The sequence below is a fragment of the Galeopterus variegatus genome, unplaced genomic scaffold (assembly GCF_000696425.1).
Source record: "Galeopterus variegatus unplaced genomic scaffold, G_variegatus-3.0.2 Scaffold226, whole genome shotgun sequence".
Classification (NCBI taxonomy): domain Eukaryota; kingdom Metazoa; phylum Chordata; class Mammalia; order Dermoptera; family Cynocephalidae; genus Galeopterus; species Galeopterus variegatus.
In genome coordinates, this window is record NW_007726337.1 from 170,409 (window position 1) to 242,497 (window position 72,089).

The following is a 72,089-nucleotide window of genomic DNA, read 5'->3' on the forward strand; positions in this document are numbered from 1 at the left end:
AATTGTAGTTGTTATATCTTCTCCCCCTCCCCGGATTTTTGTGTGTGTGTATGTGAGTGAATTAATCTATTTATTTTTAGCTCCCACCAATAAGTGAGAACATGTGGTGTTTCTTTTTCTCTGCCTGACTTGTTTCACTTAATATTATTCTCTCAAGGTCCATCCATGTTGTTGCAAATGGCAGTATTTCATTCATTTTTATAGCTGAGTAGTATTCCATTGTGTAGATATACCACATTTTCCGTATCCACTCATCCGATGATGGACATTTGGGCTGATTCCAGCTCTTGGCTATTGTGAAGAGTGCTGCAATGAACATTGGGAAACAAGTATACCTTCGACTTGATGATTTCCATTCCTTTGGATATATTCCCAGCAGTGGGATAGCTGGGTCATATGGTAGATCTATCTGCAACTGTTTGAGGAACCTCCATACCATTTTCCATAGAGGCTGCACCATTTTGCAGTCCCACCAACAATGTATGAGAGTTCCTTTTTCTCCGCAACCTCGCCAGCATTTATCGTTCAGAGTCTTTTGGATTTTAGCCATCCTAACTGGGGTGAGATGGTATCTCAGTGTAGTTTTGATTTGTATTTTCCAGATGCTGAGTGATGTTGAGAATTTTTTCATATGACTGTTGGCCATTTGTATATCTTCCTTAGAGAATTGCCTACTTAGCTATTTGCCCATTTTTAAATTGGGTTGCTTGTTTTTTTCTTGTAAAGTTGTTTGAGTTCCTTGCATATTCTGGATATTAATCCTTTGAGAAATGACTGATTTTTAATTATTGATCTTGTATCATTAAAAGTTGCTGAACTTGGGCCGGCCCAGTGGCGCACTGGAGAGTGCACCACTTGGGAGCGCGGCAGTGCTCCCGCCGATGGTTCGGATCCCATGTGGAGACCGGTTCCCACTCACTGGCTGAGCACGGTGCGGGCACAACACCGAGGGTTGCTATCCTGTTGCCAGTCAGTAAAAAAGACAAAAAGGAAAAAAAAAAGTTGCTGAACTCACTTATTAGCTAGTCAAGTTATAAGTTTTAAGAGGTTTTTTGTAGCTTTCGTGGAATTTTCTACATAGACAAGTATGACAGCTACAAATACGGACAGCTTTATTTCTTCCTTTCCAGTTTGTATGCCCTCCTCCCAATTTCTTGTCTTATTGCATTGGCTAGAACTTCCAGTGCTATGGTAAATAAGACTCATGAGAGTGGGCATCTTTGTTCAGTCTTAAAAGGAGAGCATTCATTCTTTCATCATGAAGTGTAATATTAGCCGTAAGTATTTTGCAAGTGCTCACTACAAATTGAGGAATTTCCCTTTTATTCCTAGTTTGTTAAGAGTTTTTATCATAAATGGGTTTTGGATTTTGTTGAATGCTTTTTTGAGTAAATCTATATGATCATATGTTTAATCTTCTTTAGCTTGTTGATATGATGTATTATACTGATTGATTTTCAAATATTGAACCAGACCTATATCCCTGGCACATATCCCACTTGATCAAGTGTATAATTCTTTTTACACTTCATCAGATTTAACATACCAATAGCTTTGAGGATTTTTGTATCTAAGTTTATGGAAAATAGTGGTCCATGGTTTTCTTATTTGTACTTTGTTTGAATTTGGTATTAGCATAATACTAGCTTCATAAAATTTACTAGTAAATGCTCCCTTCTCTTCTATTTTCTGGAAGATATTGTGTAAAAATACTGTTAATTCTTCTTTAAATGTTTGGTAGAATTCTCCAGTAAAACCAACTGGACCTCAACATTTCCTTGTGGAATTCCTTAAGTATGAATTTATTTTGATGGTATAGGACTAATCAGATTTTGTATTTCTTCTTGATTTAATTTAGTAGTTTGTGATTTTCTAGAAGTTGATTGATTTCTTCTCAGTTGTTAAATTTGAGTGTAAAGTTTTTCATAATATTCCCTTATCCTTTTAATGACTGCACGATGTGTAGTCTATCCCATATTTTATTCCTGATATTGTGACTTATGTTTCTCTTCTTTATACCTTTATCAATCCTGCTAGATTTTTTTTATCACTTAATTTTTTTTCAAAGAAACGGCTTTTGATTCATTGATTTTCTCTATTGTGTTTAAGTTTTTAATGTTATAAATTTCTGCTCTTATCTTTATTATTCCTTTTGCTTACTTTGGGTATATTTGGCACTTCTTTTTCTTGTGGTAGTAACCTCAAGTTCTCTAAGGATTTGAGAACTTTTCTCTTTCCTAAGGTAAGCATTGAGAATTATTATTTGCTCCTTAAATGTAGAAATAATCACTGGATGTATGTAGGCCTGGAATTTTAAATGTTTGAATGTTTTACCTACAATTGCAATTTTAGAAATAGTTATGGAAACTTTTAGACTGTCTATTTCTCCTTGAGTGAATTTGATAGATTGTGTATTCCAAGGAATTTGTCTGCTTCATCTAAGTTGCACTTATTGGCATAAGATTTTCATGATGCTTTTAAAAATCATCTTTTAATGTTTGTAGGATTTGTAGTGATGCTCTCTTTTAATTCCTGACACTAATAAGATGTGCTAATTTTATTAATCTTCTCAAAGAAAGAGATTTATTGATTTTCTCTATTGTTATTCTGTCTCTACTTCATTGATTTCTGCTGTTAAACTTATTATTTGCAAACATTTAAGGATTTTGTGTTGCTCATTTCTAATTTAATATAATTGTGGTCTGGGAAATTGCAGATGATCTGAGTTCTTTTATACCTATTCATATTTTTTTAATGGCCCATAATGTAGTCTATTTTTGTAAATAGTTTAAGTAATCTTGAAGAGAATATGTATGATGGAGTATTCTATAAATATTCATTAGGTCAGGTTTATGAAAATGTTGCTTAAAACTGTTATATACTTCATGATTTTCCATCTACTTCTCCTAGTGATTATTGTCAGTGGGATATTGAGATCTCCAAATAATTGTTAATTTGTCAGTATCTCCTTGTAATTCTAACAGTTTTTTCCTTTAGTATTTTGAAGTTATGGTGTTAAGATCATAAACACTTAAGATTGTTGTATTTTTTTGATGAATTGCTCCTGTTACTCTCATGAAATACCCTCTTTTTCTTTGGTACCATTTCTGATCCTGAAATCTAGTTTGATATTAATATAGCTGCTTTCTTTTAATTAGTGCTAGCTTGGTATGTCTTTTATTTATTTATTTATTTATTTATTTATTTATTTATTTGTCCTTTTTGAGACCGGCCGCACTGCGCTCAGCCAGTGAGCGCTGTGAAGGCACCGGTCATCCCTATATAGGATCCGAACCCACAGCGGGAGCGCCGCCGCGCTCCCAGCGCCGCACTCTCCCGAGTGTGCCATGGGCTCGGCCCTTGGCATGTCTTTTAATACTTTATTTGTCTTTAAATGTAAATTGGGTTTCTTGTAAATAGCATATAATTTGGTCTTGCTTTCTTTGCCTAATCTGAAAAAAAATCTACCTTTTATTCATTGGGTTTAAATCTACTATCTTCCCATTTGTTTTCTATTTCTCTCATGTTTTTTGTTTCTCTTTTCTTTTCTGACTTCCCTTGGGCCAACTGAGCATTTTTTGATTTTTAATTTATCTCCTTTGCTGGTTTATTAACTATACCTATTTGTTTTTATTTTTTACCGCTTATAATATGCATCATAATTTATCCAAGTCTAATTTCAAATAATATTACGACTTCACGTTTAGTGTAAGAGCTTTACCACTGCGTACTTCCATTTTCCTCTCCCACCATTGTGCAATTCTTGTCACATTCTGCTATGGCTGTATTTGTTTAAAAATTAAAATACATTGTTTTGCTTTAAACGATCATCTACCTTCACAGTGATTTAAAAATATAAATTTTACTGCATTTATCCAAATAGTTACCATTTCTGGTGTTCTTTATTCATTTATTTAGATTCACATTTCTATCTGTTGTCATTTTCCTTATGTATAAAGGGCTTATTTTATATTTCTGTGGAGAAAGTCTTCTGGTAATGAATTCTTTCAGGTTTCAAATATCTGAAAAAAAAGTCTCATTTCAACTTTTTCCTGAGGTATTTTTGTTGGGCACAGAATTCTAGGTAGACAGATTTTCCTTCAACACTTGAAAGATGTTGTTCCATTCTCTCTGGCTATGCTGTTTCCACTGAGCAGTCTGTCGTCACTCTTACCTTTGTTCCCCTGTATGTATTATGTTTCACCCCTGTCCCTTGGCTGATTTTAGTGTTTTTATCTTTATCACTAGTTTTAAATGATTTATTTGTGGTATGCCTTTTACCTTGCCGGGTGCTGAATATTATTGTACGTAAAAATATTCTTGAATTTTGTTCTGAGACACAGAATAAGTTATTTGAAAACAATCTGATCTTTTCTAGGCTTGCTTTTAATCTTTGTTAGGTGGCACAGGGCAAACATTTTTCCTCTGTTAGTGATCCAATGCCTGTCTGATTACTCCATCCAATCTCTCATGTATTTTGACATTTTACCTCTCTGGATGATAAACACAAAAAATACTCCTCGTCCCCTTTGATTCCCAGAAATTATGATGACTACTTATTAGGCTTTTCTTTCTCGGTTCTTAGACAGTTTTCTCACACACATGCACTTAATGGTAGCCACCTGAAGACTCAAGAGAACCTTCTGCATACATCTGCAGTGCAATCTCTTTCTCTCTCTTTTCCTCTCCTTCTTGTTTCCTATTCTCTCTTCTTCCTCCTCTTCCTTCTTATCCTTCTCTTTCCTTCCTTCCTTCCTTCCTTCCTTCCTTCCTTCCTTCCTTCCTTCCTTCCCCTTCTTCCTCTCGCCACCCCCCTTTGGTACTGTACTTCATTTTGTGAACTCTACCTACCTTAGCTCCTCTGAGTCAACTTTATCTGAATTCTTCTCCTCACCTAAAATTATGACTTTTCTTAGGTTTTTCCTCCCTGGGCTGTTTTCTTAAGAAAGTTTCTTTCTACTCCTAATTCGTGAATTTGTGTGTGTGTGTATACACATGAATATCTATATCTATCTTTCTATCTGTATATATATGTACATATTCAAATATAAACAGTTTTATGGAAAGTTTAACTTAATTGTTTTGGAGAATATTGATTTTCCTGAAATACCTCTTGAAAAAAATACTGTATCACCAAGAAATGGCAGACCTGTTGACCTACCATCTCGTAGTTTTTTCCCATTGATCCACCATCTCTTAGTTATTTCTCAATAAAACCACCTTAAATGTTTTAGTCATAAGAAATAATATCAGGGACAACTCAAACATACTTGAAAATATTATTTAGCTGAGACACTTGCCTAAGAAGAAAAATAATCATTTTGTAAAAAAAGCATAGAGCAGTTTGTCTTCTATTATATTTGAATATACTCAACAATTCTCTTTCTTAGGAACATTCCAACAACTAAGTTTATTGTCAACTCAACTTTACTTGCTGAAAAGTGTCAAGGCACAGAAACAATAAGAAACCACATAAATTCTCCAAGTTGACAAAGGCTGTGTCTCAGCATTGAAGGAAATCCACAATAACAAAATGGGCAGAAAACCAAAGAGCAGAGCAAAGTAATTGTTCATTTTATTATAAAGAAATTTAACTATCACAGAATTGCACATTCATGTTGAACTAAGGGAAGTCAAATGATATTCTGAAAGTTTTATGGTGAGTATGGAACCACAGCAAAGTGAATTAGAGGTCTAGGTGTGTAACAGTGAGTGTGTGAAGCCCCAATGAACAGGCTGGAAGAAATCTCATTGATACGTTTTTAAAATGAACTTCAACTGCTTCTCCGATTATTGTTTTCCTATAACCCATGCTGAAATCTCTCCTTATGTGACACATCACTTCTTCTAATGGATCTATACCATCAATTGGAATGCAATTGCATCTTGTTGTCCCCAGAGCCAGTTTCTTTCTTTAGTATAACTTTGCATATTTACTCTGTAAAAGTGTAGTTAATTAACCTTTCAAAACTCTGGGGTGTCTTGCTTTTGTACCTACTTAGACTTAGTTTAGGTATGCTTAACAAGTCACAAAGTGTAACTTGTTTCTCTATCCTCTTTTCTTCTTTATACTCTGGAGGATCCAATGACAAGAAAATGAAAAGCATGCAGTAGAAACGGTGATGAAGAGCTCAGAACCTGGCCGTGAACAACGTGAGTAATTAGTTCTTGGCCACCAGACTTCACCATAAACCCAATCTATTCTCAAGGTAAGTTTTCTGTTAGTTCTCCATTGGCAAATGAGAAATATTTAAATTAGGCTTTCCTAGACAACATTTTGCAAAGGGCATGTGATGCTAGCTAACTCTCTCTCTTGAAAACACTAGAATTTACATTCAATCCACATTTTTTTTTTCATGCTTTAAAATTGAGTCTGAATCTGGAACCACTGAAGGCAAGGGGCAGTAATTTCTTGGCAATGGTCAGTATGTGCTAATTCTTTGATGGACACAGAGATAAGTCTGATGGCCATAGATTTAAATCATCTAAAATAATTGGGATCTCCTCATGTCACTGCTATTATATGCTCCAGGCCCTGGCGAGATGACTTTTTGATCAACTTTTAAGTGTTTCAACTTTTGTCACCTGGGATCATACCTTAAGATTGGCTCCAGCTGCAGCATGAGTCTTGAAGAACTCTCTGTGGCTTCAAGTCTTTGATTCTTCCCTGACTGATAGCTGGGTCTTGCCCACTGTCTTGTACTGTTGAGACTGGAGTGTCCAGTCTCAACCCAATCCTTGCCTTGATGATCTGGCTGTATTTCCTGGCCAATTAGGGTTAAGTTAGATTTAAGCTGTCTGTCATAGGCCCTAATTATGTCTCACTTATTGCACCTGTCTTCTTTGGATACTGAATAGTTTTTTTTTTTTTTTTAATCCCAACTAGCTAGGTTTTTTTTTTTTTTTTTTTTTTTTTTTTTTTTTCCGTTTCCGGCAACGGATCGCAACCCCCAGTGTTGCCCCCGTACTGGACCGGGGACCGGCAACGGGATCGCAAGCCTCGGTGTTGCTTCCCGCGCCTCGCTCAGCCCCCCCTGTCTTCTTTGGATACTGAATAGTTTTTTTTTTTTTTTAATCCCAACTAGCTAGGTTTTTTTTTTTTTTTTTTTCTTTTGTCTTTTTTCCGTTTCCGGCAACGGATCGCAACCCCCAGTGTTGCCCCCGTACTGGACCGGGACCGGCAACAGGATCACAAGCCTCGGTGTTGCTCCCGTGCCTCGCTCAGCCAGTGAGCAGGAACCGGTCTGTATGTGGGATCCGAACACTCGGGTGGGAGCGCCGCCGCGCTTCCCAAGCGGCGCACTATCCAGTGTGCCACCGGGCCAGCCCCTAGGTTTTTTTTTTAAGTTTTTTTTTTTTTTTAAGTCCCACCTATTCAGCTGCGCAAATTTATTAGTTTGTCAGGGATGCTGTGTTAGTCCGTTTTCTGTTGCTTATAAAAGGATACTCACAACTGGGTAATTTATAAAGAAACAGAATTTATTTCTTACAGTTTCAGAGGCTGGAAAGCCAAAAGTCCAGGGTACATATCTGGTGAAAGTCTTCTTGGGGACATGACTGTCCACAGAGATGCAAGGTGTCAAATGGTGAAATGTCTGAGCAAGAGAGAGACTAACCACTCACTCACTCTCTTTAGGAAGCCATCAGAACCACATCCATTACTCCATGAATGAATCAACCCATTCACTATGGCATGGTCCTCACAATCTAATCACCTCTTAAAGGCCCCACCTTTCAATTACTGTAGTAGGAATTTCTCTCTTAACACTGTCACAGTGGGGATTAAGTTTCTAATATGTGAAACTTTGGGGAACACAATCAACCCATATCAGATGCCATAACAAAGTACCATAGACAGGGTGGCTTAAACAACAAAAGTTTATTTTATCACAGTTCTGGAGGCTAGAAGTTCAAGGTTAAGGTGTCGGCTGGGTTGGTTTCCTTTAGGCCTCTCTCCTGGCATGTGCACAGCTGTCTTCTCCCTTTGTCTTCACATGGTCTTCTTTTTGTGCCCATCTGAGTCCTAATCTTTTGTTCTTTTAAGGACACAGCAATACTGAATTAGGACCCATGCATATGGCCTCATTAAATCTTAATTATACTTTATAGACTTTATCTCTAAATGAAGTCACATTCTGAGGTACAGGAGTTAATACTTCAACATATGAATTTGGAGAGGACACAATTAGCCTATAACCCCCAGGGTGGTTCATGTCCTTCCTCAGCCCTTGGAGGCCCCACTCTTGGCTCTGTCCATCCAGTGTGACCAGGGGCAGTGCTCAATGGGTCTGGGGCTCCTCTGTCCAGCTTGTACCCATAGTTAGGTTCTGGATTCCAGGGCAATCAATGTTAGATTCTCCTGTTACTAGAGCCCACTCAGTGGTGTTCTCCAGTTTCTAGGTACATCTATGTACCTTCTGATACCTAGGACCCATCTTCATGACCTTTCACAATGTGAGCTTTAGGTCTCTTGGCCTTCGTATTGTGACTCACTACCAATAACAGCATAAAATGCTGTTTTATAAAGTGGGTTCTATAGAACATTAGTGTTTTGGATGTGAATACATTTTATGTAGGAAACCAAGAATATTTGAGAAATTTCAAATTACACAAAACTAAGTTTCTTTCATGTAGAACTTCCTATGCCTTATATCTCCAAAAGTATGAAGGTGCAGAGATATGCCTTGCATGGTGTCCCAAAGTTTTTGTTTGCAAAAGACTTTGGGTAGGGGGTGTGAACTGTGAACTCACACCCAGCACAAAAACCTTGCTCTAACAGTGTGCTGAGAGAATGACGACCCTTCAGCTGGCTTCCACCTGCAATAGCCGTGTCCCTAAAGGTGACCCCAGAGCCCATGTGAATCTTTGCTCAAGAAAACTCAATGCTGCCAGACTGAAAAATGTACTTTGTCCCATCCCGCATTGCTAAACCATTTTCAGCAATCCTCCAGTTACCCTGCTTCTGTAATTTTCCATTTATGTAGACCTCTAGTCCTTTTTGTAGTCCACCCCTGCCCCTTTTGTACTGCCCATAGCTTTTTTTGTTCCCTCTCTGTTGTCTCTTTGAAAACCCTAGTCACCTTTGTCTTAGTTAGAGTTGAGGACAGTTTATACTGGAGTCTCTCTTCTCAGTTGCAGTAGTTGGAATAAAATCTGTCCTGCTGCTTTTAACAGGTGTCCAGTGATGTTTCTCTTTGACAAGGGGGAGCATCTTGCTGATCCTGATACATCTGTTAGGAAAATGCTGACCTGGCATGACATCATGCTCCAAGTGAACCAATTCCAAGATTTTGTGCAGAAACTATGGTCCAAAGACACCTGCGAGCACAGAGACATATACTAGTGCTTTCTACAAGAGCTTTTCACTTCACATTTTCACTTAAATGAAAATCTTATGTAATGATATAGACACAGTGGATTTCTGCCCCATGATGTGAGTATATCAAGTGAGGGCCACATGATGTCACAGTACATCACATGATGATAAGTAAACCTAACTACAGACAAAAGAAGGGTCATGCCTTAGTCTACTCAGGCTGACATAACAAAATATCAGAGCTTGGGCAGCTCAAACAAGAAACTTATTTTCTCACAGTTCTGGAGGCCCAGAGTCCAACGCTGGCCTGTCAAGCAAGTGACACCTGTAACCACCTCCATGGGTGGATGCCCAATGCATGGAGGAGAGCAGAAAGCATAGCAGCACCTGCCTAAAAGCAGCAACAGTCCCAGGATGTCACCCCACTGCATGGTTTGTAGGTGATGGAGTCGCCAAGAAAGGCATAACCACACAGGTGCTGGATGGAAGAGCACTTCGCTCACAGAGAATAGCCAAGCAAGAGCGGCTTCAGCCCTGAGCGTCAGTCCCCACAGCTAACAGGTCTCACCCTGCAGCCTGCACAGGGAGATGGTCTGCATGCACCCTCATGGACTGCAGGCAAAGGACCCTGTTCCCTCCCTACTGGGAGCAGACATAGCAGTGGGGTTGGCTATGTGCTGTATGATGTCTTACAGAACAAAGAAGTGAACGTGCAGTCCAGATGGAAAGATATTTCTCAGCAAAGAGGTAAGTCCAGCACAGGCCGAAAGAGCTCGTTCACCTCTTTGTAAGGAAATGTCCTAGGCCCATGGCACAGGTACAGGAGTTGAAAGACTATGCACATGTGACTGCCTTTCCCAGCACAAATGATTCCATTTCACCTAAGGGCTCTCCTCTTGGCTGGCAGATGGCCATCTTCTCCACACATCCTCACATGGCCTTTCCTTGGTGCATGCAGACAGAGAGCACACGAAAGTGACAGTGAGCTCTGCTTTCTCTTCTCATGAGGACACTAATCCTATTGGATCAAGGCCCCATCCTGATGACCTCATTTAACCTTAATTCCCCCTCTATAGGCCCCATCTTTAAATGCAGCCACATTGGAGTTAGGGCTTCAACACTTCAATTTGAGGGAGACACGAATATTCAGTCCATAACAAGCCAAGATAAATAAATAAACAAAATAACCGAGTCAGGAGGAGGAAGGTAAAAATTCATGGAATATGATACTTTAAAAAAGAATTCTGACTTGTGTCATTAGACAGAGGCAAGACAATGGTGCACCCATTAAATAAGGGCACATGACAGTGAAAAAGAGGAAATCATAGAAGAATGTGGTCTTAGATATCAAAAACACAATTTCATGATAAAAATGATATAATGTTTGCAAGAAAACTTTAAGAAAAACTGTCAGCATGTAGATAGAAAATAAAATGTGAAGAGAGATATGACAAGAAAAGTTTAGTAGCAGGATTTGGATCTGGGAAGTCAAAGGAGTTCCCTAACGACAGAATAAAGAAAACAGTAAAAGGGAATCATCAAAGAACATCTTATTAGAAGAACATTTTCCAGAGCTGGGGGAGGGGTGAGTGAGTGCATCCAGACTTCACAGTGACTGGCAGTTGATCAGGAGAAATAAAAAGCATCCTTCCTAGATGTGTCACCATAATGTTGTAGAAGAGAGGAAACAGAGCAGGGCATCTGCAGAGAATCACAGTTAAACTGGCATCGGATTTCTCCCTAGGAGCTCTGGATGCCAGAACACGATGAAGCAGTAACTCCAAAGTCTGCAGGGAAAATTATTTTAGACTTAGAATTCTACACCTGGTCAAACATTTCTACTGAGTGTGATGCCAAATTAAGTACATTTCTAGCCATCCAAGGTGTCAGAATAATTACCCCTTATGCATTTTCTGTAAAGAAAATAAATCCTTGATGATATACTGCAGTAAAACCAACATAAATCCAGGACAAAAGAAGGCACAAAACTTGAGGCAGAATAACCCCAAACTGGAAACAAAAATGGGCAGTCTCAGAGGTCTGCTGAACCACAGGCCTGGAGAGCAACTGGTTTACCTAAGTGCAAGTTCAGGGAGGGTGCTGGGGGAAAACATTTTAAAAGAAAACAGACTCATGAAAGAAAAAGCATCGCAATGATGGAATATCTTGGTGATAAGTTGAAATCAGGTACCAAGTTGAAAAAAAAAATCAAAGACCATCAGCAATCCCAGGAAAATCACCAATATGTACAAGAGAGTCCCACCTGCATGCAAAGCAATACGCACGTGGCATGAGCAGCCAGCACCCCTTGGAACTTGTTGGAAATGCAACAAAAACTATGGAGGTTTTTGATCCTCACTAAAGTTTAAGAACCACCTCTTTAGACCTGGGATTTGCTGTGGCCTGTTTCTATAAATCAATTTTATTGAAGCACACCACATCTATTTTATTGCTTAGTTTCTACATAACGGCAATGGCAGAGGGTAACGGTGGTAACAGAGACCACATGGCCCAAAAGCCTAAATGTCTATTATTTTACTCTTTAGAGAAAATATTTGCTGATGCCTGCTTTAAAACACTGGGAAGGCTACAGAATTTTTTGAGGCTTCTGACGACTATGAATTTTGGTGTATGCTTCTTAGATGTATTGATTCGGGAATCCTAGTTTCTTCTCTCTGCATCCAAATGCTCCACTGTCGTGTTTGCAGTGACAGGCATTGATTTCATCCTAATACTGTGAATACTGCTTCTTGGTTTCAGTCAACATCTACTGCAAACACAGAAGCCCTAGGATTACAGAATAGGCGTGTAAGTGTCCACATGGCCTAAATTAAAAGCCATACACAGCCCCAGAAACTGGAGGCAGAGGAGAAGCACAGAACAAATATTTCCTCATCTCAGATAAAAGGCAGACAAGGGAGCCTGTCAAATTGCTGTGATCAGAAAGACAGGCTCATACAACTCATAAACGTTATAAAGGCAGAAGTAAAAATCCTAACATAACTTGAAAAATTGAGAGTGAGTGGAGGCAGAGAAGGGGTGAGAAGTTATCCAAAGTGTCTAAAATAAGAAATGAAGGATAAAGGGTCCTCCAGAGGAATAAAATAAGAAACAGTGAACAAAAGCCGCCTTTGAGCAGGAGTCCCAGCAGTCTGGTAAGGGCAGGGCGGACATTGGCTTTCATTCCATTCCTTTGTGTTGTGCTTAGTTTTTGTGAGTAAATGTACATTTTACTTCAGTGATAACAGGTATCTTGGCAGGTGGAGAAAAATACTTGGAATTAGGGAGCCCCCAGTCCTCGCTGTCCATCCCACCTGCCCTCCTTCCTTGTGTGCCCCTGCAGTGCTCTCCCTGCAGTGCTGTGGGACCCCTGCCCTGCAGACTGCCCCAAACCCACCCGCCCCAGCCAGAGCAATCTGCACAGCTCCTAGAGACACCCTGCTGCTCTGGCTCCCACCCAGCTCACATTTCCCCTCCTCGCTCGCCCAGAGTTCCCTCTGTCATTTTCCAACACCTGCTATTCTCAATCCCACCGGGATGAGAAAACAAACAAACCAACCATTCCCACCTGCTCCAAAGCCTTACCCGTGGCCTGTGCTCCTGGTCCCTGTGTCCTGGGATGCTCCGGTTGGCACCCATAGGGCCCCGCCCACAGTGGCCAGAAGCTGGCTCAGGTGCCATCTGCATTGTCAGGTCCTCCCTACACCCTTTCTTCACACCCACCTCCAGCTCAGCCCAGGAAACCAGCCTGTCACATATTTCACGACACAACATCCCTCTCCTTCCTAGTGCTTATCACAAACGTAGCCATTAATTATTTGTGCCATGATTGTTGCATGTTCTCCACACCAGCTGGGCTGCAGACAGCGAGACTGTGCGTGGCTCGTAGACCCCAGTACGGTACCTGCAATGCTTCGTCCTGTCTGATGCCTGCAGTACAGTGAGTGCTCTACCAATGCTCACCGCAGGAAGGAGTGAAGGGTATGGCAGGAAAGGACCGATGTAGGGGCACAGGAAAAGAGGTTAGTAGAACCTCTGGGGATAGGATGATCTTTGGACCTCAAGGTGACAGCTTGAGCTTGTTAGGATTGCTGACAACCATTACAATAGCCAGTGGGATGCAGGCTTGTCCAGCAAGGCTGGGTCTGTTGTCTTCCTGATTACATCTGCAGATATCTCCTGTCACATCCTCCCTGTAGGTAACAGGAGCTGCAGTTTCCAGGGACATGCCAGAGGAGCTGTTTCTAATTTAGTGAAAATTACCTTTGTGTTACAACTCCAAGCTGAGAAACCATTTCACAGACATCAATAGGGATAGATGTGTTGGCACTTCAGTGACAAGTCAGATCAATCCCTGGTGTCAAAATAGAAGCAGCTGCTGGGACTGGCCCCACACCCCCTGGTGTGCTGTGTAGATGCTGTGTTGCCATAATCAACAACACCACAGCCTCATTGTGGAAAACTGAAATAAAATGATGAAGGGAATGAGTTGGGAGGCCACACGGACCTTCACTATGGAAATACAGCAGAGCTTCTGCAGAGCTGGTTTACAATGCAGAGCTGGCTGCTGTTCTCATGCACAACACACTGCAAGCAGAGACTCCAAATAAGGTCAGTGAAAGGGCTTAGGAGAGACCAGCGTGAAGCAGAAAAAAAAATTGATTTTAGGGTCATATGCAGACAGAGGTGAAGTTTAAGCCACCAGAGAGAATAAGCTCTCAGACAGAAAGAAGAGGCAGAACCTTGCAAAGTTTACCCGTGACCTTGTATGACAGCAGCACAGCAAACTTCCCAGATTGCTCAATACCAAACCATGAGTGAGAAAATAAATGCTTATTGAGAATCGTCGCTCATGTGAGGCTGAAGGTCCACCCTCTCCTTTTTGAAATGTAATGATTGATGTTCCTGATAGGGACTTTACTGACCCTTTGGGGCTTGCGATTTGTCCAAAACAGGTAATGAAGTCAGTAGCAATTTTCTTCAGCCTTTACAACCTCCAAATCTTTCACTCAATCCAGAAAGGGTAGGAATGAAAGGGTGAGGATTTGTGAGCAGGTTTCTAAATGTGTCAATCAGCCTTGGAGCAAGTGAACCGGATGCAGAACGGAGGAACAAGCAAGAGGCTCCATGCACCATTCGCAGGTGTGGATTTTACATTTGACTTTTAGGACTGTATAGATCTTCAGATGCTCTTTCTCACTTCTGTCAGCCACAGGACTTTCAACACCAACGATCCAGTGCCCCTTGACTTTCATAATTCTGATCTCACAGTTTTGGTAAATCATGTTTCTTTGGTGGGTTGTTGATAAGTTTATCTCTGTGGTGTCAAGAAAAAGGACAAAGAATCTTAGGGGATTTTAAAGTAATGCCATTTGGAAGATATCCTGATTGCCAAGTAGATAGAAAAGAAGCAAGCAAGTCCCCTTGGTGACGAGGGCTCCTTATTTACCAAGGGAAGGAGACTGGGGATGGAGGCACCTCTGTCCAAGTTAGCCCATAAGCATACAAAATCCTTTAAAAGAAAAGGAATGAAGTGATGCATAATTAAATATTTGAGGTTATTTCCTCCATCAGATAACAGTGTTCAGGTAAAATAAACGGAAACACAATAGGGTAAAGCCACAGCAATCCCAACCTCACGGTGAAATCCGTTCCCTTTTTGATGTTCCACTCCGCAGCAGTTCTCAGAAACCCCTCCTCCTCCCCTCTTTGTTGGGTTAGAGAGAGGGGTCCTGGGATCAAAAGCCCTGGCTGGGGTTAGGCTCATCGGAGACACAAGCTGTGGGGAAGGGGGCGCCCTCTTCTGGCAGCTGCAGAGGGTCCTGAGGCGAGAGGATGGGGAAATGGACCAAGGGGTCTAGAAATTCCTGCTTGTAATCTGTCTTGAAGGACAAAGTAGGAAACACATAATAATAGCACTGATACGAGACCTGCATTTAGTAACCACCATTGTAACTGGGGACATGTCCACCCACCCTCCTTGTCTATGTGATATTCCACATGGGCGGTGCATATGTAACACCTCTAAATGATCTGGCACACAGCAGGTCCTCATTAAACTGTCTGTAGGATGAATTACGAGCCTCCTTACAGGTAGCTCCTTGGGGAGATCAGGAGTCCTGGTCCAAGTGGCACTGGACAACACAGGTGCAGGAAGACCTGGAGACCCTTATGTGTGGGAAAGGTGCTCTTTGCTGGGCAGCATTGGATGAACGTGTCCACACCTGTGTCCATGGCAGGGAGCCAGCTGCTAAAAGTGGGATAGCAAAGGAAAAGTGGAGCAGGGAGAAAGGGCAGAGGCAGGAAAGAAAATCAGATTCTGGGCAAAGGGATGCAGGAAGTGCCCATCTGGAATAAGGATGAGGATGAGGATGAAGAGAACGAGTTGCTAGAAAGGGGAAGGAAGGAAGTGTGGTGGTGTGGAAAGAACAGGTAGGGAGGGGAGGCAGCCCAGGGAAGGTCCTTAGGGGAAGGCTTAGAGCTAGAATGGTGATGTTTACAGAGGGTTAAGCTGTCCATCAGGGATATGCTCTAGTCCACCTAAGTCCATCTCTGAATCTGAGAAACTGGAAGGGCAGCTGGCATTTTGCAGAATAAATTAAGTTAGGAAGCTGAACATAGCACTATAGGAAAGCACTGGTTTTGCAGCCTCATTCCCATCTTTGCCATGTGGGAGCCCTGCCTTGTTAGTGTCCCATGGTAGTGGCAGGTTCACATGTGAGCATGTACAAAGCATGTCCTTCAAAACAAAGTGCTTTAGCAATATAAGTTTGTATTATCTCTAAAAGAGATATCTTGGGCCGGCCCGGTGGCGCACTGCTACAGTGCGCCGCTTGGGAGCGCGGTGGCGCTCCCGCCGAGGGTTTGGATCCCACATACAGACCAGTTCCCGCTCACTGGCTGAGCAAGGTGTGGGAGCAACACCGAGGGTTGCGATCCTGTTGCCGGTCCCGGTCCGGTACGGGTGCGACACTGAGGGTTGCGATCCATTGCCGGACACGAAAAAAGACAAAAAGGAAAAAAAAAAAGAAAGAGAGAGATATCTTTACACATGCAAGTTATTTGCCCAAATATGAAGAAATTGTGTTCCCAGCACGTCATTTCTTTGATTCCACCACCCTTCCTCCTTGCTGAACATGTGACAGCTGCTATAGTAGCACAGACACCCTAAGGCTGTCACCTCCACCTCCCAGCACATGAAGATGAGTTCCCAGGGTTCTCTGCCCACAGCTGTCTGCAGACATGGGAGAGCTGTCACAGGAAACACAACTCAGCGTCATCTGCCACCTCCAGATGTGGGGCCAGTTCCCACAGGTAGAAATTAACAAGGAGGAAAATTCAGTTCCACACAGTGGAGCTCTGACCCTGGGAATTGTCCAGCCCTGGAAAAGGAGGGCTCTGTAGTGATGGGCTCCATCTCAGGAGGGGTGTAACTTTGGGTCCACACAACTCTAGCTTGAGCCTAGTGCTTACAGCACCACCACCAACAAAAGTTGTTGACAAAAGTGAATGTGGGGATGGTGAGTGTCTGAGGGTCAAGGAAAAGAAGTGGTCTGCACCTTCACCAGTTCTGTAAATGGTACTTTTCTCCATAGTAGAAAGAAGGTCAGCACTTAATTCAAATCTGGGCTGTAGGAGCCCATGTTAAGGATGGGGCTGAGACAATATTAATATACCAGATAAGGAACAGAGCGGGGTTTGACTCCCCACTATCACACACCATCTGTAGGGTACTGGGCAGGGCAGCTTGACACACTCACTCTTGGTTTCTTGTAAAACAGTTTTCAAAAAGCTTAATTTACAACATTATTATACAGCTCGATTAAGACTATGCTTGGAAAACTCCTGAGTAAAAAATATAAAAGATGAGTGTCATTTAGCACCCAGCACTAATGGGATGTTAGATATGCATACTAACTCCAGAGCATCTGACTAACTTTACGTTTCTCTGGGAGAAGTGGAAATTACTCACTACCTTTCCCTCCCTCTGCAAAGGAAAATTCACAAGTCTTCCCTTAAGTATGGCTTATATACATAAATAATTAAAATATAATTTTTAGGGCTGGCCCGGTGGCGCACTGCTACAGTGTGCCGGTTGGGAGCGTGGCGGCGCTCCCTCCTAGGGTTCGGATCCTACATACAGACCGGCCGCTCACTGGCTGAGCAAGGTGCGGGCGCAGCGCCGAGGGTTGCGATCCCGTTGCCAGTCCCAGTCCTGTACGGGCGCGACACTGAGGGTTGCGATCCGTTGCCGGTCACGAAAAAAGACAAAAAGGAAAAAAAATAAAAATAAATAAAATAAAATAAAATATAATTTTTATATACAATATAATAAATATGCATATGTAAATATATATAAATTTTTTTTTTCCTTTTATGTCTTTTTTACTGACCGGTAACGGGATCGCAACCCTTGGTGTCGCGCCCATACCGGGGACCGGCAACGGGATCGCAACCCTCGGTGTTGCGCCTGCACCGCGCTCAGCCAGTGAGCGGGAACCAGTCTCCACATGGGATCCGAACCCTCGGCGGGAGCGCCGCCGCACTCCCAAGCGGTGCACTCTCCAGTGAGCCACCGGGCCGGCCCATAAATTTGGTTTTTAAATTGAGGATATTCTTGAGATAATTGTAGATTCACGTGCAATTGTAAAGAATAATACTGGGAAATCCTATGTACATTTTACCCAGTTTCCTCCAATGATAACAGCTTGGAAAAACATAGTATAGTATCACAGCTGGAATTGAAATTGATATAATCTGATTGTATGGGATTTCTGCAGTGTTACTTATATGTATTTGTGTGTCTGTATGTACATTTGTGTGCATATAGTTCTATACAAATTTACCATCTGTGTAAGTTCATGTATCCACCATCAAAGTAGACATTTATGAGTTCTGATCAATAAATGCATACATTAAAAAGGAAGAAAGATCCCAAATAAACTGCTGCATAGGAGCTAGAAATAGAAGAACGTACTAAACCCAAAATTAGCAGAAGGAAGGAAATAGTAGAGATCAGAACAGAAATAAACCAAACAGAGAATAGAAAAAGCACAGAAAAAATTAATAAAACTAAGACTTGTGTTTTTGAAAAACAAACAAAATTGACAAAGTCTTAGCTAGACTAAGAAAAAAACTGAAAAGAGTCAAATTTTAAAAAGTCAGAAATGAAAGTGAAGAAATTACAGCAGATGCCTCAGACATAGAAAGGATCATAAGGGACTATTATGAACAGTTATGTGCCAATGAATTGGATAACCTAGAGGAAATAGATAAATTCCTAGAAAATTACAACCTACCAAGATTGAATCAGGAGGAAATAGAATGCTTAAGCAAACCAATAACAAATAAGGAGACTGAAATAATAATTAAAATCCTTGCAACAAAGAAAACCCTAGGACCAGATGATTTCACAGCTAAATTCTACTAAACACCAAAAGAAGAATTAGTACCAATAAATTAGTACCAATTTTTAAAACTCTTTCAAAATCAGAGCTAGAAGTAATGTTTCCTAACATATTTTACAAGTCCAGCATCATCTTGATAACTCAGCCAGAAAAAGATCTCACAAGAAAAGAAAACTACAGGCCAATATCTCTGATGAACATTGATGCAATAATCCTTGATAAAATATTAACAAACTTAATTCAACCACACCTCAAAAATATAAAAAGCTGCATGAAGACAAAGTGCATTATTAAGGAAGAATATAAATGCAACATTATCACATGTAAAATATGTGTGTGTGTGTAAAATACGTCATGTCCAAGTGGGATTTATCCTTGGTGTGCAAGGCTGATTTAACATATGCAAATCAATTAATGTCATACATCACATTACAGACTGAAAATAAAAAACACATAATCACTGATGCAGAAAAAGCATTTGTCAAAATTCAACATCCTTTCTTGATAAAAACTCTTAACAGTAAAGACATAGATAGAAAGCTCCTAAAAGTAATGAAGTCCACTTTTTAAAAAACTACAGCTAACATTATAATCAATGGGAAAAACTGAAGTTTTTTTTTTAATTCAACATAGTTCTGAAAGTACTAGCAAGAGAAATTTGACAATAAAAAGAAATAAAAGGTATCCAAATCAGATTCCATTATCCAAATTTTAGAAAACCCCAAAGACTCAAACCAAAAACTTTTAGAACTAGTAAATGAATTCAGTAGAGTTGCAGGATACAAAATCAACCTATAAAAATCAATTGCAGTTCTATATACAAATAATGACATATCTAAGAAAGAAATCAAGAAAACAATTCCATTCATGAAAGCATCAAGAAAAATATATTTAGGAATAAATTTAATGAAGGAGGTTAAAGATCTCTATGCTGAAAACGATGAAAGAAACTGAAAAATACATAAATAAATGGAAAGGTATTCCATGGTCTTGAACGTGAAGAATTAGTATGTTAAAATGTCCATACTACCTAAATAAATATACAGATTCAATGCAATCCCTATCAAAATCCCAATGTTGTTCTTTGCACAAATAGAATCCCCCCACTAAAATATGTATGGAAATGCAAAAGACCCTGAATAACTGAAGTAATTCTGAGAAAAGAAAACACAGTTGAAGCCATCATGCTTCCTGATTTAAAATTATATTACAGAAGGCAGGAACACACCCAGGGACTTAGGCAGGAGGTGTGGGCATCACTCACTGCACAGCAGAAGGCAGGAGCATACCCAGGGACCTACGCAGGAGCCTCAGGCACAACAACTTGCCTGGAAGAAGGCAGGAATATGCCTGGGAACTTAGGAAGGAGCCTCAGGCAGCATCCTCCACTAGGGAGAAGGCAGGAACATGTCAAAAACACTGCTTCCATGCATATGGTCAACCACAGCCACCACTACAGCCATTGCCACTGCAAGGGCAGCTCACCACCACAGTAGCAACCATAGCCACAATGCAGGCAGTCTGCCACCCACTTGACAGCATGTATACAAGGAGAGTCACAAGAAGAGACCAGAAAAAGAACAGCAAGTCTCTTTCCTCAAAACCAACTCCAGAGTAACAGAAAAAGCAACTGCTCTACCAGATGACCAAACACCAACATAGAGATAGTAGAAATATGAAAAAATAAGAAAACATGACACCACCAAAGGAATACAGTAATTCTCAGATACCAGACCCCATAGAGCAGGAAGCCCTTGCAATGACTGAAAAGGAATTCTAGGCAACAGTCTTAAGGAAACTCAATGAGAACAAGAAGGTTCAGTTAGACAACATAGTGAAACAAGGAAAATTTTCTAGGATATGAAGGAGGAAATTTACAAACAGATTAATATCTTTAAAAAGAATATATCAGAACTCCTGGAAGTGAAGAATTCATGCAGTGAAATGAAAAACACAATCAAGAGTTTAAGCAGCCTGTCAGAGCAAACAGAGAAATAATTTCTGATCTCAAAGATATTCCTTTCAAAATAACATAGATGGACCAAAAAAAAAAAAAAAAAAAAAAAAAAAAGGAAAAAATAATTTTTTTTTAAAAAAACAAGAAAATCAACGAGAACTAGAACACTACCTTAAGCATACAAATATCCAAATCATGGGTGTTCCAGAAAGGTAGGAAAAAAGAAAAGGCATTGAAAACCTATTCAGTGAAATAATAATGAAAAACTTTCCAGATATAGGGAGAGACATGGACCTTCAGATCCAGGAGACTCAAAGATCCCAAACAGATTCAGTCCAAAAAGATCCTCTCTGAGACACATTATAGTCAACGTGGCAAAGCATAAAGACAAAGAGAATCCTAAAACCAGCAAGAGAAAAGTGTCAAGTCACCTATAACGAAGCCTCCATAAGACAAAAAACAGACTTCTCAGCAGCTACTCTATAGGCAAGAGGAGAATGGGATGATATATTTAAAATTCTAAAAGAAAAAAAAATGCTAGCCAAGAATACTATACCTAGCAATGCTACCCTTCAGAAATGATGGGGGCCGGCCCGGTGGCGCACTGCTACAGTGCGCCGCTTGGGAGTGCGGCAGCGCTCCTGCCAAGGGGTTGGATCCCACATACAGACCGGCCGCTCACTGGGTGAGCAAGGTGCGGGCGCAACACCGAGGGTTGCGATCCCGTTGCCGGTCCCGGCCCGGTATGGGTGTGACACTGAGGGTTGCGATCCGTTGCTGGTCACGAAAAAAAAAAAAAAAAAAGACAAAAAAAAAAAAAAAAAGAAATGAGGGAGAAATAGTATATCTGACAAACAAAAATTGTAAGAGTTCGCTACCACCCAGCCAGCCCTGAAAGAAATCCTCAAGGGAGTCCTGCATCTGGATTTTGAAAAATGATAATCACTGTGATGAATACACAAAAAAGGCAAAACCCACTGGTAGAAGAAAAATTCAAATGAGAAAGAGAAAGAAACTGAACCCTACCACCTCAAAAAGAAAACAAACATTGAAGACATACAATAAAAAGATAACAAAGGAAGAAAAGATACATAAAACATCCCAGTTGAAATAACTAAAATGCCAGGATTAGCACAATACCTTTAAATAACAACCCTAATTATAAATGGATTAAAATTCCCATTCAAAAGACACAGACTAAATGACTGGATTAAAAAGCTAGACCCAGGCCGGCCCGGTGGCGCACTGCTACAGTGCGCCGCTTGGGAAGCGCGGCGGCGCTCCCTCCAAGGGTTCGGATCCCACATACAGACTGGTTCCCGCTCACTGGCTGAGCGAAGTGCGGGTACAGCGCTGAGTGTTGCGATCCCGTTGCCGGTCCCGGTCCGGTACGGGCACGACACTGAGGGTTGCGATCCATTGCCGGACACGAAAAAAGACAAAAAAAAAAAAAAAAAAAAAAGCTAGACCCAACTGTATGCTGTCCTCAAGAGACTCACTTCACCTGTAAAGACACACAAAGACTAATAGTGAAGGGATAGAAAAAGATATGCCACACAAAAGGAAACCAAAAACAAGCAGGAGTAGGTATTCTTATATTGGTTAAAATAGACTTTAAACTAAAAACCATAAAAAAAGGCAAAGAAGACCACTGTATAATGATAAAGGGATCCATCCAGCAAGAAGACATAACAGTCATAAGTATATATGCCCCCAACACCAGACTCCCAAATTTATAAAGGAAACACTATTAGGCCTAAAGAAAGAGATAGACCTCAAGAAAGTAATAGTAGGGAACCTAATCACCCCTCTCTCAGCAATGGACAGATCATCTAGGCAACAAATCAACAGAGAAACACAGGATTTAAACTCCATTTTAGACCAATTGGACCTGGCAGATATATACAGAACATTTCATTCAGCATCTACTAATATATATTCTTATCAGCACATGGAACATTCTCCAGGATCAACCACATATTAGGTCACAAATCAAGTCTCAAAAAAAATTGAAAAATTGAAGTCATTTTCAGACCACAACAGATTAAAACTAGAAATTAGTAACAAATGAAACTCTGGAAATGATGCAAATACATGAAAATTAAGCAACATGCTCCTGAATGACATATGGGTACAAGAAGAAATTAAACAGGAAATTTAAAAATTTCTTGAAACTAAGGAAAATAAAGACACATCATACCAAAACCTATGGGATACTGCAAAAGCAGTAGAAAGATGGAAGTTAACTGCAATAAATGCTTACATGAAAAAAATAGAAATGTTTCAAATAAACAACCTAGTACTGCACATGAAAGAACTAGAAGACAAGAACAATCCAATCCCAAAATTAGTAGGTGGAAAGAAATAATTAAGATCAGAGCAGAACTAAATGAAATAGAGACACAAAAAATGAATCAAAAGATCAATGAAACAAAAAGTTGCATTTTTTTGAGAAGATAAACATAATAAACAATCCGTTAGCTAGTCTAACTAAAAAAGGAAAAGAGAAGACTGAAATAACAAAAACCGGAAATGAAAAAGGAGACATTACCACCAATACCACAGAAATGTGAACAATCATTACAGATCATTATAAACTACAATATGCCAATAAATTTGAAAGCCTGGAGGAAAAGGATAAGATTTTGGACACATGCAAACTACCAAGACTGAACAAAGAAGAAATAGAAAACATGAACAGACCAATAACAAGCAATGAGATTGAAGCAGTAATCAACAGTCTAACAATAAAGAAAAGCCCAGGACAGGATTGCTTTACTGCTGAGTTATACCAAACCTTTAAGGAGGAATTAATACCAATTCTCTTCAAACTATTCCAAAAATTTGAAACATAGGCTATTTGTCCAAACTTATTCTATGAGGCCAGTGTCACCCTGTAAACAAAAACAAAGATACAACAACAAAAAAACCCTTCAGGTCAATATCCAAGATGAACATAGACATAAAAGTCCTTAACAAAATATTAGCAATATTAGCACTCAGAATAAAGCAACACATAAAAAAAAAATTATAAACCATGATCACATGGGATTCATCCCAGGGATGCAATGATGGTTCAACATACACAAGTCAATAAATGTGAAACACCACATCAACAAAATCAAGGACAAAAGCCATATGATTATCTTGATAGATGCAGAAAAAAGCATTTGACAAAATTCAACAGCCTTTCATGATAAAGACTCTCAGCAAATTAGAAGGAAAGCATCTCAACACAATAAAAGCCATATACAACAAACCCACTGCCTATATCATCCTGATTGGGGGAAAGTTTTCAGGATGCCCTCTTTCATCACTCCTATTTAACATAGTATCATAAGTACTAGCCAGAGCAACCAGACAAGAGAAAGAAATAAAGTGCATCCAGATAGGACAAGGTGAAGTCAAACTCTCCTTGTTTGTGGAAGAGATAATCATATATATAGAAAAGCCTAAACAATCTATGAAAAAAACTCTCAGAGCTAATAAATAATTTCAGTAAAGCTGCAGAATATAACATCAACAAGCACAAATCAGCAGCGTTTTTACACTCCAATAACAAAGTAGCAGAAAAATAATTCAAGAAAGCGAGCCCATTTACAGTAGTCACCAAAACAAAAACAAACAAACAAAAAAACAAACAAAAACAAAATTTAAAAAAAAAAACAATATCTAGGAATAAATTTAACCAAGGAGGTGAAATATCCCTGAAACAGGAACTACAAAGCATTTCAAAGAAAGAAATTAAAGAGGAAACAAAAACATGGAAAGGAATTCCATGCTCTTGGATTGGAATACTGAACACTGTGAAAACGCCCATACTATCCAAAGTGATCTACAGATTCAATGCAATCCCCATCAAAATACCAGTGACATTCTTCACAGAAATAGGAAAATAATTGTAACATGCATATGGAACAACAAAAGACCCTGAATAGCCCAAGCAATCCTGAACAAATAAATAAATAAATGAATGAATAAATAGATAAATAAATAAATAATAAAGCCAGAGGCATTGCACTACCTGACTTCAAATTATACTACAAAGCTATAGTAACTGAAACAGCCTAGTATTGGCATAAAAACAGTCACTTGGACCAATGGAACAGAATAGAGTACCCAAAAGCCAACTCACATACTTACAGCCAACTGATCTTTGACAAAGGCAGCAAGAACATGCACTGTGGAAAAGACTGCTTCTTCAATAACTGGTGCTGGGAAAATTGGACATCCATATGCAGAAGAATGAAACTAGACCTGCACCTCTCACCATATATCAGACTCAGCTCAAAATGGATTACAGACATAAATATAAAACATGAAACTCTAAAACTCTTAAAAGAAAACATGGGGGAGACACTTGAGGAAGAAGTACTGGACAAAGATGTGATGAATAAAACCCCCAAAGCACAGGCAACAAAAGAAAAAATAAGCAAATGGAATTATACCAAATTAAACCCTTCTGCAGAGCATAAGAAACAGTTAAAAGAGCCAAAAGACAGATTACAGAATGGGAGAAAATATTTGCAAACTAAGCATCTGACAAGGGATTAATATGCAGAATTTGCAAGGAACTCAAAGAAGTTAATGGTAAAAAAACCCCAAGAAACCCAATTTAAAAATAGGCAAAGAAGCTGAATTGGCATTTCCCAAAGGAAGGTATACAACAGACACAAGAAAAAAATGCTCAACAGCACTAATCATTAGGGAAATGCAAGTCAAAATTACACTGAGATATCATATCATTCCAGTTAGACTTGCCATTATCAAAAATACAGAGAATAACAAATGCTGGCAAGGATGTGGAAAAAGGGGAACCCTCCTACACTGTTAGTGGGACTATAAATTGGTGCATCCGTTATGGAAAACAATATGGAGTTTTCTCAAACTACAGATAGTACTGCCATACAATCCAGCAATCCCACTGCTGAGTGTATACCCAATAGAATGGAAATCTTCATGTCAAAGGGACACCTGCACTCTCATGTTTATCATAGCTCTAGTTACAATAACTAAAACTTGGAACGAACTTAAATGTTTGTCAGTGGACAACTGGATAGGGAAAAGGTGGTGTGTGTATATATATACACATACACACACACACACATATATATACATATATGTGTATATATGTATATATGTGTGTATATATATACATATATGTATATTTGTGTGTGTGTGTATATATATATATGTATATATATATATATGTGTATATATACAATGAAATAGTACTCTGCCATAAAAGGAAATGAAATTCTGCCATTCACAGAAACATGGATGAACTTAGAGAAAACGATGTTTAGTGAAATCAGCCAGGCACGGAAAAAGTATACAGCATGTCCTCACTCATAAGTGGGAACTAAAAAATAAATAAATAAATAAACAACAGCAAAAAAAGAGAAAGACACAGCAATCACAATAATTCATTAAACTTTCAAAAGGAGAGAATGGACTGAGGCCACCACATGTGGGAAAGGGGGAGGGGAAGAGGGATTAGAATGAAATTGGTAAAGGATCCCCCAAAATAATTACATTGTGTAATGATAAATATCATAATTATCCTGATTTGAGAATCATGTATTGCATACAGGTGTCGACATTTAATACCATACCCCACATATATGTATAATCAACTATGTTTCAATTAAAAAAATGTTATATTACAAAGCTATAGTAATTGAAACAGTATAGCACTGTCATAAAAACAGACACATAGACCAGTGGAGCAGAATAAAAGGCAGAAATAAATCCAAACATATACAGTCAACTAATGTTCTACAAGAGCACAAAAGACACAATAGGAAAAGGATACTCTCTTTAATAAATGGTGCTGGGACAACTGGATTTCCACATGCAAAAGAATGAAATTGTATTGGACCATTATCTTACATCATACACAGAAAGAAACTCAGAATGGATAAAAGGCCTTATTGTAAGATTTGAAGCCATAAATCTACTAGAAGAAAACAAGGGGAAAATTTTCTTGATATTGGCCTTGGCAATGATTTTTTTTGGATATCACACCACAATCTCAGGCTACAAAAAACAAAAACAAATAAATGAAACTACACTGTGAAGGGTTAGAAATCTTGATTCTCATTCTATTTTAGAATAGGATTTTTAGATAAATGCATGTATAGGGCAAAAGCCCTCGGGTAGGGAGCCACAGCCCACAGACAGCAGGGCAAAAGCCCATCTAGTCAACTCTAACTGCTGTTTACGTATGGGATTGTATACTTTAATGGTTTTAGAGATAACAGGTGGCTGTCATACCAATCCTGTTAAGAGATTTTAAGAATTGTTGAAGGGAAAGTTGTGGAAACAATGTTTGCTAGGGGCAAGCTGTCTGTTGGGGGAAACTTTAGAGATAATTGTATTTAGATTTTATCATAAGAATGTAACTTTTGCTTAAGGAGTGGTCATACTTTAGATAATGAGCCAGTTTGACCAGCTTAGCTTTTCACTAATTGTACTTTGGAATGTTGCTTTGTTTATTTTATTGATGTTACTAGTTTCCATTGTTAAGCTATACTTAGCCATAGATAACTTTTGTAACTCTGCCCAGGTCCTTGTGTCCTTTTGTAATGATTGAATCAACTGAATTTTTCTTGTGAAACTTCCTTGTCTTTACAATAACAGACAGAAGCTAACTTTGAATGTCTGCTGCATCCAGTTTTCTCTGGGATGCTGACCCTTTGGGCTTCTCAGGGCATTCATAGTGCTTTGAGTAATCCTTTTTTCATCTCTGTTACACGGTGAGAAGTGTAACACTATACCAAACAAAAATCTGCTGCACAACAAATGACACACTTAACGAAATGAAAGGGCAACCTAAAGATTGGGAAAGATGTTTCCAAACCATGTATATGGTAAGGGATTAATATCCAAAATTTATGACGAACATATTACCTAATTAAAACCAGGTAAGGACCTGAATGGACATTTCTCCAAGGGAGACATAAAAATGGCCAAAAGGTTAATGAAAAGATGCTCAGCATTACTAACCATCAGAGAAATTCAGATTAAAACCACTATGAGATATCACCTGACACTGATTAGGATAGCTATTTTTAAAAAGACAAGATATAACAAGTGTTGGCAAGGGTGTGGAGAAAAGGGAAACTTGTGCAGCCATTATGGGAAATAGTATGAAAGTTCCTAAAGTAATTAAAAACAGGTGCTGGCTGGTTAGCTCCATTTGTTGTTAAAGCATGGTGTTATAACACCAAGGTCAAGGGTTAACATACTCATACTGGCCAGCTGCCAAAAAACTAAAAACTAAATAATAAATAAATAAAATAAAAATAGACCTACCATATGACCAAGCAATCTCTCTTCTGGGTATATATTCAAAGGAAATGAAATCTGTATCTCGAAGAGATATCTGTATTACCATGTTTATTGCAGCATTATTTCCAATAGCCAAGAAAACCACTTAAATGTCTATTCTATTGACAGACAAATGCATAAACGATGGCGTGTGTGTATGTGTGTGTATAATAGAATATTATTCAGCCTTAAAAAAGGAGTAGATCCTGTAATTTGCCACAAAATGACAAATCTGGAAGACATTATGCTAAGTGAAATAAACCAGACACGGAAAGAAACATATTGCATGATCTCAATTATACCTGGAATTTAAAATAAAGCAAAACAAAACAAAAAATAGTCAAATATATAGAGACAGAATGTAAAACATTACCTGGGGGAATGGGGAAGGGAGAAATAAGGAAATGCAGGTCACAGGATACAATATAGCAGATATACAGGATGAACAAGTCTAGAGATCTAAAGCACAAGGTGAGGGCTGTAGTCAACAACAGTGTATATTGTATTTAGGATTTTAGCTAAATGATTAGATGGTAGCTGCTCTTGTCACAGGCACACAAAATGGGTAACTATGTGAGATGATGCATATGTTAATGTGCTTCAACTATAGTAAACACTCCACTATCTATATGTATCATAACATCATGTTGTATGCTTTAAATATACAGAACATAATTTATTTTTTAAAAACCCATACAATGTACACCTTAAATATATACAACAAAAACATAACAAATAAAAACAAAAGAAAAATCAAACAAGTGAGAGTGCCCAGCTCCCCCCACAAAAAAACAAGACAAAATGAGAGGTACATTGGAAGGACTTGAATATAAGATGATGGGATAATTTTGTAAAAAAAATACTCTTGACTTATACTTGGACACATGCCAGTTTCACGTACCTTAACAGTGTGTTCATCAGTCCTGTGCAGGGCAGCATGCTCAGTAGTGCAGCCTGAGGCAAGAACCGCCTAAGCAAGCACTGGAGAACGTGCACCCACATCCAGGCTCCTCCACCATGACTCTCTCTGAGCCCAGACAACATGGGACTACTTTCTGTTGCTCTTTCAGTGTCTCTGCAAATCCTATCTTTTTCTCCCTGAAATGTCCTCCTCCTCTGCTAATGCACTAATCTTGGAGGCCCAGCTCACAGGCTGCATTAGCTATGCCGCTGCACAGCCCAGAGCTTGGCAAGCGCCCCTGGCTGTAATCTCATCACTCATGTGTGTCTCTCACATTACAGATTTCTGGCTCCTTGAATCCCCTCCTCATTCTGACTTGTCCAACTGCTGCCACTTTCATCTGTGATCCAGCTGGGGGCCTGTGCATGGGATGGGGCACGAATTCCGGCTGCTGAAGTTAAATTACAGTAGTTGCTTAACAGCACTCAATGAGTTGGCCCCTTCTCTCAGGGATAGGTTGCCTGGAAAGAACAGAACACATAGAATGATCCATTTCTGTCCTTCCCTGAGGGACAGGTGACAGAGTGGCAGAGCATTTCTGAAATCAGGACTACAAAATGAGATATACATCATAGATAACAGCAAACACAAAACCACATTTATGGCAACAGGCATAAAACCAAAAAAATGTAGCAGTTGCTAAAGATTTTCAGATCCAAACAAAGCCATACTTGGGAAGAAACATAGAAGAAGACATGCAGAGAATAGAAGAAGGTCACGTGAACTTGGACATAACCACTGCCAGGCGTCAGGTCAGGCTCAGTGCCTGGGTTGGCTTGAATCCTCCCACCTAGAAGAGGAGCACGTCAGCAGCGTGGCCACAGCTCTAGAGGACACCCGGTCAGCCATTCTCCTGGGTCAGCCATCGGTCAGGGCGTCCTCCTTGATGGGTTTGGTGCATGTTCAACACAGCAGCAGTGCAGCTGCTCCTCTCCTCAGGAGGCAGGGGGACATTCTGGTGGTCACTCCGTGTTAAGCAATATGGCAATCTTAGAAGCTTCAGGATCTGTGGAGGCTTCTTTGCCATTTCTGCCAGGCAAGCTGTGTCTTCTGAATCTCGAAGAGAAATCACAAGGACGGTTGCTGTTGCTCTTGTCTGTGTGTATGATGAAAGGAAATGTTTCTCTTCAGAGAGGCGTTCGGAGACCTCTTCCCTGTTGGCCCAGGATTCCCGCCGTCTGTGAGTGGAGCAGGGGGCAGGTGCTATGTGATTGTGCACAAGCCACTTAATCTTTACGGGCCTCAGTCTCCTCACCCGCAGTCAATTTGGATCAACTGGACAGACTTCTATTGAATGCCTGCTACGAAGCAGCCATAGGCCATGTGCTGGTGGGAAGGAGGACAGGAGCCAGTGAGGAAGAAAGCTATGATCCCACTGCCAGGGAGCTCACAGTCAGAAAATAGGGTGCATTTTCTTTAGTTTTTAGTCAAAATCCCCATTTCAGTCCAGGAGCTGAGAGCCACTCTGTAGGGACGCTGCTGCTGCAATGACTAAGGTGTGCACCCCATCCGCAGGGACTCACTGGACCCACAGATTGCCACACAGTGAGCGAGGGACAAAATGACCCTAAAAGTTACTTTCTAAAACCTTATGACAACATTGTAAGCAAAGTTAACCCAAGAAAGGAAGGCAGCATACTGTTTTGCACATTATTTTTTAAAAAGACATTTTGATTATACAGATGACCATGTTAAGGTGCAGAATAATTTTGCAATACAGGTAAGAGGAAAATGGAAATCACCAGAATACTGGCATATGGGGCCATGTGCTGACCATGGCTCTGTCTCTCCCCGTGCATTTTTCAAAAGGGGAATAGTGATATTCAGGCTGCTCTGCAACCTGCTTTGGACTGAAATGCATTTTCTATATTTGTTTGAGTGACTAAATCCCTATGCTGTCATTCCAATGAATGAAGAATGATTAAGTTTGGATATGCCATGATTTGATTATCATAAAGACACTATAATAACCATCTTTATATCTAAATATCTATATATCTGTAGTGAATTATAGAATTTTCTGTTACCTCAGCATCCATTCTGAATACAAGTTTAACTTTTTCATACCAGAAGCAGGGCTCGATCATCCCCCACTTAGCAGATTGGGCTCCTTGCTTTCCTGTGGCTTCCTTTAGAGGGACCATCCAGGCCTTTGCCCTCAAAGTGCCCCTGCCCTGTTCCCTCCTATGCGCTGCTAGCTGTCATGTGTTCTCTCTCTCTGCCTGACTCTTCATTCCTGCCTCACATGACCTGGGTGGGGATGGGAACTGCCCTCCCAACCCACCAGCCCTCTTGCCCAGGGTCTGTGTAAGTAACAATCTTTGCACTTGTTTTCTACTACGGCGGTGGACTGAGTTTGCACCTTCCATCTGAAGAACCAGGGCTGCCCCATGCCCGGTTTTCTCCAGAACACAGGGGATGTTACAAGGTTGGGCGGGTGTAAACTTGATGGGGTCAGACAGGATACACAAGGGCATATGCCAATATAGACAAGTTTCCCGTGTGAGGGACCCCCTATTCAGACAACTAGGCAGTATGCTGTCCTCCAGGTAAAAGAAGTATCTCACAAAAGACTCACTGTAAACAAAGACTCTGTCATTTCCCTTAAGGCAGGGACTGGAACTCCAGTTTAGCTGGGACTCTCAAAAACATTCTTATTTATTTAGAATAAATTCTCAGAAATTGGATAGCTGAATAAAGACACATTTTATACATATCACAAAGTTGGTAATTTTTGGTAATATACTTCATTGATAATAAACACCAGTATGACATACTGGACCTTCTAGCATGTCACAGGTCTGCTCCCACCAGTTACCATTTAGACTTCAAATGACTCACCTGAACAAACTCACATGCACCTATGTTATTGCACCATAAAAGATGTACCTCATGTTTTCGCACTAATTAGCATGGGAAGGTGGAAACCTTTTTTCTTATTTTTACTATATCAAGTTTTGCATACCATCCTTGAACTTAACATGCATATTCCAATCTTTGTGAACCAGAGTAACACCCAGAAGGAAAACAGAATACAGGAGAGGAAGGAGAAAGAGAAGAATATTTATAAGATATGTAGCACCATGCCCTCTCAATATTTGAAGTCTTTAACAAAAAGTATTAACAAGTTTTTAAATCTTTAATATAAGTCAGGGTCTCTTTCCTCTGCTGGTCCCTGGGAATGACGTGGGGCCTGGTGGTGAGGACTGAGGGAGAGGCTGGGCTCTGGGTCTTGCTCCACAACTTTTTAATGCTCTATGAACAAATTTGAGCAAATCAAATAAGTTTCCCATCTGGAACAGGATGAAAAAGCTTGCCAGGCCCACCTCATATAATATTATAATTCTCTATGAATATTGCTGTTAAATTAAGGAGTTATGACTAAGACCAACTGGCATAACTGCTTGAGTTTGGTTATTCTCCAGAAATGATGAATGCTGTACTTGTTTAATTATTTTTTCTTTCAGTTATTTGAAAGGCTAGCTTCACGAGGATGTTGGAAGGCAATTATACTTGGTGTCTGGCTGTGAGCAGTGACACCCCGTTTGTGACCCGTCCTCCTTCGCATGCCCACAGCATCATTCATCAGCTCTATGCAGGAAAGCCAAGACAGGGGAAAAATGATCACTTGGCACAGCTCAGTATGGGAACGCAGCTGAACTACACACAGACGCACACACTAAATGCATTAGGTTATTTTAACATCACAAATGATCCTAAGTTTCCATTTGTTTCCTAGGTGCCTTTGTGGACTAGGGACCATGGAGCTCATGAAAATCCATAGCTATCTTGGTTACTGTCAACCACTGGACCTGAGTTTTCCTCAGGCTGCCAACAGCAAAATTAACAAGTTGGTGATCTCCCCTGCATCTCCTCATGGAGCAGCCAAGGAAGAGAGGAAGATGGGTCCTCTTACCTCGCTAGGGACGTGGCGTGTGAAGGCAGGAGGAGCTGAGGCAGGTGCTGCAGAAGAAGGAGGCATAGGTGGGAAGAGAGAGAGAGAGCAGCAGGAATTGCTGTTACTAAACTGCGCTGGGCGCCACACTCTGTGCTGTCGACGCAGCCCATTCAGTCATTGTCACTCATCCTCATTTTACAGATAAGGACATAAAGATGCAGAGATCAGCTATTTTTAGATGCATGCAGTCAGGCACGAGGTGTTTGAAGTAGAGTTTTCTGTGCTTTTCTTATGCCAAATACCAAAATCTTTTCTCTACTAGAATCTGGAGATCTTGAAATCATGAAGTCCAATAATAGCCAAGATATAGCTGGGCAGAGCTGGGGCTGTATCAAATATCAATATCAATGATGACAGGAATAATAGTAATAAATATAACAATAATAAACACTTACTGAGCACTGACTATGTGCCAGGCACTAATTCGGGCACTTTACATGTACTTTTGTTAAGACTGGGTTAGCTATGCTGCTATACTAAAACATCATCAAAGTGTTCAGTGATTTAAAGTAACAAAGGTTTATTTCTCACTCACGCTATGTGTACATTTTGGACAGGCCAGGGACTGTGCTCTGTGTTACTTTTTACTGTCTGGCAGAAGGAGAGAAATATCAGGTCACACACTGCCTTTTGAAGCATTCACCTAGAAGTGACACAGACTGGATGCTACGTTGAAAGCACAGTCATGAAGCCATGCCTAATTTTCCAGGCTGTGACTGGGAGGTGCAATCAGGAATACTCAGGGTCAGGAGCAATGATGACCACACATACGTTACGTCCTTCATCTCCTGCCACAACAAAACTATTTCACAGAAGAGGAAATGAGGCAGGCAGAGCTTCAGGTACCCGTCATCCATACAGCTAGTGAGATAAGAGGCTGCTCCATTTACCTGGGGTCAACTGGGGCCTCAAAGCACTCCCCGAAGACTTAAGCCCCTCCTCTGAGTCCTGAGCTATTGTTGCTTGTTGCACCTATTTCCAGCACCAACACACAGAGACTGAAGCCAGAGAAGGGAGACATATAATCTCAGCGGCCAAGAATGCTCAGTAAAAAGGAGTTTATCCATCTAATGACCTCCCACTGGAGGTGCTAGAGAGCACCTAGAATATTCTAAGTATTCAGTGCATGTGCTGGGATTTGACCAATGAGCACACTCTAACTGAGCTGGGCAAACCTGTTACATAACCTGTCACATAACTGGGAGCCACCTCCCTCGATGAATATTCATTAGATAGCATGAGTATGTACAGATAGCCAAACTATGAAAGCTGAATCTGGGAAGAAGCCGAGGCTGTAGCTCACTCTCTCTGGAGCCAGCCTGCACTTTGTCTGTAAAGTGCGTATTTCTTACTTTTTTATTAAATTTGCTGTGGCCACTGCTCAGTCTCTGGAGCTAGGCCACACTTTCCCTGTGAAATCTGTATTTCTTATTCTTTACATTAAACTTGTTTTTGCCTTCTACTCCATCTCTGCTCTTAAATTCTTCCCTGTGGCAGAGTCAAGAACCTGGTAGAGGATGGGGTGGGTTGAGGCCATCCGACCTCTGCAGACCCTCTCCTCAGGCATCACTAGTATAGATAGAGCTTGGCCTTGACTCCAGGCAATTTGACTCCACAGTCTGCACTCTTTTTTAAAAAAATGTATTTTTTGATTGACACATAAATATTATATATATTTATCATGTACAATATCATGTTTTGAGATATGCATACACACACATTGTAGAATGGCTAAATCAAGCAAAGCAACATATGCATTACCTCATATACTTATCATTTATTTATTGTGAGAACACCTGAAATCTACTGTCTTAACATTTCCAAATATACAGTACATCATTATTAACTATAGTCACCATGTCGTTAAATAAATCTCTTAAAATCATTCCTCCTAGCTGAAATTTTGTATCCTTGACCAGCATCTTGTCAATCCTTCCCCTGCACCCAGCCTCTCGTAACCACCATTCGACTCTCTGCTTCTATGAGTTTAACTTTTCAAGATTTCACAAATAAGTTAGGACATGCAGCATTTGTCATCCTGTGCCTGGCTTATTTTACTTAATATAATGTCCTCCAAATTTACCCATGCTGTGGAAAATGGCAGAATTTCCTTCTTTTCTGAGGCTGGGTAGTATTCTATCATGTATGTGCACTACAGTTTCTTTATGTGCTCACATGGTGATGGACACTTAGGCTGATTCCGTGCTGTGGCTGTTGTGAGCAGTGCTGCGATGATCATGGAGTGCACACATTACAGTCCACACTGACTGTCACACATGTCTACCTCTCTAGCTACTGCTGACTCAGCACCAACCTTGTGCGAGGCACTGAACTCCACATTCATGTAATTTATATCCTTTACTCTTTCCAGTCCTTCAGGTTTTATTCATTGTATTTTACCACGAGGACCATGAATCTTACCATGAGGACTATAAATACAGGTAACTTACTCCACTATCCTGAGCAGTAGTCAAAAATTGAACCTTACCTAGTCTGACCCCAAGGCCTATGTTCTTTAGCTTTATCTTGCGAAATCCCTGGGAGACCTAGTGCAGCACTGAATTTAATAAATACTGATTAAGCGCATACTCTAAACAAAATACACTAAAACTCAAAAACCTCACGTTGGCTTGTGATAGGCAGTGATCCTTAATGGCAGTAGGTCTTTGGGAGGGAACAAAGAAAGGAGAAACTGGACACGAGGCAATCATCAGCTCATAGGACACCTTCATGAGGATTAGAGAAAGTCATTTCTTCCTCAAGACCCCTTACCCCTATCTCTCTGAATCCCTTCATAATTCATGGCTTTGTTAATATTACCCTCTGCTGCCATCTGCTGGACAGCTTTTGTAAAACACATGCAAGCCCATGGGAGCTCTGCTGTGGGTGGTGCCCCGAATGAAGTGCATCAATCTGTACAGTCTTACTGGGTGGCCTGACTGTGCTCACCCAAGAGGTCCTTGCCAACTTCTCCATTTTGCCCAGGCTGAATTTCATTTGAATATTACTGTTCTAGGATGCACGGAAGTGGCTTTGTTGTCATGGTGCAATGGCAATGAGCAGAAATTGTTTATCAGCGCCTCCTGTGACAAAACGCATGGGAATCTGAGAATATGCAGGCTTCCTATCTTTTCCCATGTTGAGAGAGAGAGAGTGCTTTGGAGTCTGCACATGGCTTTCAGTCTGCATATCTGGGTATTTATCTCAGCTCTGCCACTTTCTGCTTGGTGGACTTCCACAAGTCACGCTACCTCCGAGTGTTCAGTTACTTCTCTTTGGAGAGGAATTGTGTCCCCAGCCCGTGTGTCCCTCACCAGGGCCATGATCCTGCTATGAGAGTAAGGACTCAGAAGCACTGAGAGATTAAAATGCACCACACGAGTGCTGGTTACCACATCAGTGAGCTCTCGTGATTGCTGCTTATCCACTCATCAAATTTATTTGAGTTTCTGTTACCACGCCAGGCTCCGTGCCAGATGTTGAGGTATAGGAATGAAGAAAACTTTACCTGTATAATTAACTTGTGTTTCTTCACCAGACGAGGGGTTATTTGAGAGTAGAGACCCTATGTTAAGCATTCCTCTGCAACCCCACCTTTGTACCAAAATTAGCTCCAAGATGATCATATGTGCATAATGAGATTTTTTGTTGTTGTTCAGAGATATTAAGAATAAATATCTGCATGTTGTCCAGTGTCTCCTTGGTTCTACATTGTTTGTGGTACTGGATGGCCAAATTGAAGTCTATCTTAATTAGTTTCGTGGTTCAGAAAATAGACTTAATCGGGGCCGGCCCGGTGGCGCACTGGATAGTGCGCCGCTTGGGAAGCGCGGCGGTGCTCCCACCCGATGGTTCGGATCCCACATGCAGACCGGTTCCCGCTCACTGGCTGAGCGAGGCATGGGAGCAACGCCGAGGGTTGCGATCATGTTGCCGGTCCCCGGTCCAGTACGGGGGCAACACTGAGGGTTGCGATCCGTTGCCGGACACGGAAAAAGACAAAAGACAAAAAAAAGAAAAAAAAGAAAATAGACTTAATAGTAACCCAACCCCTTATCAAGTTTTTGAACAATGTGTTTGGGAACATTTAGATAATAGTGTGTTGATTAAATGAACTGACAATAACACTAATAGCTAGGATTTGTTGAGTGACTCCTACACTTCAGATTTGTAGGTCCAGGTTCACTAGGAGTAAGTTAGGAATATGGAAAATACTGTTATTGCCCTTTAGACCAGAGTGTGTTGTGTATATCTTGATTTCATCTGAGCACTTGACAATGTATCTGTATCTTGATGGATAATGTAATTTCCTGGTTAGAAAAGTAAATCCTTAACTTGAACTCTAAAGAGAATTGACTACAAGATCTATATCAAAATGACAGGTGATTCTTTATGGTGGTGGGTCTCCAGTATACATTGTTTAGTACTTTTATCAGAAGTTCAAGTGAAGATAAATTTGCAGTTCCCAAAGCTGCTGAAGACAGAGGCAGGGGTTAAAAAAAATAACATTGACAGGTAAGAATGAGGAGCTACAGAAAAATGAAATAAAATTTATTAGGAAAATATGTAATAGCCTGTATTATAGAAAGTCACTTGCAGGGTATAAAGGATTCCTGGATTGGTGATGACTCATGTGAAAAAAGAATGAGATATTAGAAAAGTGAAACATGACATCAACAAATCCTATGACAAAGATACCAAGATAGTGAGAACAACTGAAATCTAGCACCCAAGTAAGAGGTGGAAACTGTCCTATTTCTTTCTCTGTGCATATTAGTATAGCTAGAATTATTTTTACATTCTCAATACATTTTTACATTCTAAATACATTTGCATCTATTGAAACATTTGTCATTGAAATATACATAGTAATATATTTGCAATGGATTATCTTAGTTCAAAATAAATATTCACTTCTAGAAAATATTATAATAGTTTTGCTTCTCTTCATGTTCATCATTATTGAAATAGAGTGTAGCAGTTATTCACATACACACTCTAAAGTGATTTTTATTGGTTCTTTTAACTAACAAAAATGGGGAAAGATCATAAATTCCTGTCATGAAGAGGAAAATGAAATTGCTATGTGGTCATGTCATGGTACTCATTCAGGAATCTTATGCAAGATCCCTGGGTGAGTCATTTTGGTGGGAGCAGGATGGTTCATTTTAAGAATGATTCTGATAAAGAGTGTAACACAGACAGTGTTTTATATGTAGAAATCTAGAATGTTTATCCAAGGAGTCATAAATGACAAGGCATGTTCTGTAAAGAAGTAATCCCTGGGTTCTATATATCTCCAAATGTCAGGACTAGGTTCAAGGAGAGGAAGTCCCAGAAGGACGACTAAGAAATAAATGTATAACAACAAAAACTTTTTTTCAGAAGGAGACAGGCCTCCTCTCAGAATAGACTTCTCTACTAGATAAATCCTGGAGAGAATCTTTGGATTTTAGGAGAATCTCTGGGGTGATTCCTGAGATCCTTTCTAACTACAAGGTTGTGTGCCCCATGGTCATGACTTCTGGTACCACATTATTACCTGAATACCAATCCCTATTTCTGGCCTTTCCAGAGAGCTGCCTTCTTTGTTACAATTCCAAAATGTTTATTTGCAAACTCAGTTTGGCTAAGTATTCAATGTTCGTACAGCTTACGCGTTTCTGATATGAAGACAACTTGTGGAATGCATAAACAAGTCTGGCAATGTTTAGGTTTAGTTTCTCTCAGTGTATATAGAAGCTTCCCTATTCTAGCAATGATGGATTAACTTTGTGGGAAATAGTTAGGTGATGGTTGGACAAAGAGCATAGTGTTTCCAATAATCAATGTGTTTTTTTCTTCCCATGAGAAAATATACTTCCTATGAATTTGGGGGGGAATTCAAGTCACCACTGATTCTTCTCCTGTTTTTCAGTTTTTTCCATTCACTTTTATTTGGGCAAAAATTCTTTCAGAAAATCCTTGGAAGTACCTCAAGGAACACTTTATTTGGATTCAGTTTTATATTAGGCTTAGAGAGAAATAGTGTCATTGTGGCCGAACAAAATTTAGGAGTAAGGTTGAGATGATTTTCCCTCAAAAAATGGTATCTTATGAGACCTATAAATTATAAGCAAGCAGTTATAAAATAATTACTACAGAAAATACAATATGATACCAGCTGACGAGTTGCATAAGAAACCATATCTATCCCTGACGAGCTCATAGCATAAATACCCAATGCACGAGGCCCCCAAGCAAGGAGGAATTAGTACCACTAGACCTCACAGGGGAGACCTTCCCCTTCCAACTTGGGAGATCAAAGGCTTGGTGGAAGATATGACATTGGATCTGGCCCTGGAAGGACAGGAAGAATTTGGAGTATAAAATGGAATATTATTCAGCCATAAAAATAAAGGAAATACTGCCATTTGCAAACAACATGGATAAACCTGAAGGACAATATGCTACATGAACAAAGACAGACAAATACTGCATGATCTCACTTATTTGTGGAATCTAAAAAAGTTGAACTCATAGAAACAGAAAATAGAGTGGTGGTTGCCCGAGCTGGGGGGTGGAGGAAATGGGGAACCGTTGGCCAGAGAGTACAAACTTTTAGTTATAAGATGAATAAGTTCTGGTGATCTAATATGCAGCATGGGTGATGGGTGTGTTAATTTTATCTTGGTAATCATTACATAGTGTGTACATATGTCAAACCATCACGTACACCTTGAATATATTCAATATTTATCTGTCAATTACATATTTTTAAATAAAAATATCGAAAACTAACAAAATAACACTGGGATAAACTGTCATCATTGTTAAGTAACCCACCCAAATACAAAGGACATATGAAACCAGGATCTTCTCAAGCATGCAGAACGGGCCGCTGTGGGCCTCCTCTCCTTCTGTCAGTGGCTATCGCCTCCTCTGCACGGCCCTGGCCTCCTGGAACTTCCAGGGCAGTTCTGTTCGAGGCAGAGCACTATTCCTCAACCACGCACTCACTCAAGAGCTCCGCGTTGTGCTAGTCAGCTTTCCTGTGGGAACCAACAATCTCAAAGTCGCACTGGCTTACACCAACACTTACCTCCCACTTGGGGTATAGAAGCTGCACGCTGGCCACAGGTCTGATGATCCACAGTCTGCTTTGCTCCCAGGATCCGGGCTGCAGGAGATGCCCCTTCTAGGAAATTCCAGGCTCGAGCCGGAGGGAAAGCTCTTCTTCGAGTGGCCTCCTGCCTCTCCTCTGCCCATTTCTGCAGCCCCAGCCGACCACTGTGGGCGGGCAGGTGTTCCTCGGGCATGGGAGATGCAGCATATCTCTTGCCATGGGCAGAGGGTGAACAGCAGGGAGGGATGAGACAGGCACCACAGCCTAAGCCAGTGGTCTCATTCCAACAATGTGCAATTCTTTGCTGGGAATTCTGCTGCCTCTCTGAGAGACCCTGCCAGTCTCTTGCAAGTCTCCTGTGAAGAGGACTGAACCTCTGAACCCAAGCTCTGTGGCTACCGCTCCTCCACAGCCACTCCCCTCTGGAGCACATCCCCAGGCCAACTCTCTGCACAGAGTGCCGGGCTCCTGGCACCTAATGTCAGACCCTCTTTCCCCATCCCACTGCCGCATCTCGGGGTTGGTCTACCATAGATGGAATTATCCTAGTTTCAGGATGTCCTGTCCAAACGGCTAGACTTCCTCCAGCAGTGACAGCTGGACCACTGCTCTCTGGCTCCCTCCTCCTGCCCCAGCCCAGCGACAGCCTGACCTGCAGCATACTCCAGAGCAATGAGGCCATGACAGCCGAGGACTGAAAAATGACACTCTGCTTTGCTTCCAGACTTACCGAGAACCCTTTGACTACTAATTTTGTGTAGCAGATCTGAATTTTAATCCACACTCTTAGGTGTGTATGAGATACATGTCTTTCAGTACCCGTGTTCTTTTCTGTGTATACCCAGGAGTGGAATTGCAGGGTCATAGGGTGTGCTTTGGTCCCAAACTGGCACACCGCAAATAGTTCTACAAATGAATGGTGGTAATTTATACCTGCAGCAGCAATGTAATGTAGTTCCTGACAGTCTTTAAATTTTAGCCATCATGGTGAATAGATAGTGTTATATCTTGGTGGTTTAAATTTGCGTTTTTCTGGTGACTGATGATGTTGACAAACTTTGGATATCAACATTGGTCAGTTGAATGCCACCTTTTATGAAATTCCTGTTCAAACATTTTCCAAAATTTTTAGCTGGGACTTTTTCTTACTGGTTGTAGAAGCACTTTATAAAATCCAGACATTGGACATTTGTCTGTTGCATGTGCTTAAAATATTCTTTCCCACTCTATGACTTACATTTACATTACTTTAATGCTAAATTTTGGCATAGATTTGTTTAAAATTTTAATGTCTAATTTATCAATCTTTTTATACTTAAATAAGCTTTCTGTACAGTGTTTAAGAAATGTTTTTCTACACCAGGGTCATTAATTACTCCAACAGAATATATTCTAAAATTTTTGTTGCTTACCCTTCACATTTAGCTTTAAAATCCACACTGAAATTATTTTGTGTGTGTGTGTGAGATGTGAAATAAGGGCCAGATTTTATTTTTATCCACATGAATATCCAACTAACACCATTATTAAAATAATTGTTCTTTCTTCACTGTTCTGCAGGGCCACCTGTGTCTCGATCAACTATCTGTGACTGTTCTATACTTGTATTATGTTCTCTTGGTCTGGTTTTCTTTACTTATATCCCCACCGTACTTTCTTACTTAACATAGATTTATAACTACTCTTCATATGACTTCTTTATGAAATAAGCCAGGTATAGAAAGACAAATATTGCATGATCTCACTTGTATGTGGAATCTAAAAATGTTAAACTCATAGAAGCAGAGAGTAGAACGGTGGCTGCCAGAGCTGGAGTATGGGAAATGAGGAGAGGTGGATCAAAGGGTACAAAATTTCACTTAGAGAGGAGATCTATTGTGTAAACATAGTGACTGTAGTTAATAACAATGTATTGTATACTAGAAAATTGCTAAGGCAGTACATTTTAAGTGTTTTCACCACAAAAATAAGTATGTGAGGCAATACATATGTTAATTAGTTTAATTTAGTTATTCCACAATGTACACATATTTCAAAATCATGGTGGACACCATAAATATATACATTTTTTGTCAATTAAAATTAAAAATAAATTAATTTTATAAATAAATGAATAGAAAGAATATTGACTTTATGGCTAATTGGCTTTCCATATAAATTTTAAAATAAGAGCTTTTTGACTTCTTTCCAACCCTTATATAATCAGCTTTTTAACTTTTGGAATAATTTTAGATTTATAGAAAATTTGCAAACATAATATAGAGACTTCCCATCCAGCTTCCTCTAAAGTTAACATCTAACATAACCATGTTACGTTTGTCAAAACTGAGAAGTCAATATTACATTACTTTTAACTAAAATCCAGAATTTGTTTGGATTCCACTCATTTTTATAGCAATGTCCTTTTTCTGCTCCCGGGACCAGTCCAGGAAACCACATTGTATGCAGTTATAATGTTTCCTTGGTCTCGTCTGATGGGTGGCAGATTCTTAGTATTCACTTGTCATGATCTTGAGAGTTATTTGGAGTACTGGTCAGGTGTTTGGTAGAATGCTCCTCAATTTGGGTTGTTTTTTTTTTTTCTCTCTTTTTCATAATTAGACTGGAGTTATGAGTTCTTCGAAAGAATTTGACATACGTTTAGCTCCCTCCTCATGACATCATATCAAAGGCAAGTGATATCAACGTGACTATACTGCTGATGTTAACCTGATCATTCAGTTAAGATAGTGTTTGCTAGGTTTCCCCACTGTAAGGTACCTCTTTTCCCTCTTGCAATATTCTGTTCTTTGGACGTGAATCCCTATGTCCAATCCACACTTAAGGTGGAGAGTAGTGGTAGGCATTAAAGCCTACTTCCTGGAGGAGCCAATATCTATTTGTGTTATCTGGAATTCTTCTGTAAATATTTGTCCCTTCTCCTTCCCTTACTTACTTATTTTCTTTCAGGTTGGCATCTATGTCTCTTTGGCATGCCCTTTCCTTTTCTTTGAGCATTTTCTTGATTCTGGCACTAGAAGATGACTTGGGCAATGATTACGTGCTTTATGGATTTCTCTTGCCTCAGTACACACAGTAGAACCTCCAGTATAATGTCGAATAGTGGTGGGAACAGTGGACATTCTACTTTTTTAGTCCTAATCTCAGAGGAGGCTGTTACAACATTTTGCCATTTAACATGAAAATGGTTTTCTTAGATTAAGAATGTTTTCTCCTACTTTTAGTTTACTGATATATGTATATATTTAAGTCATAACTAGATGGTTCAAAATTTTTAAATGTTTTCTCCTAACTTGGGAAAGTATGTTGATGGATTTTCAGATATTAAACTAATCTTTTATTCTTGAGGGACCCAAACCTGTCAATCATGTATTTTCCTCTATGTATTTGTCACTCAATTCAATTTGCATTTTGATTTACTTTTAAACCATGTTCAAGAGAGATATTTGTCTTTCAAGAGTTCAGAGTAATTTGTTAATAAACCAAGAGTAATTTTCCTTTTTTTCTGATACTCTTATTTTGGTTTTGTACCAAGATTATTTTTGACTCATAAAATGAATTAGCAAGTATTTTCTCTTTTTCTAGTCTCTGGAAGAGTTTGTGTAATGAGTGTTATTTCTTCTTCAAATATTTGATAAAATTCATCAGTGAATCCATTTGGATATGAACTTTCTTGGTGACAAATTGTTTAATTACAGATTCAATTTCATTGATAATTCAGAGCTGTGAAGATTTTATATTTCTTTTTGAATTGACTTTAATCATATTAATCACATTTTTCTAATAATTTGCTTATTTTTCAGTAGTTTTAGCATAAAGTTGTTCATAACTTTTATTTGTTTTTTTTAAATAACTATGATCTATGGTGATATTCCCTTTTTTATCCCTAATATTTGTTATTTGTGCCTAAATTATTTTATAGTTTGTTATAAATTATCTTATATAATTTATATTTATAATTGTATCATAAGTATTTTATAATTATATTTACATTAAATCATTAAATGTATACATTATATAAAATGTAATTAATTGCATTAACTATTATGTATAATTAGAGAGAAAGAGAGAGAGGTTGGTATAATTAACGTTACACCCAGCTTCAAAAATGATCAACTCATGGATAAGTGTTTTATTAAACCCATAAATCCTCTTAAACATGCACGTAAAATTATTGCAAATAAGTTATAGAAATTTTTCAAATGTTTATTGGCCATTTAGTTCATTCAATTGAAACTGCCTTTTCTTATTGGGTCATTTTTCTTTTTTACACTGATTTGTATCCCATTAGGTTCAATAATATTTTTTCATATTGGCCCTCCCCAAACAACTTATCTAAAATAACATCTCCTGTCTCCTGCTCCACTCTGTATTTCTTTGCTTTCCTTAATTTTCTCCATGGCACTTCCTGAAATCTGAGATTGATTAGCATATTTTTCATTTACTTATTATTGTCTGTCTCTCCTGTGGGAAGGCTATTGTCTGTTCTCTATTCTAGTTTTCCCAGTGACTAGATCAGTACCTAGCACATAATATGCATTTGGTAAGGATTTGTTGGATGAACTAATTTATTTGTGTTAATACATATTCTGAATATACTAATCTGAATATAGTGAGCCATTGTCAATTATATCACATGATTAGATATATGTAATCTAAACCCTGTTGATTTGTGGTGACTTTGGTATACCTATGTGTTTAATTTTAATATTATCAAACTAATAAATGTTTTATTTATTGTCTACTTATTTTTGAGACTACAAAAATATTCTACATGTTCTTCTGAGGATATATTTAATTTTGCTGTTCACATTTAGGTTCTTGATCTATGTGAGACATTTTTATAAATGATGTCTGATAAAAATCTACATTTTTTTTTCCTGAATGGATAATCTCTGGGTTATTTTGTTCAATGGTTTACTTTCACCTGCTGATCTGCAATGCATGCATTTCTTTACATTTAAGATTGGTTTCACTGTTAGTCTGTTTGCTGTGTCTGTGCATTGCTGGACTGTTCTAATTTCCATGGCTTCCTAACAGGTTTTGACAAATTTTAGTTGGTGAATGCTCACCCTTTTGTTTTCTGTGTCAGGGGCTCCTAAGACCACTCTCAGGTTTGATGATTTGCTAGAAGGACTCACAGGACACAGACAAACTGTTTTACTCACAATTACTGCTTATTATAGTGAAAGGATAGAGGTTAGAATCACCAATGGAAAAAGGTGTGTACAACCAAGTCCAGAGACAGCCAGACACAAGCATCAAGTGGCCCTCTCCCAGCAGAGCTGATGAGCAATGACATGTACACAGTGTTGCCAACCACATGAGCTTACCTGAACCTTGGTGTCCAGGGCTTTTATTGGGGTCAGTTACATAGGCATGGGGCACCCTCAGGACTGACCTTAACTTCTCAATCTCCATCTGTCCTCCCCCACAGAGGTCAAGGTAATACAACGTGGTCCAGTGCCCCAGCAGACAAAAAGGTATTCACCATAAATCACATTGATAAAATGTACCACCTGGTGTGGCCAAGACCACAGGTATACAAAGACACTCATATCAGGCAGCATATTCCAAGGGCTCAGAGGTTATCTCCCAGGAGCTAATCAGAGCCCTGTCCTAAAGGTCTTTGGAATACATGATGTTTGGCACCTCAGACCTGCTAGGTTAACCCTTTCCTGCACAGATCTTCTCTCTAAAAAAAACCTGTTTTTTTCCTTGGCCCCATGCTCTTTCAAATGATTTTTATATTTAATTTGTCCAGTGAAATATCCTGTTGGTATTTAAAAATTGAATTGCATTATATTTAATTATTAAATATTGTTGTGAAATTTAGGCCTCTTTGTCTTTCTACCCATTTATTTTTATTTTCTGTCTTTGAAAGACAATGCTACATATACTTCTCCACAAAAGACTTGTACATGGATGTTAGATTTGTTTTCTAGCATATTACTTTCTTGTGGGTGTTGTAAATTATATGCTTTAACTTAAAAAAAAATTATTATTTAGGATATTTGCATCCCTTTCTGTAAGTGACCTCAAACTGTAATGCTTCGTTCTTGTACTTCCCTTGCATTTTTTCCATTTTTTTCTACTCTCTGGTACAGATCATATAAGACTAGAAGTATCTAGTATAGAATTTATTAGCAATACAATTTTGCACTTTATTGAAGTTGATTTTTATGTGTCAATTTAACTAATTTAATTATTTAGGTTCATTAAAGTTTTCTGGCTTCTGTAATTACTTTAAGTAAGATATATTTTTCTAGGAAACAGGCAACTAGAATTTAAAGTTTATTAACCAATTTATATTTCCTTAACATTTAAATAGTTTTTTGATGTATCTTTAGGCACATAAGGATTTTGAATTCAAATATTGTTCCATTTGTACCTCTTTATTATAAAAGATCTTGCCTAAGATTTGTTATTATGCTAGTATTTTTAAATATTCAACTTTGGTTTTGTTTGTCTTTACTTCTGTATTTTTGTCATCTTTGTTTTCTGTTTTATTAATATCAGCTATCTTGTGTACCTCATTCAATCTAATTTTTTTGTGTTTACCCTCTTTTTATTTTTATCTATTCTAAGCACTGTTTTATCTGCTTTATACCCTAATGTTGTGCTTTTATTTTTTTTTAGTTCTAAAATATTGTGGTGGTTTTAAGCATGTCTACAACTTATTGGTCATTCCTTCCATCAAGAGTTGAAGTCTGACCTCCTTCCCCTTGAATGTGGGCTGAACCTAGTGAATACCTTGTGACAAAAGCAATGTGGTGGAAGGGACACCACGTGACTTCCAGCTGGGTCACAAAATATCGAGCTTCTGCCTGGCTGTCTCTGGCTCTTAGATCTCTCTATTTCTGGGAGAAGCCAGCCACCAGCCTAAGAGGACACTCAAGCAGCCTTGGGAAAGGTCCACGTGGAAAGAAACAGAGTCATTAGAACCTACCCAGCAGTGTGAATGTGGAGCCTTGGAAGTGGGTTCTCCAACTCTTCAAGTCTTCAAATGACTGCAGCCCCCAACAACATCTCACTGCAGCCTCATGAGACCTCCCAAGCCAGAAACACATTATTGAGCTGCGTCCAAATTCCCGACAACATCCAAAGGAGAGATAATAAAAGATTATTATTTTTTGAAGTCACTAAGTTTGGAGTGACCTGTTACGCAAGAATAGAATACTAATGTAAATATGTTGTATTATTATTACAAGTAAAATTTGTTTTTGGATTAATAATCTAGAAGCATTTAAAAAATAGTATCATATAATACATATGTAATCATCCTTATTTGTATTTTTGGTTTTGATTTCTAATTGCATCGTGTTATGGTTGAAGAACAGTTGGATATTAATGCCCATGTATCTTTTCTGAAAATTGTTTTGTACCTACAGTATATAGTCAACTTTTATACATGTTCTATGAGTGACTGAGAGAATATGTACTTTCCAATTACTTGCTGCAAAGTTAAATATTGATGCACGTGACAAATATGTGATCACTTGGATTACTTGCCCATTTCTTCTTGTAATGCTGACTGTACATAATTTATGTTATGTTATTCCATACAAACAAGCTTAAAATTGTTGTCTGTTTCTTATGAATTGTATACTTTTCCCTAATGTAGTGAATTTTTTTATTCTTAATAATGATTTTTACCTTACGGTTTATTTTTCTTGATGTTAACAATGCCACAGTGGCTTTATTTTGGTTAGAAAATGTCTGCTACCTATTTTCCATTTTTTTCCACTTTATTCTTTCTGTTTCTTTATACTATATGCATGTTTACTCTTTTTTTTTTCTTCCTTTTTGTCTTTTTTCGTGTCCGGCAATGGATCGCAACCCTCAGTGTCGCGCCCGTACCGGACCGGGATCGCAACCCTCGGTGTCGCGCCCATACCTCGCTCAGCCAGTGAGCGGGAACCGGTCTGTATGTGGGATCCGAACCCTCGGCGGGAGCGCCGCCGTGCTCCCAAGCGGCGCACTGTAGCAGTGCGCCACCGGGCCGGCCCCAATGCATGTTTACTCTTAACAACATTTTTCTGCCATAAAATATTTCAATATGAATATCTCTCTTTATTTACATTTGTTTATTCACCTTCTCTTCACCTTTTTGGTGAGGAGAAGATTCTCGCACATGATATCCAACACTGAACAAACGATCCCACAGCAGTTTATTAGTCACATATACACATAGCCCAGGGGAGCAGAATACCACACCATGCAGGGCCACATGAAGACCGTGCTTGGGAGCAGAGTTAACAAGCAGGGGCTGAGGGAGGCAGGCTCTGTAGTAACAGGAGGGTGAGGTGACCCCTGCTCCCTGTGCCTGTTGCCATGACAAGGAAAGGTTGTTTGTCTAGGGGACCTTCCCCACAGCAGCAGAGTGGGTAGGGGAACTTGCAGTTAAGCTATTTGAGATCCTCCGGATTTTAGATATCAAGGTGGCACATCATACTAATTTTAGGTCTTATACCCTTCATCATTTTTTGTTTACATTTCTTATTTTACTAACATATTTATATTTATTTCAATCATTTTATTGTAGGTTATAGGTTACCCTCACTTTTCTGTTTTTGTTCTTTTTAATGCCTTGCTAGATAGCTATACATTCTAGTTCCCTATTTTTGAAGATTTCCCTTCAGATTTTAAGAGATTTAATTAGCTATACAGTCTTAAGTCACTAGTGAATCTGAATAATTCAAAGAACTTAGAACTCAGCTCCCTTCCAACTCCCATGTTTTTCACATCTGGTGTTTTAGCTCCACTTGGTTTTTCTATCCTCAAATTAGTTAGTTCTGTTATTATAAATAGTGATAGGTATCATTATTTTATTTCTTTACCCTGATAGGATGGCTTTATTGAACTCCTGGGAGGAAGACCTGCCCCCCCCTCATAGCTGCTCTGTGTTTGCTTCTGTTGGATGCCTGGGGTGGACACAGTGAGGTCCACCGTGGTATCGCTTTAGGAATAAAGGTCTTATTTCCCCTCAGACTGACAGTGCTACCAGCAGACAGCTCTTAGCTGTCAACCCCCTTCTGACATGGCCCCCCCACCCCAGGTCATGACACCCTCCCAGGGCATCCAGAGACTGGTCAACTTGGAGCACTAAAGGCCTACCTCTTGCTCTACTCAGGATAATTTTTAGGGACCATCCACTCTTTAGAACTCCCTGCAGGGCTGGCTGAGTCTTGATGTATCCTTCTGCCAGTCCTGCCTTTCCCCCCTCACTTCCAGGTATAGATTCCCAGAGCTGCTCCCTAACAAACCTCATGCACATGAGTCTCTGTCTCAGAACCTGCTTCCCATGATAATCTCCCAGTGGTAGTACCTGTCAAGAAACAATTTCTGTCAATATCTGAGCTTGTGCCCTCCAAAGCCATAAGGAGAGTATAAATTCAAGTACAAATAAACTGGAGGCACCAAAGTTTGCCCACCAATTTTTAGAGAGTTTGTTTTACCACCTAGAACCCAGGATCAGGCAGACAGAATTTCTGTGGTTTCCTGGAACCCAAGGGAGGTTGGATGTTTTTTTCTTCTCTTGATTGCTGGCTATGGATCTAGGTCCACCTTCTGCCTGATGCAGCCCAAAGCGCCACCTCCTGCAGTAAGATGAAAACCTCAGTGGGGTTCGCTCATGTGCTTACAGTTTTAGTTTGTAGTTTCTTCTTAAACCTTGGTCTTTGGGATTTTCCTAACTTTGTCAGAGGCTCAGCTCCAATTGAAAGTATGTGTGCTGCGGTGTCCAGCACTTCTAAATGTTCTCACTAGAAAGGTGTTGAATTATCTGGTCTCTCCCCTTGCTGGGAATGAATATCTTCTCATTGCAAGTGCTAGGAGCATTCAGTTACACATTGGTTTCTTCTAAGTTTGATTTGTGGTACTTACTCTTCCAGAGGCTTACCCTCGTATGCACTTGTATAATAAGGTTTCCAAGCACAGAACCCCAGCCCCTGCAACTGGGGGAACTCCTCCAAGTACAGACACACTTGTTGACAGTGCCTGAGCAACTAACATGCCCATCTCAACAAGATCTGTTTAGCTGAACACATTATCTACTAAAGAAATCAGGTTCTTGTGTTCATTTGCTTAAGAAAGTCCTGCTGGATCATACATTTTAACCATTTTTTATCCTTGTAACTCCAGAATCTGGCTGAGAGCCTAAAAACCATGAACATTCAACATATTCATATTTTGATGAGTAAATTTAAAAAGTGATTTTCCTTATTCTGATATTTCTTCCAAAGAGTGAAGAGAAAATAGACATTACTGAACTTACCAGAATAAAATTGAGTGTATTAGATATGTTTTTTTCACCTTATAGAAAAGTGACAACACCACAGTCAGCATCAGGGTGTTATCAGCTGATAGACTTTAGGGATATCAGTGGAGGAACTTCAACCCTTGTGAACAAGACAGCATCACCATCAACACTCATTTCTGCCTGAACATTGGAACAGCACAGAAGTAGCTGCTCTCAGCCTAGTCAGAAATTTTCCAGAACATTCTCCACAAATAATGACCTTCCAGCTCATATAAATGATGCTTTTTTTTCAAATGAGCCCTAAAACATTTTTTTTTACTTTAAGAAGACTTGAAAATAAGATTTCTCTTAATTATTGCACTGCACAATACATATCTTTCTCTACAGTGGAATAATGTCTTTGCACTAAAGAATTTTGTTTTGCACTAAAAAAAAAAAAAAAGTGCTGCACTAGGGAATTTTACTGGAGTACATGTAAATGCTTAGCCCAAAAAGAAGTGGGCTTATGGGCTCACTCCAGAGTAAAAGGCTCATGTTTTAAAAATTAAGCTTCCACTTTCTTTTAAGGAGCGATGCAGTGTTTTCTCCATCTGTCCTTCAATGAAGAATATTAATAGGGGAGTGAATACAACTCTTCAAGCTGGAAAAATCCTTACAGGTTTTTAAAGAGAAATCCCTACCTAATAAGAATCTTGACGTTACAATAGATAGGAAAACACGGGTCTGTGAGGATGAGTTCTTGGAAACTAGGGTCATTCCTCTTCACCTTTCTCAGTCCTTGACCCATTACCATCAATAATTCTCTCTCCTTTCTTCCATCAAGACTTCCTCATTTGTCCTGTGTTGGATTTTCTCAGTTTTTACTAAGCAACCAAATGCTTTATACTAAATTGTTAATGGCTGATGATGCCTTGATCTGATACTACTTTCTTGTACAATGTTTAAGTGGAACATTGATTTTATTTCTAATTTGAAATAAAGAGCTTTGGGGCATTGTGTAGGCTATTGCATAGGGCCAAAGCAGGTGACTTGTTCTGATGTTCTTTTCAATGTTCCTAAAGTCAAAAAGCCTATGATCTACCTGGGAGATTAGTCCCAATGTGGCCCATAGACGAACTACCCCATGAGTGATATTCTGGAGAGGTTTTCTTTCACATCATTCACCAATTAATGGAGATTAAGCATCTTTAATGAGCACACAGTCATATTGTATTTAAACACAAGTGGCCTAAGTGAGGATTTAAGAAGCTGATCTTGGCAACTTTGGTAATGCTGGGAATAATATCAATTATTTATAAATTATAAAATTACCTTGAATATATCAGATTGATTTGCTTTTCACTATAGCATTCTAGAAAACAGGCTGGATCAGTTATTTTTCTCTTGCAGAATCTACCAAATTTCAGGAGGAAGGGACGTGAGCCCCAGGGACCCAAGGCCAGGTTGTGATTGGCAGCCTCTCAGATGGTCCCTTTTGATTTCTGCCTCCATGTCACACCTTGTGCCATCTCCTCCCCTGGGTATGAACTGGACCTAGTGACTCACTTCTAACATACGGAACACATAAAAAGTGACAGGATGTCACTTCTGACAGCAAGTTACCAAAAGCCTGTGGCTTCTGTCTTGGGCACTCTCTCTTTTGCTCATCTCACGCCGTCGGAGGGAAATCAACTGCTATGCTATGAGCTTCCCTATACAGAGGCCCACGTGACAAGGCACAGTGTGTGGCCTCAGCCAATACAAGCAAGGCACTGAGCCCCTCAGCCTAACAGCTTTGAAGGAAGTGAATCCTGCCAACACTGCATGAATGATTTAAGAAGTGCATCCTTGCTTAGTCAAGCCTTTAGATGAGACTGTAGTCTCAGCTGACACCCTGCAGGTGGCCTTGTAAGAGATGCTGAGCTGGAGAATTGTTTTAAGCCATGTCCAGATTCTTGACACACAGAATCTGTGAAATAACAACTGTTTTAAGACACTAAGTTTTGTGATTATTTGTTATGCAGCAACAGATAGAACTATTCTAATTTAATCCCTTCTTCTGGAACTAAAGGCAGGAGGAAGCCAGTTCTGAATAAGAAAGTTAAGAACTGGTGTGGCAGTTAACAATTCTTTTTTTTTAAATATTTCTTTCAAATACTGCATATTTGTTGATGCTTAATAGAAGCTGTGTTTATCTCAATAAAAGTCAAAATATGTTAATAATAGTGTCTTAGAGGTCAGGCTTTATTGCCGACACCCAAACACCATGGCCAATGATTGCAGTAGACTCCAAATGGAAGTCCATCGAATGTCAAGCTTGCAAGTGCAACCATATAAAATATAAGAATTGTGGCAGACCTCACTATTTTTCTGTATCTAACTTAAAATTAAGTTTAATTTTAAGCTTAAAATGCTCAGCATTGATCCGCCCCCATCCTTCTTTTCATACATTTAATCAGACAAGGACATCAATATTTTTATAACAATTACTTGAATTTATTATTCTTAGTAATACCTGTAATAGACCCTCATCACATGAACTCAAGTAAAAAAAAAAATTAAGAGCACCTGTCAAGTACTAGGTTCTACACCTGATGTTTATAGAGGCAAAGATGGAGTTGTCTAGTGTCCAGCTCAGATAAGGGGCATCAAATTGGGAATGAGAAGACACTGCACAATGCATCTGATATGAGGCAGAAGATGTCCAAGGCTACAGACATATACAAATAAACTCACATGAAATTTCAAACTAGAGAGACTTCAGAGCTAGTCAAGAGGACCAGAGAAGACATGCAAAGGATGTCATCCACAACCGCTCAGGCCCTTGTTAGCTCCACTCCCAGTGATGGATGGTTCCATACCAGGAAGGGACCAGATCCTCACGGAACGGCTCTCCAGTGGCTTCAGGTGCACCTTTCACCTGCCTAGTCCAAGTTTTCCTTTGGGTATGAAGTTCTGGTTTTCCAGTCCTTTGGAGCCTGGTCCCTTTTTATTGCCCACATACAGTGCTGTGTTTGGTCACTGGGGGACAAGAAGGACACATTCCCCAAGCCAGTCACAGCTGGTTATCCAGTCTCGAGCTCTCTGCTTACTCTTTAGGCAGAATTGACATTTGCGATGTGCCTTGAAGTATGATGAACAGGGTGGTGGCAGTGTAAAGGGAGCCGCTCAGTAACACTGACATGAAATTGCCAGGTATACAGCTTAAAGGCTAGAAGTATGTAAACACTGTACCCTCTTCTTTGTTTTCACACTGGGAAGCTTCCAGGACCAAACATCTTGGTTGACAGAAATGTCCTCACAACTGAAAGCTTTTTACAATGAATAATGTTTGTCTTGAGGAGAAGGTCTAAACACATTTGCCTCTATGGCTCTTTTAATTCTCTGTAACTTAGGGAACACAAAAGAGATACTTGAAGAATGCATGCTTTCAGTAGCTTTTAATATGAAATCTACATAACCTAGGAATTTGACATATGGTGGGAGGCAAAGAGGGGTCTAACTCTGGCCTATAAAGTATGGGGTGGCAAAAGATGAGAAAAATATGAGGCATTTCCCTCTGGGCCACTAAGTAAATTAACTCCTTTGTAATGTGGGTTGTCATGGTAACAGGAGGGGCCATGGAATTACAAGACAGGAAACATTGTAATTTTGGGATCATTAGATTCATCACAAATGCTGTTTTCTTTTGGTCATACTTGCACAGGGGTATATTTGACTCCCAAGAGACACTGGGAATATCATGAAGTTAATAAATTCTGCAAAGACCATTTTTTCCCTATTATCATGGAGTCTTAGGACAAAAGGGTACTGTGGGAAGTTACAGAGGATGGAACAGGTTTGAGGAGTGAAGTGAATAATGGTGCTGTGTTGGGAAAGAGTGGTGAGAGCAAGGATAGGAATTCAGAGACACAGGAAGGACAAGAAGACATTACAATGTGATGAGCAGGTTGTGAGATGAATGCAACTGATCCAAACGTCGGAAAAAATAATCAGACCTGGTGCAAAGTATAGAATGGATGAAAATAAGTCACTGGGAGGCTATTGCCATAGCTAAAGCCAAAGAAAGAGAATGCATTAGTCTGAGGAAGAGCAATGATCTCCAAGAGCATTTAACATACATAATCAAGAAGCCAGTAGGAGGCAATTCTGAACCATTACTCGTTATTTGAACTTTCAATGAGAAAAGCACGCAATTCTTTTACTCAGGTTATATTGGGATTTGAAAGTTAGACTGAAATATTTCTAGCTCTCCCACAATCAATTTCAATTTCACTAAGCTTTGAGGAGATGGGAATTCAATGAGGGGTGATAATCCTGCTGAGAATAAAGAGGAAACAGTCTATAGAATTTAAGGCTGGTTTTCTGAATGTTTGCAGACTAGGCCAGTGTATGAGGGCCATAGCCTAGCCAGCCGCACAGAAACTCCACGGAAGCCTAAAGGCAAAGTAAGAATAAGGCATTAAAGAAACCGGGATATTGTCTTTGTTGCAGCCACTGAATGTAAACCCAGATCCTCAGCTCCATGTGGCAAGGTTGTCCTTCCTTCTCCCCAACCCATGCACATGTACACTGCAGGCCTCTGGTCCAGGGACCATCTTTCCTAGTGAACTCTCAGTCCCTGTGGGCTGCTGAAGCCACTGGGTATGTGTGTGCCCCAAAGAGCTAAGTCCACGCCACCACTGTTAACCTTGGGACTGTTCTCCTTTGCCTTCCAGATGGAATGATAGGACAAAAATGTAGGCAACCTCTGCCAAGTCTGAGACTTAATTTGTTCATACTATGCCTTCCTTATTAGAACCATCAGAAAGAAAGACAGGAAGGAAGGAAAGAAGGAAAGAAAGAAGGAAGGAAGAAAGAAAGAAAGAACAATCACAATAATGCGTTGAATTTTCAGAGGGCAAGAACAGAACTGTAGTTCCTAGAGGTGGGGAAGGGGGAGGGGAGGGGGCTAGCAAGAAATTGGTTAATGGACACAAGGAACTATTACGTTTTGTAATGGTGAAATGCTAATTATCCTGAGCTGATCATCACACATTGTACACAGGTATGGATGTTCAACTCCATACCCCAAGAATATGTCTAATCAGTTATTTTTTCAGTAAAACAAATAAATGAATGAATTAAATAAATAATAAAAAGGAACCATCAGAGAACAATCAGATCTCAAAGTTAGGCATGTGTGTCTTTGGGTCTCTCTCTCTCTCTCTCTTTTAAATCACTTTAATCCTTCTTTTTTTTGATTGTCACCACTTGTGCCCCAAGATGTGATGGCCAGATCCATACTGGCAACATGTCCATTACCGCAAATTGTAATTATACCCCATGCCCCCCACCCAATTACCCTGACCTCCCTCCACATCACCCTTTACCCCTACCACTTTATATCCCTAGGTCTGTTCTCTCCCTCTGGAACTTTAACACACCACTGTAGTCTTTCTTTCCTTCCTTCTTTCTTTCTCAGCTCCCACTTACAAGTGAGGACATGTGTTATTTTTCCCACTGTGATTTGCTTATTTCACTCAATGTAAGTTTCTCCAGCCTCATCTGTGTTGCTACAAATGGCAGAATTTTATTCTTTTTTATGACAGAGTAGTATTCCATCGTGTGTATATATACCACAGTTTCCTTATCCAATCGTCCATCAATGGACATTTAGGTTGGTTCCATATCTTGGCTATTGTGAACAGAGCTGCGATGAACATGCGATGAAGATATCCCTTCAACACGATGATTTCCATTTCTTTGGGTACATACCCAGAAGTGGGATTGCTGGATCGTATGGAAGATCTATCTGTAGTTGTTTGAGAAACCTCCATACTGTTTCCATAGTGGTTGTACTCATTTACAGTCGCACCAACAGTGCAGGAGAGTTCTCGTCTCTCCACACCCTCGTCAGCATTTGTTACTCTCCACATTGAAGTATCACCTCACCCCACTTAAACTGGCTATACAGTCTTTGGGTCTTAAGAATGCTTTGAATTATATGAATGATGATATTTCCCTCTTACATTAACTACTAGGAAATTCTGAAGCAGATTTTTGTTCTCAACTCTAGCAAAGTTCCCAGGACCTGAGTGGGATTTTTTTTTTCCTTAATAATTTACCACTTTCTGACTTCAGCTTATTGTGTCCATCCTTATTTCCTCAAATTTCCATGATTTTTTCTGACTTAATTTTTTCCCCTGAATTTCAAATCCTTGTTGGAATAAAATAATGTCTACAGACAAAAACATCCTGTTAACTCTCTGAGCTAAGCTCTTCTTTTATTTTGGTGAGAATCAAAATCTCTTTTTCTTTAAATCAACATATAGGAGGGTTTTTTTTTACTTAGTGATTTATTTTCTAATTTGTGATGTCATCTTTCACATATGATCATCCTTTGCAAGTTAAATAACTACTTTTATTTGTTAGCTCTGAGAAATATCCTCCAACGATGGCATTTCCATGATGAAATGCATGCACATTTCCATAAAATGCACATCGTTCATAAATGTGCTGTGATCTGCAGCCACAAAGTGACAATTCGTAGTTATCCTTTTTCCTCCCTCACTTCTCCGCCCAAGCACCTCCCCTCACCATCTGTTGCCCAAATACATACCTCCCGCAAAGCAGCTCATTCACTGGCATTTTCCCCACTCAGTCTTCTCAGCCTCCTCTCCTTCTGTCCAGTCTCAATCTTCTAATGACTTTTATGAAAAGACAACTGTAGATCTGCAGTTTGGTTCCAGACTCCAAATTGTCACGGGAAGCCAGAGAACACTGATTTCCACTCATTTATTATTTCCTTTTTTCTTTTCTTTTCTTTTTTGGAGCCAGTGTGTGGATCTGAACCCTTGACCTTGGTGTTACATGTAACTCCGTGCTAACAACTAAGTGAACTGCCCCCCTCATTTCTTATTTTCAAAGTAAGAAAAGCTGCATTTGCCACACTGCCATTTTGTATTTGTGGGCAAGGGATATGGACATTAAAGCATCTCTGTATTGTTTAGTGCACCTTTGCAAGTCCCAGAGAACATAGGAAGAAAATCAAATCCCAGAAAACATAGGTGTAGAGGGTTAAAAATCTTGATTCTCATTTAATTTTTATAGGGTTTTTAGGTAATGAATGTATGGGGCAAAAGTCCTTGGTTAAGGGGCAATAGCCCACAGCTGGGGGCAATGGCCCATCAAATCAACTCTAATCACTGCTTAGGTATGGGATTGTATGCTTTAATGATTTTAGAGCTAACAGGTGGTTGTCATACCAATCCTGTTAAGAGATTTTAAAGAATTGCTGTAGGGAAAAATATGAAAAAAATGTTTGCTAAGGGCAAGCTGTTTGTTGGTGGAAACTTTAGAGACTATAAATCTATACTTAGATTTAATCATAAGAATATAACTCTTGCTTAAGTCATTTAAGGGGAGGTTATATTTTAGATTAGATAGTGATTACAGTTTGATCAACTTAACCTTTCACAAATTATACTTTGGAATGTCACGTTGTGAATTTAAATGTTGTTACTAGTTTCCATTGTTTAAGCTATACTTAGCCATAAGTAACTTTTGTCACATCGCCCATGTCTGTGTCCTTTTGAAATGATTGAATTAACTGATTTTTTTGTGAGCCTTCCTTGTCTTTATAATACAAACAGAAGCTAACTTCAAATCTGAGCCATACCCAGTTTTCTCCCTCTAACAGAGGAGTTGCTGAGGTGCAGTCCTTTGGGCTTCTCATTGCATTCATGTTGTTTTGAGTAATCTTTCTTGTGTCTCTGTTACACAGCAAGAAGTGTAACATAGGAAGTATTCAGCTCAACTTCTGGGAGAGCCAAGGTCCTCCACCAACCTCCTGGCAGCTTCCAGACCCAGACTGAGCTTCTTCTCAAATGGAAAAGCCCATTTGCATCTTTGGCAAAAGACATTTCTGGAACATTTTTCTTCCAATATGTCTGGGATTGGTTTGCAAAGAGTTCCACCTGTTTACTTTTAACAAAGTGAAAAAGAAGCCACAGGTAAAGAAGAGAGAGTGGGCACACTGCATACATCATGGACTTGGACACCAACAACCCTTCCCCATGCTGGCAGAATCTGATCTGCGGGGCCTCAGTTTTACCATGTGAAACTATGGCTTATAAGGTATTCCTACAAATATTTTAAAAATTAAAAAACATAACATATATGAAAAGAAGCATAAAATGTTTGGTTTTATATTTTATGATTCTTATGACAGTACTTCAAAAAGTTCATGAAAAAAATAGAATTAAAGAATTATCTTTCTGTGATATTTTCGAGGTACCCTCATATGTGCATACTTGTTATTTCAAACTGGGAATTAGACTCTGAAGTCTGGAGAGGTATTTCTAGATTGGTTTCCCCAAACCTATTTTTTTTTAATAAGAGGAGAAAATAGGAGCCAATCTTGTCTCTTAAGATTATAAATTTAATCAGAAATTGATGCCCTCGGTAGTAAATTTAATTGTCCATATAAAAGTTAATGCACACTTTGACATTAAATGTGAATGGAAAGAGGTCATCCTGAAACAGCCCAGCATTAGGGCCATTTAGTGTCTCCTTTGATCATTTTGTTTCTGTGATGGTTAATGTATTTAAAGATTTATTTGTACATATTTGTGGGGTACAGTGTGCTGCAATACATGTGTGCACTGTGTACCTTGACTCACTTAGGGTAGGCAGCATAGCTTTGTACCCATTAATCCACCACTTCACCCAACTCCCTCACCCCCCCTAACCATTATTCTACTCTCTACTTCTGTGTGTTAACTTGACTAGGCCAAGCTACCTAGCTATATGTTCAAACACCAGTCTGGATGTTGCTGTGAAGGAATTTTTTAGATGAGATTAACCCTTAAGTCAGTAGACATTGAGTAAAACAGATTACACTCCATAATGTGGGTGGGCCTCATCTAATCAGTTAAAAGCCTTAAGAGAAAATACAGACCGGGATTCTCTGTGAAAGGGGGAATTCCGCCTCCAGACTGTCTTCATACTCAAGCTACAACCCTTTCCTGGGTCTCCAACCTGCTCTTGCCCAGCGGATCTCAGACTGACCAGCCTCCACAATCACATGAACCAACTCCTTAAAATAAATCTCTCTCTCGAGGGGGTGGAAGGGGGAAGAGAGAGACAGAGACAGACAAAGACAGAGAGACAGAGAGAGGGAGAGACAGAGAGAGAGAGAGATCTTATTGGTTCTGTTTCTCTGCAGAACCCCAACTAATAGTTTTTTTCCTTCCTCATTCTTTTCCTCAAGGACAGGAGGACTGCTCACAGGGCAGGAAAAGTCACAGGGAGACAAGAAATGCTGTCTCTCTTCACCTGTCAGCAGCTTCCCCTGATGGTAGCATATTTTTCTCTGCTCTGCAGATCAGCTATTCAAGCTCCCTGGTAGGTGAAAAGAGCCTCCCACTACCTATGTGTTACTGGTCTCTATCTCTCTCTCTCCCATTCCCACCCAATTCCTGGGGTGGCAGACTGACTCATATTGGGGCAGGTGGACCAGGTGATACCCTGGGACAATATTACCCATTAAATGGGGGTTACATGCACACACTGCACTAAGCCCCGGGAGGAAGAGCAGTCCCAGCAGGAGAGGACAAGAAGCCCCACTCCACAGCTTGGTGTGCCCTCTGGCCATGTTTCACAGCCCTAAGTAATTTTCAGACTTCATTTAGATGAAAATACATTTTTGACCTAATTTATAAGTATTAAAATATTAGTTTCTTTTTTTTTTTTTTTTTCGTGTCCGGCAACGGATCGCAACCCTCAGTGTCGCGCCCGTACTGGACCGGGACCGGCACGGGATCGCAACCCCGCACCTCGCTCAGCCAGTGAGTGGGAACCGGTCTGTATGTGGGATCCGAAACCTCAGCGGGAGCGCCGCCGCGCTTCCCAAGTGGCACACTGTAGCAGTGCGCCACCGGGCCGGCCCTAAAATATTAGTTTCATTTGTCAATCCAATCCTTTTGATTTGGAACATAGCAGGCTATCATTTCACTCATAATTACTATCATCTTTAATTGAGGCAAAAGTACATGCCAGCCAAGTTTGTGGCCAGATCCTCCGCCTCCTTGCAACAATGACTACCTAATTCTGCAGGCCGAAAGGAGATGGAAATGAGAGCATTCATCCCTAACACACACCTTTGACTGGCCACTGCATGATGACATGCTCATAAATTACCCTGAATTTGTTTTTCAATAGATCAGATGTGAGTAAATTGTAGCTATCATTTATTTACACTGTTGGCAATATAAGCAAATGATAGCTCCTCCTCCCTTTCTTCTTCTTATGTTTTTACACGTTGTTTCACTCATTCGAGGTTCTACTAGAAGTAACTGTCTACACACTTTCATTCATTCATTCACTCAACAGTAGTCATCGAGGGTCTGCCCCTCTGCCACGCACTGTTATGGCTCAAGGTTTCCACTGCAGACCAAGAAGGCCAGGGTTCCTATCTCATGAGTCTAATGTTCCAGCTCATCGTGGGGCTGGTGGGTAGTCAGAGAAGAACCAAAAATGCAAAATATAGCATGGAGTGCTATGAAACAGAGAAAAGGTAGAATAAAGTAGTGTGGGAGGTGGGTGTGAAATGGTGGCCCCGGTGGGCCTCCCTGCAACATATAAATGACATTTAAGTCAAGATTTGCTGGAGGGGAGGGATGTGTCCTGAGCACACCTGGTGCAGGAGCACTCCAGGAGGATGAAACAGCAAGGGCAATGGCCCTGCAGCAGTCACAGAACCGCACCAATCTATGGACAAGTCTGTTCCATTCCATCCCATTCATCCAGCATCAGTCCTTGGCCTTGGATCCCACTGTGCAATCACTATAACTTTGGGTTTGTTTTTTAATTTAAAGCCTCAATATCCCATTGAACAAATACTTTCATCCCATTCTTTTTTAAAACCATCTTGTCTGTTCTTAGTCCTTTTTATTTCCAGGTGAATTTTAGGGCCAAGTCAGCTTCTCACCTTCAACCAAAAAACCTTTTTGAGATTGCACTGAGTCTGAGTCTGAGGAAAATTGACATTTTCATAATGTTGAAAAGAATGTATCCCTCCATTAGAGAATGTATCCCTAATCTGTTTCAATGAGGTCTCATACAGGCCATGCAATTTTTTGGTATACTTCTTTCTGAGTATTTGTTATTGATTTGAAATTGAAAAGTACACTATCTCATTACTATTTATTGAGTTATATAGATTTTTTTCTATTTCTTGTGTTTTGGTAGGCTTCATTTTTCTAAGAATTCATCTTTTTCATTTACATTCTCGAATGTAAGATATGATGTTGAATGTAATATCATCTTGCCATTTTTTAACATTTTTAAAAAGCGTACTGAGTCCCGTTGTTTATTTCTGTCATTGGTTATCGGTGTCCTTGCCCCTTTTTTTCTTATTCATGCTCACTGGGATTTATCAATTTTACTAGTGATAAAATTGGTATTTTTCTTCCTTATATGTTTGGTAGAATTTACTGGTGAAGTCATCCAAGTCTGGAAATAGGTAATTTTTAATTACATAATTGAGTTTCTTAATAGTCATAGAATTATTGATTGTTTTATTTCTTTTGTCAGTGTTGGTACGTTACATTAAAATTTTGAAATATTCCCCTTTAGGCCTATTGGACCTCTTTATTTATGTTTGTCATTTAGTTTATTAATTTCTGTGTATATTTTTTCAGGATATTGGTGGGAAATAGATGGGATATACAAATTAGAATAATAGAAGGGCTTTTATTCTGGTGTGGGCTGGCATGGGGAAACCATGAGGAATAAATAGCGCTGTATTCTGGGTGGTAATGTTGGGGTTGTGGTTACTACCTCTGAGCCTAAAGGGCAAGGAAAGGAGAAAACTACAGAAATCTAGGGTCAGAGGTCTGATGGAGAGGATGTCTGGGAGGAGAGTGGTCTTTGGTGAAGGACACAGGTGGCCTGGACTGTTTGTGTGGGGAGAGAGTTGGAGGAGGCAATATGACAGCCTTCTCTGCATTCCTGCCAGGGCTCCACAGGAAGCCAGTGGGTGAGGAAGCTCATGGACGTGGTCAACGTCCTGAAGAACAGATCCAAAGTGAGAAAGATGAAGTAGAGGCCTGGAGAGGCAAAACAGAAAGTGCTCCGCACAAACACCTCTTCTCCCTCTGTATATGCACCTTTTCCAGGTGAAAAAATCAGTGCTTTCATCACAGAAAAGGCACCACTTGGGGTAATGCTGATTCTGTTGTAGTCCCATGTGAAACATGAGCCCAGGCCATAAATTAGTCCATTCTCTAGAATGTCCAGAAGGATAAACTTAAAATGTGCTTCAGACACTGAAAACACTAGAACAAAGACTAAAGGATTAAAGAGGATAAAAGCAGGAAGCCCAAAGCTTGACTACAAGGAGTTCCCAAAAGAGAGAGCAAGGGAAATGGAAAGAAACAAGTTGTGCAAAACAACAGATAAATTTATTTCAATGCTAAAGAAAGACAAGATTCTTTAGGAAAGGGCTCACCAGGTTATAAGTATAAAAGAAATAGTTTCACATTGAGCTTTGTCTACACATAATTTCATAACATAAAGACAATCTTAAAACTCTTGCAAAGAAAAAACAGGAAGAGAATCTGCAAGAAATAACAAAAAGCTTGGCATTTGATAAAAAAGCCATATTTGTAGACGCAAAGATTCAATTGTCATAAGTCAGCTATCATGAAGTTTATCTATAATTTTAATGCAAGCACAATCAAATTAAACAGATTCTAAAATTTATATGGAATTGAAAAGACACAAATATGCATAAAGTAATTTTGAAAGGAATTAAAAGAAAAAATGTTTTTTCCTACCAGATGAAATAATCAAATATCAAAATGTATTCCTGAATGTAATACTGAATTTATTAATTTTTCATTGATAGGTATGTGTGTAAAAATCACATATTACATGAATGTATTAATTTGGAAATACATACTTTCACTCTCTCATTTCATAAATTATTCAGACTCTTTATGAGCATTTCGAAAAAGTTACTCGACCCCATGGCAAGCATTGTAATTAAAAGAATGAGTTCTATGAAAAGAGGTCAAAAGAGTGAGTATGGGGCAAATCATTCAAGACCTTCTCAGAAGCAATAATAAACTATAGGATTTATTGTAAGTGTAATAAAACTCATTGGAAAGTTTGAAGCAGAATATAAATGATATCTGATTTATATATTTAGGAAGATTACCATGCTTATTATATAAAGAAGGGATTTTAAGGTGCTGAAAGTGGAAGTAAAGAGGACAGAAAAGTGACCATGGTAGAAATCTTGGCAGAGATACTTCTGGCTTCAGTTCAGTTGGAGACAGAATTGATGAATATATTGGAAATCAAATTGATAGTGTTTCCTGATAGGTAAAAATTGAATAGGAAGGTTTACCAAAGATGTCTACTATATTTCTGGCTTAAACAATGAGGTATACAATTATAACATTTGCTGAAATGGAGAAGATCCTGGGAAAGAGAGAAATACAGAGATCAATGTTTGCACATATTGGGATGGCCAGTTAGCACAGTTGGTTAGAGTGCAGCCTTATAACAATGCTTGCATGAATCAAGTTTGAAAATGCTGTAAAACTATTAAGGTGACATTTGCTATGCTAGACGGAAATTCAAAAGAGAAGTATGTGCCAGAAACATAAAATGAGAGATATCAACCTTAAAAAATGATAAAAACTCTGTGTTTACCTATGAAGAATAAAAAGTAAGAGAACAGCACCAAATACAAAGGAATTCATTTATTGTCAGGTAAGAATGGCAGAGGTGTCAAAAAAGAAAACTGAAAAATAATGACCTGTGTGGTATGAGGATACCCTGAGAGGGTGAAGTAATGAAAGACAAGAGAGAAAAGTGTTTTGAGGTTTAGGGAATGGTTGAGTGTGTCAAATGCTGCTGTGTTATCAGGTAAGACAAGGATAGACTGGACCTTTACATCTGGCAATGTGGAGGTCATTGATGGCCTAGACTGGAGTTTATTCTAAGGAGTAATGGCATAAAAACCAGATTTCGGTGGCCAAAGAGTAAGTGGAAGGTAAGAAAATGGCAGCCACTCTTCATGGGAAATGAATGAGAAAATGGAAAGGAGATAAGTGAGGTTGTAGCTGAAGAGGGTTGGATGGTAAAGGCTTTGTGCATCCATCACAAAGTTTGAGTTTGCTTTTAATGGAAATGGCAGGAGATAAGTTGGTAATGCACAAGTAATGAGATCCAGGACACAGTGAAAGGTAGGCCATTGATAGGAGCAAAAATATCACACCATATTAAAATTAGAAAAAGTACAAGTCAAACATAAGTAGGATGATAGGTGCTGGTGGGTAAAAGAGGGAAGATAAGAAAGGGTGCAGTGTCTTAATGAAGTAGGAGTTATCATGGCTAATGTGTGGTTGTGCTGGTCATGCACCACCACTACAGAGGAGGCCTATGTGATGGTCACCTCCTGATGTTCTGCAATGTGTGTCCTGTAATCCATGGTGGCCCTGAATGAGGTCATCTGCTGAAATACTGAAATCATATTTCAGAACATTTAACAACATATTTCAGGCCCTGTCACTAGTGGGTTAGGAGCATGCAAAGAGAATGATCTCTCTGATATTTTCAATTCCTTCACAAGCTCCAGGGGGACAAAGAGGGCAGAGTTACATCAGTAAAATGTCAGAATAAGATTTTCTATCATCACCCCCTCTCTCTGAAGTATTGATTTTGACAAATACCCATGAGAGTATCTTTGTGGGGGTCCAAGAATCTAGCAGAGTTCGGCACACCATCAGGGCAAAAATTCTGGGAATAGATACCTTGAAGAGGCTAGAAGAATAGTTTTACCTTACCTTCATTGTCTCTTCCCCAAGGCAACACAGCTCAATGCCCAGAGAGACTTCCTTGGTCCATGATTTCTCCCACAGGGGAAAGGAAAAGCATAGTGAGTGAGTGTCTGGCTCCCCCAGCTTCTTAGACTGCTGACAAAAAGGCCCACTATTTCTCACCCCACCCAGACTATTGAGGTGATTGGTATGATTGAGTGGTTGGAAGAGACTAGAAGGAGGGAAAAGAGATGGGCACCCTATTAACTGCTCCATGACTCCATCAGATAGTCTACCTACTAGCCACCTGGAACACAACTCCAGTGGACCACCCAACTGGCACATGGGCACCCCAAATTATCCACATACCTCACCCCCCAAGGCTGGCTCCCTAAGTTCACATCTGTAGACAACAAATGCAAGCATTTCATGAAGACAGCTAGTTTAACTATGCAGGATTGGAAGACAGAAAAACTTGAGCATTTCGGGGCACCACTCTACAGAAAACAAACAAGAAGCTGTCAGCCTCCAGTCTGGCTTTGCAGAACTGACAAGAGGCATATAATTTTAAGCATTCCTTTCCAAAAGGAGCAGGAGGTATGGAGTGGGTGAATCCATAGAAAAGGTCTGAAGGAGCCTCAGAAACCATAACCAGGCTGGTTAGCGAAGGTGTTTCTAGTCAGTAAAGACTGGAGGAGGTGACTGCTTCAAATGTGAAGATAGCAACATAAGACTTTAAGGAACATGAAAAATCAATTAAACATAACAGCACCAAAGGAGCACAATACTGCTATATTCTGGTAACTGACCCCAAAGAAATGGAGATCTATAAATTACCAGACAAAGAATTCAAAATAATGGTTTTAATGTAGTTCATTAAAGAAAACACAGATAGACAACTAAATTAAATAGAAAAATAACACATAAACAAAACAAGAAGTTCAATAAAGAAAAATCATAAAATTAAAAACAACATAAATTTGGAGCTGAAGAATACAGTAAATAAAATGAAAAATGCAATAAAGAGCATCAAAAGCAAATTTAATTCAGAAGAAGAAAGAATCTTTGAACTCAAAGACAGGTCATTTAAAAATATCCATTCAGAAGAGAAAAAGGAATAAAAAAGAATGAAAAGTAACATAAAAGGTCTGTGGGATTTATGGAACAGCATCAAGAGAACTAACTATTGCATTATGAATGTTCCAGAAGGAGAAGAAAGGAAAGGGCAGAAAACTTATACAAAAAAAAATTTATGACTTAAAGCTTTCCAAATCCCAGGAGAAATATGGGCATCCAGGTACATGAAGCTTACCAATTTCCACTCAGGCTTAACCCAAGGAAGTCTTCACAAGACATATTATAACCAAACTGTCAAAAATCGAAACAAAAGAATTTTAAAAGAATTATGAGAAAAGAGACATCATATACAAAAGAACCTCAATGAGACTATCAGCAGAAACCCTGCAGGCCAGGATGTAATAAGATGATATTTTCAAATGGCTAGAAAAAAGAAAAAGACAAAATCAAAAAGAACAAAAAGCAAAACAAAACCTGCTAACCTAAAATACATACCTGGCAAAGCTGTCCTTTGCCAGGAGAGAATAAATAAAGAATAAAGGAGAAATAAAGAATCCTTGGTGGGGGAACCCTGAAGGAGTTCATCACCACTAGACCTGCCTTACAAGAAATAAAGGAGGCTAATTAGTAACATGAAAATATATAAAAATATAAAACTCACTGGTAAAGGTAATTATACAGTCAAATTCAGAATATTCACACAGACACTATTATGGTGATGTGTAAATTGCTTATAACTCTGGTATAAAGGTTAACAAACTAAAGTATTAAAAAAACTACAGACAAAATAATTTGTTATTGAATACACAATATAAAAATATGTAAATCATGATATCAAAAAATAAAAAATGGAGGGTGTGTAAAAGTGTAGTATTTTTGAATGCTATCAAAGTTACTTTGTTATCATCTTAAATAGGCTACTATAACAATAAGATGATTTATGCAAGCCTCATGATAATCATAAGCCAAAAATTTCTTATAGATATGCAAAAGAAATGAATCAAAGCTTACCACTACAGAAAATAATCAATTCATAAAGGAAAACAGCAAGAGAGAAAGAAAGGAACAAAGGATCTAAAAAACATCTAGAAAACAATGAACAAAATTCCAACAGGAAGTCCTTATCTATCAATAAATGCTTTAAGTGTAAAATTATTAGACAATCTAATCAAAGACATGGGATGGCTGAATGGATTTAAAAATAACATCCCACGCATAACTCAACTATATGCTGCCTACAAGAGACTCAGTCTTTCAGGACACACACAAATTTAAAGGAAGGGATAAAAAAAGATATCCCATGCAAATGAAAACCAAAAGAGAGCATGAATAGCCATACTTACATAAAATGAAAGAGACTTCAAGTCAAAAACTGTCAGAAGAGAAAAAGTTTATTGCATAACGATAAAGAAATCAATTCATTAAAACTATACAATTGCAAATGTCTTCACCCAACATCTGAGCACCTAAATATATAAAGCAAATATTAATAGATCTAAAGAGAGAGAGAGAGGTGAGAGAGAGAGAGACTGCAATATGATAATCGTAGGAAATTTTAATGCCCCACTTTCAACAATGGACACATTATCCAGACAGAAAATCAAAAAGGAAGCATTGGACTAGAACTACACTATAGACAAAAAGTACCTAACAGACATTTACAGAGCACCAGCAGAATACACATTCTTCTAAATCATACTTGGACCTATTTCTGGAAGAGTTCATATATCAGGCCACCAAACAAGGCTCAATAATTTTAAAAGATTGAAACCATATCAATCTTTTCTGATTACAATGGCATAAAACTAAAAATCAATAACAGGAGGAAAAGTGTAAAACTCACAAATATGTGCAAATTAAACATGCTTCTGAACAACCAAAGGGTACAGAAGAGATCAAATGGGAAATTAAAAAATATCTTGAGACAAACAAAAATGTAAACATAACATATCAAAACTTACGGAATACAGCAAAAAACATTCTAAGAGGAGAGTTTATAGTGATAAATGCCTACAAAAAGAATGATGTCAAATAAACAATCTAACCTTACACCTCAAAAACTAGAATAAAAACAAAGTCCAAAGTTAGATAAATGAAGGAAATGTTAAATGTTATCACTGAGCAGAAATAAATGAAATAGAGACAAGAAAAACAACAGAAAATATCAGTATGAGTTTATAAAATGCTATTTTATGAAAAGACAAACAAAATTGACAAATCTTTTGCTAGACTAAGAGAAAAAATGAGAGGACTCAAATGCAATTATAAGTAAAAGAGGAAACTTTTCAACTGATATTTTACAAGTAAAAAGAATCATAAGAGATTTTGATGAGCAATTACATGGCCAAAAAAATTGAATAACCTAAATTCCTAAAAGCATACAACTTATCAAGACTGAATCATAAAGAAATAAAAAATCTGAGCAATAATGCATAAGAAGATTTATTACGTAGTTTAAAATCTCTTATCAAAGAAAAGTCCAGGGCCTGATGGCTTCACTTCTGAATTCTACCAAATAATTAAAGAAGAACTAATTCCAATTCTTCTCAAACTCTTCCAAAAAGCTGAAGAATAGTTAACACTTCCAAACTGATTTTATGAAGCCAGCATTACTCTGGTACCAAAGCCAGCACACAAAGACACTCCAGGAAATAGGTAAAATATTTTTTGTTGTTGTTGTTGTTAATGGCTGAATAATATCCCATTTTTTAATGTGGGTGTGTATATAATATATACACATTTACCACATTTTCTTTTTCTTTTTCTTTTTCTTTTCTTTTTTTTTTTTTGTCTTTTTCGTGACTGGTAAGGGGATCGCAACCCTTGGTGTGGTGTCGCCCACACGGCGCTCAGCCAGTGAGTGCACCGGCCATTCCTATATAGGATCCGAACCTGCAGCGGGAGCATCACTGCGCTCCCAGTGCCGCACTCTCCCGAGTGCACCACGGGCTCGGCCCTACCACATTTTCTTTATCCACTCATCAGTCAGTGAACACTTATGGTATTTCTACATCCTGGCTATTGTGAATAATATTGCAACGAACGTGAGAGTGCAGATATCTCTTTGAGACAATAATTTTATTTCTTTTGGTTATATACCCAGAAGTGGGATTACTGAATCATATAGTAGTAAGAATCATATATAGTATATTCCCATACATGGGAATGCAAATTGGTGTGGCCATTATGGAAAATAGTATGGAGGTTTCTCAAAAAGTTTAAAACAGAACTACTATATGATTCAGTAATCCCACTTCTGGGTATACAACCAAAAGAAATAAAATCATTGTCTCAAAGAGATATCTGCACTCTCACATTTGTTGCAATATTATTATCAATAGCCAAGATGTAGAAATAAAATAAGTGTTCATTGACTGATGAGTGGATAAAGAAAATGTGGTAAATTTGTATATATTATATACACACACACATACAACAATAACAAAAATCACGAAATTCTGCCATTTGTGATGTGGATGGATGTGGAGGACATTATGCTCAGTGAAATAAGCCAGACACAGATAAATATCACATTATATCGTTTATATGTGAAATCTAAAATAGTCAAATCACAGAAACAGAGAGTAAACAGGGACTGGCGGGGGTGGGGGAAAATGAGAACATGCTGGCCAAAGGCTACAAATTCTCAGTTGTAAGATCAATAAGTTCTGGAAACTAATATACGGCGCGGTGACTGTAGTTAATAACTATGTATTGTACATTTGAAATTTGCTCAGAGAAAAGATCTTAAATATTTTCACCACACAAACAAAATGTAACTGTGAGAAATAGACATTTTCATTAGATAGATTGTGGTAATCATTTTACAATACATAGGTATGTCCAAACATCATGTTGTACATCTTAAATACATACGACATTTGTCTGTTACACCCCAGTAAAGCTGGACAAACAAGACAGAGAGGGCAAAGAGGAGCTAATGAGCCAATATTGTTTTATTTTGCTGTCTCTAGATCCATTTGTATCTGGAGTCAGCTCTATTGTCAGCTTTCCTAGTTATGATATGAGTCAGTTGGGTCTCTTAATAAAAAAAAAAATCCTCATTGATACATGAAGCACATGGGAGGCACTGCTACTTCACACCGCATCAGACTCATTTCTTTGGCAATACAGCACTCGCATGTGCACGTGTGTGCATACACACTAACGATGAGGTGATCAGGAAAATTCATTTTGCAAAGGCTAAAAACTTATGCCAAAATTACTTTGATACCTAATTTATGACTCTTCTTCAGCTATCCTTTGAAACTCCAATTTTATAAATCAAAATGACTGTTCTGACTCCTAAAAATAAATTATATTTTACTTAAAAGTACTTTTAAAGCTACCATTCATTACATGATTAGTATGTACAGAAAACTATGCTAAGTGCTTTCCATTTTTAACCCTCACACTATCCCTTTGAATAAATGGTGTATTTTCAGATCACAGAGAAGCAAACCAGAACACAGCACAATTAGGTAATTTGCCCAAGCCCACCCAACTAGTAAATGTCAGATGTCAATACAAACCCCACAATATTTAGATAATTAAAATCAATATAATCACTTAGTAAAACTTTCATACTTTACTCACTAATCATAAATTGTTGCTAAAGCTGATTTTGCTTTTTCCCAAGATGAGAAAAATCACTTAGCTTGTTCTGGTTTATCCATATCATTATTCAAAACGTATTCATTTATGCACATATATGTATTTACATAAATATAATTATATTTTGACTTTTTCATGTAATGAACTCTTTCTATTCTATATTATGCTATGTTGTGCTATTCCATGTTATTTCTGTCATATTTCCAATGTGCCTGAGCATTTAACTCTAAGGAGATGAAGAAATAGACAAGATAAATAGAACGCTGCGTGGACAAAATTGGCTACCAAACCTTCCAAAAGGAAAAAGACATTTTTGTGCATATTGATGAATTGCTGATGTGTATTCTAATCTAGAAGGGTTGGATGCTTTAGATAAACATTATTTGTATTTTCTATTTCAAGAAAGGTCATGTTCCTGCTTGGTGTCAGAACCACTAATTTGGCTATTTATCTTGCTTGTTAATAATTTCAGAGTCTCCTTATTATCTATGCAAAGACTTTCATAAAAATAGGCTCTGGTGCTGATATGACTTCTCCTTTGGGTTAAAAAAGATAGTAAATGTATTATCCCTCATGGTTATTCAATCACAGCTGGCAAGGCCTTCCTCAAAGAGTGACAGTTTACCCCTGAGGAAATATATGCCACTTATCTTTATGATTCCCATCTGCAATAACTAGGATTCAAAATAGCAGATGGTACTACTTTACAAGATCAGTATATGACAAAGATCTTCCCTCTCAGAAATTATTTTAGCACAGTTATGTTTCTTTTAATAGCAACCAAAGCAAAGCCAGACTGGTACAACTTCCACTAAGAGGCAGTTTTGAATAAGAAACTCAGGATATAAAACAGTGTATTCTTTCATTTATTCAGAAGTACCTACCTAATATCTACTGAGATGGGCACTGAGGTTGCAAAGCTGAAGCAGCCACAGATATGAGAGAATGCTGGATATAGACATAAGAAAAATTCCATTCCATTGCAAAGTGACCAGTTCTCCTACAAAGTCCACCCACCACACAATGCCATGAGCTCACCTCTGGCAGCAAAACTGAATCCATCTCAAGCATCCAGGAAGAGGGAACTGAGAAGTCCACAGATCTTCAAGGAGTTCGGTACACCTAAAGTGGAAGGTCATTCCAGGAACAGAACAGACAGTGATGGACTGTCCCCAAGAACTACGTAAGGGTAGAAGCCATGAGAGGTTGGAGGTGGCAAGAGCTGCCAGCCGAGTCTGGAAAATATCCAGGTTAGAAGTGATGTCAACCTGGACCAGCAAGTTGCAATGAAGGATCAGAAAGGCTCAGA